The 71307-nt window shown below is 50.8% G+C and overlaps 1 protein-coding gene across 1 annotated transcript; it reads left to right on the forward strand.

Annotated features, from left to right (window-relative positions):
- Positions 1-28150: 28150 nt before the first annotated feature.
- Positions 28151-57325, forward strand: RSPO4 (R-spondin 4). Its single transcript, XM_084888434.1, has 5 exons — positions 28151-28391; positions 50802-50990; positions 51662-51802; positions 54474-54659; positions 56900-57325. Exons 1-5 carry the CDS (start codon positions 28313-28315, stop codon positions 57001-57003), a joined length of 699 nt encoding a protein of 232 aa, XP_084744560.1. The 5' UTR covers positions 28151-28312; the 3' UTR covers positions 57004-57325.
- The last annotated feature ends 13982 nt before the right edge of the window (positions 57326-71307 follow it).

Consider the following 71307-nt stretch of genomic DNA (forward strand, 5'->3'; position numbering starts at 1 on the left):
GCAGCTCTACTGTGTGTCAGCTTTTCTGTCATCCCAGGCCTGCCTTCTGCATTCCCCCACAGGTATCATGCTGAGAGCCCTCCATGGTAAACCCCTGAACACCAACCTCCACATGAGGAATCAATGGAAGAGAACAGGCGTGGCAGAAATTCTAGTACCCCTGCACTGGGAAAATGGCGCAGAAATCTGGGAGGGTGGAAGATGGAAAGAAAGCCCAGAACAGGAAGGCTTAGACACTGGCCTGGGCAAAGCTGAGCAGTCCAGTCCTGGGTCTCTGGAATATTCCAGCCTTCTTCCTGCCCTGGTTTTCACGACTACCCTTGTTCCTTAGTGATGGGTGTTGGCTGTAGTTTGAATCCCAACTCTGTTTCTGACCCACTGTGGGGCTTTGGGCAAGTCCTTCACCTCTATGGGCCTCAGTGGTGCCAACTGTATAATGGGACTGGGAAAAATCAACAAGGGGTGCCACAGAGCTCCCCAATCATAGAGCCCAAGGCCTCTGGGGTGCTCATAAATGCTACCTCTTATACAACCCCTCCTAAGGGATGAGGAAGGCAGTTTACAAATCATCCTGCAGGGACACCATTTTTTACATTTTACCTCTAAGACCCCCTTCTCTGCAGCCTTAAAGTTTCCCAAGACTTTTTATTAATCAGAGGAGGTTTGATCATCTGGAAAGTTTTATCCTATGGCCTTATATTTCATGATGGCTGACAGAGATCAAACAAGAATGAGCCACCTGAACTGAGATGTTAATGTGTGCTGGGCAGGGCTCTTCCTGAGAGCTCAGTAGAAATGGAACTCTTATGACCCTGTAACAGGAGTACTATTTTTTAAAAAAGTAAACTGAGGCTCAGAGAGGTTAGGCAGCATGTGAACAATGACATCTGGGCTGTTGGGACATTTCTATAAGCTAATGTCTTCAAAGTAGGTAGTATACAAGGATTGTGGTCCTAATAAAAAGGACACAGAGCAAGAAATGATTTGTTCTGTCCCAAGGAGACTCCAGGAAGGGCTCTAGAGGCAGGGCTATTTGAGCTGAGCCTTGATAGTGAATAAAATATGAATCGTCAAAGATTGGAAGGCATTCCAGGCAGTGGCAACTGCTTTAGCAAAGGCCTAGAGATTCATATTCAAGACTCCAACCCATTTCTTTGGCCAGACCAGTCTCTCTCTTCTCCCACTTGATTAATGCTGATGGGGAGTTGGGTGAACACTTAACGCTTCATACATCCTCACATACCATCCAGCTTTGGTTACTGACATCTCCAGCACTCCGTGTTGCCTTGGGCTTCCTGATGAGTGCCTGAGCATCAGTGCACAGCAGGTTTAATCATTCATTCGCTTACTTATTCATTCATTCATAATGAATTTGTCTATTTGCTGAACAAACATTTCTCAAGGGCCTCCTCCATGCCAGGTGCTATGTCAGCATCAAGACAGCCAGGCTCCCTGCCCTGCAGGAGCTCATGGTCTCCTGGGGAGAGTGGATGAGAACCATTTCAGCCAAAAAAAACAAATAAAATAAAGATAAAATAGCTGGTAATGAGCTCTGTGAAGGAAGCAAGCAAGAGGTCGAGAGATGATGTCAGAGAAATCCTGCTATCTATAGGGTGGTCAGGGAAGGCCCCCCGAAGAGATAACAAACAGGCAGAGGAAGGTGAAAGGAACAACCCTGAGAAGAGTGAAGAGGACATTCCAGGCCAAGGGAACCTCTTGTGTGACAGCCCTGGTGGAGGGAAGGATTTGGCCTGTGGAGGACCTGGAAAGAGGACAGTGTGGTAAGACTGAAGCAAGGTGGAGACTAGGAGTAAGAGATGGGGCCAGGCATCCAAGGCCTTGTAAGCCATGGGGAAGAGCTGGGTTTTGGTCCATGTGATAGGAAGTTATAGGGAGGTTTTAAGTGGGAAAATGAGAAGATCTCTCAGTGGACAATATGGGGCAACAGGAGGTCCAAGGGGTAGATGCTGTAGGCATCTGGACAAGCGATGCTGGGTGTTTGTCTCTTTTCCCTGTTTGTGATTTTTATTTTTTATTTTATTTTATTTATTTATTCCTCTTGGATTCTGTACCTTGGAATGTGATACTTCCATTGTTGGGTAGTTTGAGCTGAAGGAACATGATCCCTTTGGTCAGTGATTCCTAAACATTTTAGTCTCAGGACCCTTTTACACCCTTAAAAATTATTGAGGAATCCAAAAAGTGTTTGTTCATGTGGATTATATCCAGAGCCAGGACTAGGGTGAGTTAAAAGAGCATAAAATTTAAGGGGTGCCCCAAATCTCAGTAATTAAGATACACATTTTATTTTATTTTTTAAAATATATTTTATTGATATTTTACAGAGAGGAAGGGAGATAGAGAGCTAGAAACATCGATGAGAGAGAAACATCGACCAGCTGCCTCTTGCACACCCCCTACCGGGGATGTGCCCGCAACCAATGTACATGCCCTTGACCGGAATCGAACCTGGGACCCTTCAGTCCACAGACGGACGCTCTACCACTGAGCCAAACCAGCTTCTGCCAAGATACACATTTTAATGATATTTTGAAAATGCATATTGGAGACTGAGGCAAAAGGGAAAAAATATAGATCTTGTCTTTACTTAACATTTTTTATATTTTGTTCAACATGAAAATTTAAAAAATATTTTAATTGATTTTAGAGAGAGGAAGGGAGAGAGACAGAGATATAGAGACATTGATGAGAGAGGACCATTGATCAGCTGCCTCCTGTATACCCCTACTGGGTTTCAAACCCCAAACCAGGCATGTGCCCTGACTGGGAACCTAACAAGTGACCTCTTGGATTCTGGCTCGACGCTCAACCACTGAGCCACATTGGCTGGGCATCAATTTTTTGTACATTACTTATTTTAATTGATTTCAGAGTGATGGTGCTACCACATATCATATCAACTATGGAAAATTCCAGAGAGAGTGAAAGGGGCAAATGATGTCTTAGTGTTATTATGAAAGTAGTTTTGACCTTTGGACCCACATTCCCAGGGATTTCAGATTGTACCTTAAGAACCACTGCCTTTATTTTAATTATTTAAAAAATTTTAATGTTAACATCATTGCAGGAGTCCCCCTTCTCCACCCCCTTTTCTCACCTCCATCCTCCCTGTCTACCCCATCCTTGGCTTTTACCAAATTATTGTCCATGTCCATTGGGTATGCATATATGTTCTTTAGTTATTTCCTTTGCCTTCTTTAGAATCTCAAGACACAAATCAGAAAGAATATATGCCCCTCCATGTTCATAGCAGCATTGTTTACAATAGCTAAGACCTGCAGACAGTCCAAGTGCCCATCAGCAGATGAGTGAATTAAAAAAAAAGCCCGTGGTATAGCTATACAATGGAATACTACACGGCTATAAAAAGAAGGAAGTCTTACCCTACGGGACAGCATGGATGGACCTGGAGACTCTGCCAACTGAAATAAGCCAGCTGGAAAAAGACAAATACCATATGGTCTCATTAACATGTGGAACAAGAACCATTGCTTTTAATGCAATCATTTTAAATGATTTAATTTTCATTGAATTTATTGAGGTGACATGGGTTAATAAAAGTTTAATAAAATGGTTAATAAAAGTTTCAGGTGTCTAATTCAATAACACATCATCTGTATATGGTATTATGTGTCCACCACCCCAGGTCAAGTCTCTTTCCATCACCATTTGTCCCCCTCTACCCTCTTCCACCTCCCCCCAGCCCTCCTCTCTAGTAGTCACCATGCTGTTTCTGTGTCCATGAGAGAACCATTGCTTTTAATGGAACCAAAACCTTTTCCAGGGAGTCTCCACCCTTTGGTCTTAGATCCAGCCCCAAGGACTCCGCCTGTCTTTCCGCTGCCTTCAAGATGCTCAGCGCCTGAGGCTACGCTTCGGAATTCACGCTGCTTTCCCATCTGCTCCAGGCGAAACCCTCACAGGGCTCATGGTGCCCATCCACCTCTCCCCTGTTTCTCCTCTGGACCAGCCCTACTTGGTTGATGTCTCTGAAGGGCTGAGAGCCCCCAAACAGGACCTGCAATTCCAGGTAGCCTGAGCGGCATGGAGCCTCTGTGGGTGTGTCATCTCCCCCTTTGTGACACCCATCTCTGTTCCTGCCCCTGGGTCCGTCCATCCCCCATCACATGCCCCACGGTTCCTGTCCTCCTCCCTCCTAGACTGGTGGTTTGAATGTTTACAACCTTTCTGGGCTTCTTCTGGGATCCTGGAAAGCCGGCACCTCACCAAATAACAGCACACAGGCACCAAAAACCTCCACTGTATTAAGCTAGCTGCTAGGAGGCCAGCTCCTGAAAATTCAGTTTGTCGGTAATATAAACAGGATATCCAAGCCAAGCGAGGGCAGGCTTGGAGGACAGCAATGGAGGGGGAAGGAAGGAGGCAGCAACCTGCAGGGGTACCGGTAACGTGGGCACATTCCTAAGCTACATTATTAAGTCTGACCGCTAATCACAAAGAGTTCCCTGTAGGCCCAGGGTCTTCCTTGCTTTGTTCACTAGAATCTCTTTTTCCAATACCACCACCAAGTCCGCCTGGCTCTGCCTCTCCGTGGGCCTCAGTTTCCTTGTCTGCCATAGGAGAGGGCTGGTCTTGGGTCTAAGATCCCAGACCCCAAACGTCTCTGGTTTGAAGGCCCCCAAGAGTGTAGAATTCCAGGGTTGTAAAATGCCTGGGTTTTATGACTGCAGAATTTGACAGGTCAGTGATGGTGGGTGCTCAAGTGCTTGATTTAAGATTCAGCGGTTCTCAGGGCCTGAAACTTCCTATAACTCTGACATTCTGAGTCTCAATGATTTTTAAGTGTCTGAGGCAGTGCAGTGTGCCCTAAAGCCAGATGGCCTAGGTTTGTCTACTGTCAGCCTCACCCCCACTGACTAGATGACCTTAGGCAAATTGCACATGACCTTTGGGTGCCTCGGTTTCCACTTCTGTAAATTAAGGAGCATAGCAGTAACTGTCCCATGGAATGGTTGTGAGGACTATCCGAGTTAATGTTTGTAAACACTGTCTGGAGCTTAGTAAGTGCTCAGCAAATGTTTTTCTCCCGCCTTTATTTAGATTGGAAAGTTTCTACAGCCTGGGAGTCTGAGCTGGGTGATTCTAGGCCTCCAAGGCTCCAGGGTTAAAAGTTTAAAGAACCCATTGTTCAAAGATTCAGTGGTACATGGGTTCTGGAAGTTGGCTGTGAACATATGTGTTTTGGTGTCCCTGTCTCAGGATCATGGGAGTGTGCCAGGGCAAGCTGAGGAATCTGGTACTCTCAGCCACCAACCCAGAGAGCATGACAAGCGTGGGACTCACAGCCTCTGAGAAGTACCCTTCTCTGCCCTCAACACACACACACACACACACACACACACACACACACACACACCTGGAGATAACTTGACCTTCCGAAGAGTTCATTGATGCTGACTATCTCCTGGAACTCATGGAGACACAGGAAGGCAGTTACCCCCATAGCTTGGAACTCCCTTCCTGAAGAACCTCCTGTGGCTCCCTACTGTCCTTACAGTGAAGTTCTATTTCTCAGCCTGGCTTTGCCCGGCTGGCTTGGCTCAGTGGTTGAGTGTTGATGTTTTGATTCCTTGGCAGGGAGCATAGCAGTAACTATCCCATGGAAAAGTTGTGGGCTTGATCTCCAGTGTGGGGTGTGTAGGAGGCAGCTGATTAATGATTCTCGATCATCATTGATGTTTCTATCTCTCTCTCCCTCTTCCTTCTGCTTTAAAGTAAAATAAAATTATATTAATTTATGACCACTTCAAGGTAAGTTGCGGTCATCTGCAATGGAAAGGGGAACTGGGATAGTTCCTTTGGAAGTTACTTCTAGGTCCAGATACCTTTGTTCAGCCATTTCTTTACTCCACAGGTACTTATTAAACGTCTACTATATGCTAAGCTCTGACCTAGGCTCTAGGGACACAGAAATGAATGAGGCCGACAAGGTCTCTGCTCTTAGGAGCTCACACACTCATGTCAGATCTCACTCACTGTAGAGCATGTGCTCAAGGGTGAGAGCACAGGCCATTTCCTGACTCTGAGCCTCATTTGTAAAATGGGCCAATAACACCACCTACCGTATGGGGCTGCTGTGAAGATTAGAAGAGCAAGGGGAGATGAACAGCTCAGCACAGTGTCTGGCACACCGCCAGCTTGCACTCCATGGGAGCTGCTATTGGTGGTGGTGGTGCTGTTGTCACTTGATTTCTACCCCCAGCTCCCTTCAAAGCACGTAATGTGTGGGTTAAAAGCCAGCCAGACCTGAGCTCAAGTCCTGGGATGTAAGACAGATATAATCATAGTGCCTGCTTCCCAGGGCTAGCCGCCTGCCATGTGGGGCATACCCAGCTGGCTCAGGATGTAACAAGAACATATTCTCACTTCCCACTAGCTCTGTCTGAGAACGCATCCCATCCAACTCCACTGCCCACGTCCGTTCTCACACAGCACACAGCCTGACACCTTCCCCTCCCCTCTGGGTCCCAGGGTCCACCACATAGGGACCGGGGGGGGGGGGCGAGGGGGGCGCGATAGGGCACTGGGGTAAATCAGCTCTAAGACATAGGCTGAGTGAGACCTTTAGGCATGACACAGCAGGCAATAGGGAGCCAAGGCTGGCTTTGGAGAGAGGGGCTCTCCAGATGAAGCACATCCTCTGTCTCCCAGTGGCTCCTCTGTGCCCTCTGCATCTTGTCCTCCAAGCTGCCAGGGCCTCCCGCCAGCTGTTGGCCAGGAGTCCCTGCTGGGTCTTGGGGTTCGGTTATTTTTTCATTAAGTTTGCAATTATTTTTGAAAATGCAAGTCCCACGGTGACCTGCTGAGCTGAGAAGACTGGAGGGTAAAGCTTTTTCCCTGCCTGCGGCCTGCTGGATCCCCACCCTAGACTGAGTGAAGGGGAACATTTTCGGGGAAATGAACAAGGAGGCCTTGATCGTTTGGGGACTTTATGAACTTGACCTTACCCCCACTCCATACCCCACCCCGTTAACAGGCTTGGTCGCTCTCCCTGTTAATTAAAGGGGAGACTAGTTTCCAGGACATTCTCAGCTCCGGCCCGGCCTGTGCCCACATCCTTTAGAGGGAGGCCACGGGGACTGGGTGGCTGGTGGCCTCCAAGGTAACAATTTGTCCTGAGATGGAATCCACTCCCCCAAATAAAGGGACTTTGTATTCTTTCCTTTCTCATAGCCCCCTGGCCTCCAAAGAGGTAGTTATTAGCGGGAAAGCAGCCGTGGCTCCTTGAGAGAAGGGGCTGCCCTAGGAGGCAGAGCAAGACCCGCTACCTGCACCAGCAAGACTCTCTGACTGCCCCTTGGCCTCTGTCTGTGTCCTCAAAGCTCCTGCCTTCTCAGGAAACTTGGTGTTCATGTCACCATTCACTCCTTCACTCATTCACCTGACACCTCTTTATGGAGCATCTAATGTACTAGGCACTGTGCTAGGCACACGACATAGAATGGCGAAAAAGAAAAACTCCCTCATCACATTCCAGTGGATAGACAGATACTAAAGATGAGTAAGTCAATATAGTATCCATTGCCAGGCAGGTGAGAGCAGAGGTAGGAAGGAGGACGTGGAGGGAGGGCAGGAGTCCTCTCTGAGGAGGTGATACCTGAGCAGAGACCTGATGGTCTGGCTGTGGGGTCAGCGGCGCTTCTACTGTAGCAAGGTCAGAGGGGCCACACACCTCCCCCTACCCCACCTTCCCCCCTCTGTGCTCTGCCCGGCTCCCAGGGGGGGCCTTCCCTCTGCTCTGCCTGGCAAGCAATGACTTACCTGGATTTTCCTTAATATATAATTTGCTGTTATTGACAGTGCCAAATGCATTTGTAAAAGCAGTACACAGAGCTGTCTGGGTTACATAACACATGCTGTCCCGTGAGCTTCACAAAACCCACGTGGCTGATACACTTCTGCTCAACATAGTGGTGCTTTTACCATGGAAAACTCTAACAAAATGGTAATTTTAAGATGGCAGACTACGGGCATTTCTACCCCCTTCTCTTATTAAAAATGCTCCACAAAGCAAGAAACAGAAACCCAAACTCTATCTTTGAGAAAACTTGGGGGACATTGTAACCCTGAATCATCATATACAAGGAAGAGAAGTGAGCAAAAAATGGTCAGTGACCTAACAGAGAGGAATACAGTCAAGCCCACGTGCCTGGAGTGGGTGGTCCCAGAGCGAGTGCTGCTGCAAAGAGAAATGAACTGGTTTGCCTGAAAGGCACAATAATGGAGAGGAGCTCCTCGGCTCCACTTGTTTGTCTCATTGCAGAATGTCCTTGGGTGGATTTAAGCCCTCCCCGCACCCCCAGGCAGGAAATCATCTAGAGAACCACTTCTAAGACAAAGACCTACAGATAGGACAATTTGGGGGAGAGGGAGAATGCTCCCCAAGATAAGCTAACTTGCAGCCACTTGATCACACAACCTACACAGAACCCCACCAGTCCCCCATCTCCACCCACGCTCCCAATCAGATTGTTAATACATGGACAGCCAAGGATCCCTATATAGTCCACAGACACCCCATAGCGGTGGAGGAAAAAGACTTAGAGAAAGAGAAAATGCAAAGAACAGGAGAAAACTTAAAAATAAATCCTACAAATATCCTTTGAAAGATGAAGATATTGCATCCAGACAATATGAACTGGAAGCTACTAAAAAGGAAACTTATATAATAAAAGGCTAATATGCAAATAGACTGAACCATGGAACAACCAAACAACTGGTCGCTATGACATGCGCTGACCACCAGGGGGCATGTGCGGAACATGGCGGGTGTTGCCATGGCTGGATGATGGAGCAGGTGAGCAAGGGCGCCAGACCAAGGAGGGGTGCCGGTCACTGTCATTGGGGCGAGCCTCTGATGGTTACTGAAAATTCTTTGCTCTCACGCACCATGGTCCCACCCGGTGCTCACATCTGCTGCCAGTCCTGGCCCTGCTGGCACCCACTGCCCATGCCAGCTCTGCCTGCATCTATAGCTGGTACTAGAGCCACTGCTCGCACCCACTACTGGGCCCGCTTCTGGGCCTGGGGCCACTCCTGATCACTCGGTGCCATCAGCAGGTGGGAGCAGCGGCTGCCCACCCTGATCGCCCCTAAGGGCTTCTCCACCTCCCCCTGCTCCTGAGGAGCGATCAGGGCAGCAGCCAATGCTCACACCCACTGATGGCACCAGCCCCAATCGCTCCAAGCTATCAGAGGGTGCAAGTGGGCCCTGCGCTGTCAGCACATGGGAGTGGCGGCGATGGGAGTGGGGCTGCCAGCAGACAAGGGACCAGGGGCTGCAGCACAAGGGGACAGGTGGGGGCATGGAGGATGGGCCAAGACCTGCCCCTGTGACTACCACAGCCTCTTCCATAGTTCCTTTCAAGGTGCACGAATTTATGCACTGGGCCTCTCCTAGAGAATAAGAAAGTAGAACTGGAAATATATGTGGTAGATTGCACAAATGGCCAAAGTTCCCTCCATCCAGAGTGCCTCCCCCTTTGCCTCTCAGGTGAAGTATGATTCTCTATTGCTGTGTAACAAACTATCCCCAAAGTTAGTAGGTTAATTTCATGGCTTAGAAACTCATGGAGGGTTAGGCTAGGTGATTATTCTGATTGATGGCGATCACTCAATGGTTTTCAGCTGGTGGATGGGCTGGGCTGGGGGTGTCGAAGATGGTGGCACTGTGGTCGGTGCCTTTGGCAGGAATGGCTGGAGGGCTGAGCTCAGCTGGCACTGTTGTCTGGTTACATGTGGCCTTTCCAGCATGGCCGTCTGAGGTAGTCAGGCCTCTTGTGGTGGCTGCTGCCCTCAGAGTGAGCATCCCAAGAGAACCAGGTGGAGGCCACCTGCCCTTTTCTGACCTTGCCTCAGAGGTTATTGAGCATCGCTTGGGTGGCATTACTAAGGCTGGTCCAGACTCAAGTGGGGGAGGGGAATATCCTGATGGGACAAATATAAAAAGAATTTGTGGACATGTTTTAAAACTGCCAGGCTACTAGAGAATATACTCCATCAAAAAAAGGGACTAAGCCAAGGAAGAGAAAAACTTGTACTACTTGGCTCTCCCTGTGTAACAAACTTCCTTAAAATTAGTGGCTTAGCCCGGCTGGTGTGGCTCAGTGGTTGAGCGTCCACCTATGAACTAGGAGGCCACAGTTCGATTCCTGGTTTGGATATACATCTGGGTTTCTAGCTCAATCCCTAGCATGGAGCATGCAGGAGAGCCGATCAATGATTCCCCCTCATCATTGATGTTTCTATCTCTTCCTTCCTCTCTGAAACCAATAAAAATATATTTTTTAAAAACCAAACCAAAAAACTTAGTGGCTTAAAACAACCACCGTTGACTTGCTCATGAATGTACGGTGCCTCTCGGGTGTCTGCTCTCGTGTGTCTGGTGGGCACTGGTGTCTCGCGGTTGATATCAGCTGACATCCGCTGGGGTACTGAAGATGATTTGGCCACAAGTCTCTTACCTCCGGCAAACCAGCCTGGGTTCGCTGCCAGCTGGTGTTGCTTGCAGAGCGGCAGAGGGCAAAGCCCCCAAATGCACAAGTACTTTGCAGTCCTCTGCTTGTGTCATGTTTGCTATTATCCTATTGGTCAAAGCAAGTCATATGATTGTGCCCAGCATTGGAGAGCTTCGAAAGGGACTCAGAACAAGAAAAAACTGGGGACTTTGGCATTTGGTAAATCTCCTACACAGTATGAGATGCAGAAGATGGTGGAGAGAGGCAGAATAATTCCTCGTGGGTAGCTGCACCCGACGCCCAGAACAAAACAAGTCTAGGTGGACACGGAAGGTCAGAGAGCCCAGAGAAAAAGATGGCAGCCTCACGTTAATTATGAGATTTGTCTCTGCAGAAATCACACGAGAGGAGTTTTACAGAGCTGTGTCCAGGGTGTGGGAAGCTTGAGTCAAATGTTGAAAGAAAACTCAGCAGTTAAAAATAGCCAATTACTAATTCAAGGAGAAAGTGCTGGGCGTTTAAGAGAAAGCAAATGTCATTACGGTACAGCACTTATTCAGCAAGAAACAATACTTGCATAGGCATAATCATGGAAACACTGAAAAGAAATGAACAAAACTATGGATATGACATTGGAAAGAGGAGAGAGGAAGGGCTTAATTGAGCTAAAATCCCTTCTCTTTTATAACAAGCAGTTATATATAATAGAGGATGGGGGCAGAGTGAGGGGGTGGTAACTGTCACATCAGGACTGGCTCTCAGGGCAGGCTGCCTCTTGGCCTGCATCACTTCTGGCCTGCAGCCTAGGACCACTAGCTACAGCCCCCTGGGAGTGACAAGGGGCATTTCTCTGGCCCTTCCTGCAGCAAGGAAGTGGGGGAGGCCTCGCACTGCCATCAGAGGGGCAGACCAGGCACATCCCTGGGCTCAAAACCCAAAGGGGTTTTGGGAAGTGATCCTACTTGGAGGTGCTAGAGAAATGAGGATTTTTAAAAATCATTTTTATCACCATGGATCAAGAGCTATAGGGCTAACTATAAGCCATTCAGTTTAAAAAAATAAATTCCCAAATCTGCTTAAGAAAAGACAATCATCAAAACGCAATAAAAAGGCAACACAATGGCTCTAAAACGCAGCAGTACTTCCCCCCATTACTCCCAAGTAGGAACTCGTGAATGTACTACAATGGGTTTGTCAAGGACAATGCTTAACAGATATTAAACTCTATCCCTTAGCAATAATGACAACAACAGTAACTTCATAATGGAGAACTGAGCACCACTCTAACCAAGTGATCAAAGTTAGTATGAATAAAGGGACAAAGAGCCATTGGGCGCCTCCTGACCCAGCACAGTGGGAAGGACACAGCACGGCTTACAAGGCATTCCCGCCAAAAGGGCATCACCAGGGCCTAATCATGGGGGACATCACACACACCAGAACTGAGGGGCATGACATTTTATAAAACAGAATATTTATATTCTTCAAAAAATAACAATATTGCCCTGACCGGTTTGACCGGGTGGACAGAGCGTCGGCCTGTGGACTGAAAGGTCCTGGGTTTGATTTCGGGCAAGTGCATGTACTTTAGTTGCTCTCTCATCGAAATTTCTCTCTACCCCACTCCCTTCCTCTCTATAAGAAAATCAATAAAATATATGTGTTTTGGTTTTTTTTTTTTTAACTAATGTCCTGAAAGGCAAAGGAAGGCCAGGAACTGTTCCAGATTAAAGGGCACTGAAGAGACACAACGCCTAAAGCAATGTGATGCTGGGCTGCGTCCTGCACTGGGAGAAATTCTATGAAGGACGTCATTGGAACAGTTGGAAAACTGGGATACAGACTGCGTTAGATAGGAAGCAGTGAGCGGCTGGCCCGGGGGTCAGGCCTCCTGCTGTGCTGCTCAGAGAGCGAGGCCATTGGCAACGTCCACCAGGTTACAAACGCATCCTCTCTGCCCACTGGTCCCACTTCCAGGATCTGTTCTGCACAGATGCATATTTGCAAAATGGCATCTGAATAAGAACAGGCATCGCAGCCTCGCGGTGATAGCACAAGGCAGGGAACAACATAAACAGCCATTGATGGGCACCCTTAGATAAGGGATGGCCCAGCTACCCCTGGAGTTTCTGCAGCTGCAAAAAAGAGGGAGGCAGCTCTCCAAATCCTGGTGAAGGAGGATGTCCACATGGTGTGGCAGAAGGGATGTGCTGAACACTATGCTTAGTGGTCATTTGGCAAAGAAAAAGGGGAGAGAGGCTGCATGTGATAGGTTAACAAATGCACAAACCATTTCTGAGTGAAAGCCCAGGCAGGAAGCCAAACACAGTGGCTGCTTCCAGGAAGGGGCATCCTATGGCTGGGGGACAGGTGGGAGGGAGAATCACTGTCCCCTGTATACATGGCTATACTGTTTGTGTTTGCATAACATATCTCTATTACCTATTCCAAAAAGAAGAAAGAAAGGAAAATGCGAAAGAGGAGGAGAAGGAAATAAGAAAGGGAGGAAGAGGACAAGGAGAGGGAAGGAGAGAAAGGAGAAGGAAGAGAAGGAGGAAGAGAGGAAGGAGGGAGGGAGAAAATGGAAAAGGAAGGGAGGGAGAGAAAGATGGAGGGGAAGAAAGGAAGAAAGGAAGGAAAGAAGGAAGGAAAGAAAGAAGGAAGGGAGAGAGGAAGGAAGGAAGGAAGGAAGGAAGGAAGGAAGGAAGGAAGGAAGGAAGGAAGGAAGGGAGGGAGGGAGGGAGGGAGGGAGGGAGGAAGGAAGGAAGGAAGGGAGGAAGGAATCTCTGAATCAGTGGATGTGCATTTAAACTCGAATGGATGTTGCCAAATCACCTACCAAAAAATGTTACACCTATTGACAGGCTGTCCACTCATTCATTCCCTCACTCACGCACTTGACAGGTATCTATGGAGCACCTGCTCTGTGCTGAGCATTCTGTGTTAGGTGCTGGGGACTTGGCAGTGAGCAGGAGACAGTCCTTATCCTTCATGGATCTCAGTCTGGTCATGAAAACAGCCCCACACAAATAAGTGCATGACTATATCCTGTTGTGCAATGACAGTGCTGGAGGAGAATAAGGTGAATAAGGTGTCTGAGCGCACCTAGTTCTCTATACCCTCCCCAACATTGGTATTACCCATTCTTTTGATTTGTTTGTTTACTGATATGACAGCTATTTCTTCTTTATGTGAATTGTGTCTTTATTCCCCATTGCCCATTTTCTCATGACGTGGTTTCCCCCCCCCCCCCTCATTGACTTGTATGAGCTCTCAATTTATTATGGATTTTAATCCTGTGATGTATATATGTTGCAACTATTTTCCACGGCCTATTAACTTGTCCATTGTCCGCTCCTGGTGTTCCACGGAGTCCTCTGATGGGGAACCACAGGAAATTTATTTCAGACTTTTATTCCAGGAGAAGTTGGGCTTCTTCTCAGAAACTGGTTTGGGGGTTATCCCCACTATGAATCCATGTAACTGATTCTCTTCTCTTGGTTTGGCTGCAAGGAGGCTCAGAACAAACTTTGCTCACCTCTAGCAATGGTCCAGAGCTTCCCAGCAGGCATCCGGTAACCTGATCCTCATCCTTGAGCTCACATTCTTTTCCTCTTGTACAATTTCACTGTCCATTCCTTTTTCTATTCTCTGGTTTTATAACATCTGTAAGTTGCCTACAACCGTTTTTTGCAACAATGTATGGCATACATACATGACTCTATTTCCTGCTCGGAACAGCCCATTTCACAGAGGATGAAATTGAGGCGCCCAAAGGGGCAGTAGCTTGAGCCAGGGCTGCAATAAGTGAGTCAACAGAGAAGAACAGACTCGCACTCAGCCTGTTCATGTCTGTTGTGCTCTGTCCCTCTCTATTTCCAAAGAGGAAGCCTGTCTGATTTGCTGACTAGTCTAATCATACTTCTAGTTGACTGTGACAGAAATCCTGTTAAATAAGCAAAGGGAGGTTTTTTTTGTTTGTTTTGTTTGTTTGTTTGTTTGTTTTTTATATAAATATATTTTATTGATTTTTTACAGAGAGGAAGGGAGAGAGATCAAAAGCTAGAAACATCGATGAGAGTCATCGATCAGCTGCCTCTTGCACACCCCTACTGGGGATATGCCTGCAACCAAGCTACATGCCCTTGACCGGAATCGAACCCTGGTCCCTTCAGTCCCCAAGCCGACACTCTATCCATTGAGCCAAACCGGTCTCGGCAGCAAAGGGAGTTTTTTTTTTGTTGTATGTTTATTTGTTTGTTTGTTTAATTGATTTTGTTTTTAGTCACATAAAGGCATATCCAATGGGCTCCAGGTACAGCTGGATCTAGGTACAGAGGCAATATTGGCAAGTCTCCCTCCATATTCCACTTTGCTTCTGTCTGTCTCTCTGCTCAAGCATCATTTTTCCTGTTGTAGACAGCTTCCCTCTGAGACCTAAATATGGCACCAATGCCCAAGACTGCATCCTGATAGCCCAGAGAGGGAAAGCCTCCTCTACAGCTCCAACAGGAAGAAAAGAGGGACCCCACCCGGAAAGCCTTCCTCTTGTAGCCAGCGTGACAGGCATCTTGATTGACAGCTCCATCCAGGCCCCTGGAATCAGGGTGGCGTTCCCCAGAGACAGAGGAAAGGGGGAAAGATAGTGTGGTGGGCAAGCAAACTCTGTGCTGACCCATGGTAACTGCCCCAGGAACACTGGTGGGGGAGGAGCAAGAACAAATCCGCCAATGAGTTGCTTTGGTCTTTCCCCAAGGGAAACGCATCTTCTCCTGCTCTCCTGCTCTTGGGCTTCGGGGGCTGCTCTACCTCATCACCCCCGACCACAGCATCTTTCAGGTCATTCCTGACTGCACACTCTGGCGCTTGCTCTTCCTCCCGAATGCCCCCTCCTTATCACCTAAGCAATTCCTAGCGCTTCCTCCTTGAGGACCCTAGCCCAGGGGATGTCTCCCTCCTCTGAACTTCCCACCCCATCCAAAGACATTGGTTTTTACAGCAATGACTGTGTACTTAGCTCAATGGGGAGAGAAAAAGGTGTGCCAGGAGAAGAAGGTGCCTCAGCTTTGACCTAAAATGCCATTTCAGGAGGTGGCTGAATGGCTCGCACACTCTCTTACCATGGTCCCCAACGTTGCTTAGGGACTAAGTTAGAAGAGAAATGGGAGGAGAAGAGAGTGAGTATGTGCTGTAGCTAGTATGTGCATGATCTAGCTGAGGTCCCCCCACATATCTGCCCGGAAAATGTGAATTTACAGACAAGGAAACTGGAGCTCAGAGGTCAAGTGCCAAGATCACGCAGCCAGTACAAGACTGCGGAACTCAGATCTGAATTGTCCAACTGTCCTGTCCCATTCTCTCTACCATTCCCCTAATAAACACCCCCCCTCGATATTAAATGATGACTCACACCACAAAAAAATGTCTCCTAATTAAATGTGAAAATAAGAAAAGCATTTGGAATGAACTCTGAGGAGGCTAGCCTTAGGAGAATTACTTCCATACCAAGAATTTGTCCCCAGCTATGTAGCAGCTGGGTATTTTTATTTTTTATTTTTTTTTATTTCTTGATGTTCTCAATGAGTGGAATGTAAGAAGGGAAGATGACCAGTTTTCACCCCTCACTTCCTTCCGAAGCTGCCTCAAACTCTTCATATAATACAGATATAGAACTCAATTGGGTCAACCAAGTATGAAAACGATTCATGAATTAATACATGTCCACTTTTACCCAATAGGTTTACTTGGGGCAGTTATTGACCCAAAGTGGACACAGTGGAGTCCTGGGCACCATCCCCCCAAACACAGTGACAATCAGTGGAGAAGGTTGGTTTGTTTTATAGACAACAGCCTGAGAACACATCTGTTGTCAAGTTCCAAATCAAGCCACCGAAACTGTGAAATAAATATGGGCTGTTTCCTTTTCTTCCCAGACAGAGTTGGCATAAAGTAAGCTGTGTTTGAATATGCCAGATCGATACCCTCCAAGCTGTGTGACCTGAAGGCTGACCTTCTCAGAGCCTCTGTGTACCCACCAGTGGAATGGTGGTTTGTGTCAGTGGTTTCCAGGTCACCTCCAGAGTTGGCCATGAGTCTACAAGTCTCTCTCTTTCTGAGTCCAGCACCCAACAGGAACTCAAACAATTTTTTGAAAGATTTGAGTAGAGTGACAAAATAGAATATGGGCAAAACTGATGCCACCTCATGACCTCTCTGAGCCTCAACTTCATCTTTTGTAAAATGGAGTTAATGACGCCAACTTTAGAAAGTGCTAAAGACGGAATGTGCTAAGTAAAGCGTGGGAACAGTGCTCGGTAATGGTTGCCCCTCCCCTTCTTTACCCAACAAATGACAGACTTGTCTCTCATGGAAACCAATGCGCAGAGCTCAGCCTCCTATGCCCCATCCCTAGTACCAGCTTCCATTGCGGTTGCGAACGCCACTGGCTGGGTGGCTGAAGAAGGAGAGATCAGGAAGTTCTGATGCTCAGAACTTGGCACTCCTTCCCTGGCAAATGAGGAATCTCTCTACTTTTGGGAGACTGTTGACCAACTCACTTGAAATAAAATTCATTTAGCCCTAAACGGCCTCCTCATTGCATTGCTCCTTCTCATATTCTGCTTCGTCCACACCAGCCTCCTTGCTGCTCCCCGGGGGCTTTTGCACAGCTGTTCCCTCTGCTGGAAGGCTCTTCTCCCACATTGTCACAGGACGTGCTTCATTTCTTTAGGGTTCTGCTCCAGTGTCACCTTGCCAAAGAGGACTTCCCTGTCATCTTCCCTTAGCTACTTCTGGCATTGCGTCTCTGCTTTATTTTTCCTTGTAGCATATATTCCTCAGTAAATGTGCATTTATTTGTTTGTTGTCTCACTCCCACAACCAGAATGTGAGCTGTATGAGGCAGGACTTTGTCCAGCTTAAAGTCATAGCTCAGTCTCCTAGAATAGTAATTGGTAGGCTCTCAATAACTACTGAATAAATGTGTAGGTGAGTGGTTGGGTGGACAGCTGGGTGGGAGGATAAGAGCATAGATGGATTAGAATGAGTGAACCGTAATGTGGGAGGTTGGGTGATTGTAGATTGCTGAATGGAATGATGGGTCATTGAGTCAACAGGTTGATGGGTAGATGGTAGATAGAAGGATGATGGATGGGAAGATGATGGGTGGGTTGATGAGACAATAAATGGATGGAAGGATGGGTCCATGGGCCGATGAGCCAAGGGGTTGATAGATCAATGAGTAGAATAGAAAGAGCACTGGATTTAGAATCAGACCTAGGCTTTTACCGGAAGTCAAACCCTGACTTGGGCAAGTTGCTTCCTTTTCTCTGAGCTCTGGTTTCCTCAGTTGAGAAATGTAGATAATAATAATTTCTGTCCTTTAAGGGTGTCTTAAGGATTACACAAAGCTCTATATAAAGGGATTATCATAGTACTTTCACTGAGATGCCATGTTGTGAGGAGACTCATGCAGCCCAGTGGAGGCACATGTGGAAAGGAACTGAGATTCCCAGCCAACAGCCAGCTCAAGCCTGCTGGCCATGTAAGTGGAGACATATCTTCCAGTTCCAGCCAATCTTCGGATGTGTACAGTCCCCGACAGCTGACATCTGCATTGCAATGTTCAGAGAGACCCCACGCCAGAGGCCCAACCTCCTGTTCCTCAGCAAATGTATGAAATAATAAATAATTATTGATGTTTTTAGCCTGAAGTCAGTGAACTTTTTCTGTAAAAGTTCAGAGAGTAAACATTGCTATCTTTGCAAGTCATGTGGTCTCTATCACAACTGCTCTGCCATTGTGCAAACCAGCCAAAGACAAGGCATAAGTAAAGGTGGCTGTGTTTCAGTAAAACTTTTTTTTTTTTTATAAAAACAAATGACAGGCCTGACTTGATCCAAAGTTTGCCAACCCTGTTTTAAGCCACTGAAATAAATGATTCATGCATGTCTCACAGTGTATAAAAATGGTCCCTTTCTTCATGGAGTCGAAAGCTAACTCCTGGGATGCTGACTCCATCTCCTGTGCATCTTCCCCATTGAATTGCTCAGACCTGAGAGCAGGGTCTGTGCTGATGCACCTCCATCTTTTAGCTCTCCCAGCTCTCAGAGCCATGCACAGAGAAAATGCTAACCTGACTGCGTGCCGGAGAACAAACCAAATAAAACTCAAGATACTATTTGTGCCCCAAGTGGGGAGCCAATTCTTAGGGCTGTGGGAAGATGCCAAGGATTAGTATAATCTGGAAGACTTCCTGGAGGAAATGAACTTCAGCTGAATCTTGAAAGGTAAGTGCACTCAGGTGAGCAGTAAGCAAAGGGACAATCATTCCAGACCAGAGGGAGAAACATGAGCAAAATGACTACATGGTGATGGAGTCAGCATGCTGAGAGCCTTAATGTCAGGTAAGAAGCTTGGATGCCATCTTGGACACCTGGGCTTCTCAAACAGAGGCAAGAGGGCTTCACAGATGAGCTTTTGGGAGGGCGGCTGTGACCGAGGGAAAGTGAAGACACTGGGGTAAGACTGGGATAAGCAGGGCTGAATATCAAAGTCCATTAGCCTTCCAATGTCTCTCTTTAATGCTAACTGAAGTGTGCGTTAGCGTCCGGCATTAAGCCACGGATGCCACCTAAATTGGTGTTGTATTTTAAACAGAAGGAAGTGTCTTGGTTAGGTTAGCCACAAAGTAGACACTGAGATGAAGAATCAAGCAGATGGTTAATTTAGGATGTGATTCCAGGGAAACTGTAAAGAGGGGGAGGTGAGGCGTGGGAGGAAAGGCTGTCAAAATGATGTGTAATCAAGCTCTGGCCGGGGTGGCTCAGCAGTTAGAGTGTGGGCCTGCACACTGAAGGGTCACAAGTTTGATTTCCCTTCAAGGACACATACCTGGGTTATAAGTTTGATCCCAGACCCCTGTTGGGGCGGGAGTGGTGGTGTAGGAAGCAACCAATGAAGATATATGTTTCTCTCTCTCTCTCTACCCCCTTCTGCTCTCTCTAATGATTAATGGAAAAAATATCCTCACGTGAGGATTTAAGGTGTGTAGTCAAGCAAACTGCTGGTGTGGGAGAGGAGGTCAGTCCCAACTGGATCTCAACGGATGACTTCCAGGAGACAGTGGAGACCACACCACAGAGGCTCCCCAGCTGAGGGCAAGGAGCTAGGACTCATCCACCAACTCCCATCAGTCATTGCAAAGGCATTTACATTGTAGTTCTCCAGCACCTCTGGCCTCGGGGAGAGTTGCAGGTGTTTGGGGAAAAGGTGAGGGCGAGGGGACGTAGTTGTGACAGTGACCTTGTGTGCTATAGGTGGGGGTGACACATATAAAAGAGTGTGTTAGGAAGAGCAATTGAGCAGGTGTTGGGCAGGAGGGGCATGGGCAGGAAGATGAGAAGTCAGAGTCTAAGACCCAGGGAAGTGGCTGCTGCAGATCCTGAGGCCAGACCGGTGGGGGCCAGGGCATAAAGAAGGGGTACTGAGGGCCAGTCTGGCTCCACAGACCCAGGGAGTCGGTGGCTGGGTCCTTCCCAAGGTGGAAGCCAGGAGGAGAAGAGGCTGAGATGCCCGATGGACATCAAGCCTAGCTGTGCAGCCAGGTAGACAGATGATGAATAGCGGCAGAGCTGGGAAATGGTCCGGAGAGCTGCAGAGATTGAGAGAGGAGAGCTGAGCTGAAACTGGCTCAGGACTGCAGCCAGGACTGAGAAGGAGGAGCGAGAGGCGTCATCAGAGGAGGAAAGAGTGCGGTGGAAGAGGCAGCATTTCTGAGCTGCAGGAACTGGGGTGGGGACTTCTTCCTGGAGCAGACAGATGGGGTGAGAGGAGCAAGCCCGCGGTGGGCCCAGCAGCCTGCCTTGCCCAGGAGGCCGAGTCTCTCCATGGACCCCACTCCCACCCGAGAGTGGGCATCGAAGGCTGCGGGAGGAGCTGGCGGGTGGCATGAAGGCATCCCTTTAAACTTGTTTGTTTATGGAAAGAAATCTCAGGCCAGCTGCTGAAAACCTGTATTTTATGGGTAATTTTTTCAATTTATTTCACACTGGTATTAAAAACAATAACCCAACCCACCATGGAGGCTGGGATTCCACTGTGGTTGGCAAGGGAGGGTGGCTGGCTTGAAGCAGCTTCTTTGTTTGCCTGAGCACCGCAGGGACCAGGCTGCTGGCCTTCCCCTGGGAAAAACCAGACCAAGCAAAGAGTAGAGAGGGTGGCAGAGGGTGTGCTTTAAGAGGAGAATAAGATGAAGCCCAGTGGAGAACAGTGGGGGGTTCAGTTCTCCCTTTTATAGATGATGAAAATGCAGCACAGATGATGAAAATCATTCGTGAGAACTTGCTCTGGATTAAGCATTGTTTTTTACCTGCACAACCTCATGGGGGGTTATGAGAACTAATAAAATACTGTCTTTGTGTGAGGTTGCCAAGAATCAGACCCTGACACAAAGATTTAACTTCAAGAAGGTTATTTGAGCCCTAACCGGTTTGGCTCAGAGCATCGGCCTGAAGACTCAAGGATCCTAGGTTCAGTTCCGGTCAAGGGCAGGTACCTTGGTTGCGGGCACATCCCCAGTGCGGGTGGCGGATGCAGGAGGCAGCTGATTGATGTTGCTTTCTCATCGATGTTTCTAGCTCTCTATCCTTCTCCCTTCAGTTATTTGAGAATTGATCCTGGGAAACATGGGGCTGAGAACATGAAGTGAAATGGGATGCGAAGGCAGCCATCGAGGGGGGCTCTTTGGAACAGTTATTACTGGGAACACTGAAGCTCAGCCCTTCTGGTGAGTCCTGGGAGACAGAGTAGACCCTGCCTCAGACTCTCCCACGTTGAAGGAGGGAGTTGGGGTATTTGTCCGTCACTGAATATCTTCACTCTACTATTGAGTCCATCAGTAAATTGTCGTCTTAATTATTGTATTACTCAGTTTTATAATTTTTTATGTGGGATTTTATAACTTGCATTTCTTTGCTGAGATGTTCTGTTTGTATTTGTTTTTAGAGAATTTATAATTTCTCGTCAAAGCATTTTGATGATGGCTGCTTTAAAAGCCTTGTCAGATAATTTCAATATCTGAATCACCTTGATATTGTCTCTTCTCATCAAAATTATGGTTTTCTGGTTCTTGGTATGACAGGTGATTTTCTATATATTCTCTACACGTGGGCCATTATATTGGGAAACTTCAGATCCTATTTAAATCCTTTGTTTTAGCAGGTAGCATCACTGTTTAGGTGTAGCAGGTAGGTTCTCACCTACTTTGGGTGGCTATAGTTGCAATGACAGTTTCATTTTCAGAGCCCTTACAATGCTGTTTTTTAAATCATTATACCTAAACCAGACAAAGGCAGTACAAAACACATAGGGAGCCCAATATATTTTATTAATTTAGATACAAAATACTTAACAAAATATTAACAAGTAAAATTCACAATATACAAAAGGAATTCTACACCATGGCAAAACAGCACTTATTCCATGGGGGGAACTCTAGCTCAATATTTGAAAATCAATCAATGGAATGTGTTATATCAATGGGCCAACAAAGAAAAATTGCATGACTATATCAATAGATGTAGGGTGTGTGTGTGTGGGGGGGGGAAGATATGTCAAAACTCAACACTTGTTCATGATTAAAAAAAAAAAAAACTCAGAAAAATCACAATAGAGAGGAACTGCTTCCACTTGATCAAGGGCAAAACACCTTCAGTTGACATTCTACTCAATGACAAAAGAATGGATGCTTTCCCACTAAGATTGAGAACAAGGTAAGGATATCTGCTTTCATCATTCTTATCCAGCATAGTGCTGGAAGTTCTAACCAATAAAAGAAAACAAAACACACATAGATCAGAAGAAATAAATAAAATTGTCCCTATCTTCAGACATATGATTGGCTATGTTGGAAAAACCCTAGAAATCTATAAAAATACTCCTTGAACGAATAAGTGGATTCAGCAAGGTGTCAGGATATGATTAATACATAAAATTAGTTATATTCCTACATACTAGGAATAAACATATGGGCAGCAAAATTAAAAATACAATACCATTTACAATTGCTTAAGAAAATAATACTAGGTGTAAATCTAATAAGACATATATAGGACTTATATAATGAAAATAACAAAACACTGATTTAAAAAAATCAAAGATCTAAATAAATAGAGAGGCATACCATGTTCATGGATTAGAAGCTCTCAATATACAGGGTACCCTCAAAAAATGTATATTCACTTTAACAGTTGATAGTTCAATTTTGAAAATGAAATGTATTTTAATATGTACTGCCTTTATAATTATTCTAAGTATGGATATATATATATATACATATATATACATATATATATTTTTAGGACATCCTATAGATAATGCATAATTTCCCCCAATTGATATACACATTTAATTTAATTCTGATTAAATTCTCAGAATGATTTGTTTAGATATAGACAAAATTATTATAACATTTTTATTAAAAGGCAAAGAAACTAGAATAGCTAAAACAATTTTGAAAAAAATAAAATGGGTAGAATCGATCTACCCAATTTCAAGATTGATTATAAAGCTACAGTAATTAAGACCATGTGACATTAGCAGACAGAACAACACATAGTCTATGGAACAGAAGAGATAACTTAGAAATAGATGCACAAAAATATGAACAATTAATATTTGACAAAAGAGCAAAAGCTGTTCCATAGAGGTAGGAAAGCCATAGAACATTCATAAGCAATAAACAAATCTTGACCTAAACCTGAGCTTTTATATAAAATTAATACAAAAATGGATTATGGATTTGAATATAAAGCTATATTACTTCCAGGGGGAAAAAAAGGAGAAAATCATTGAGATTTAGTTCTAGGCAAATGTTCTCAAACTTAACACCAAAAACATTATCCATAAAGGGAAAAATGTGTAAAGTGGACATCATCAAAATTAAAAACATTTGCTCTGTGAAAGATGCTGATAAGAGGCTGCATGGACAAAGCATGGACTAGGAGATAAGATTAGAAAATAACATATGCAATTAAAGACTTCTGTATAGAATAAACAACTCTTAAAATTCAACAGTAAGACAAAAATATCCAATTGAGAAGGTGCAAAAGACATGCACAGACACTTTGTCAACCAGGATATATAGAAATTTTTACACAAATGTCCACAGTAGCTTTATTCTTAATGGCTCAAAGCTAGAAGATATCCAAATGTCTTTCAATGGATGAGTGACTAGACAAATTATTGTACATCCATACCATGGAATATTACTCAGCAGTGGAAAGCAACGGTTAATACATACAACAACTTGGACAAATCTCAAGGAAATTGTGCTGAGTAAAGAAAGATAATTTCAAAAGTATCCATACTGCATGATTCCGTTATATAATGTTATATAATGTTTGTGTAACAACATCATTATGGAGATGGAGAACAGATTAGTGCTTGCAGAGGTTAGGGTAGAGGAGAAGGTGTGGGTGAAATCATGCAGAGGTAGTATGAGGGAGTCTTGTGATGATCCAGTAAGGTATTTTAATGTAGCATTGATTACACAAAGTTATACATGAGATAAAAATTGCATCCAGCCTGGCTGGTGTGGCTCAGTGGTTGAGCATTGACCTATGCATCAGATGGTCACTGGTTCAATTTCTGGTCAGGGCGCAAGGCCCTGTTAAGGTTTGATCCCCAGTAGGGGGCATACAGGAGGCAGCCGATCAATGATTCACTCTCATCATTGATGTTTCTATCTTTTCCTTCCTCTCTGAAATCAATAAAAATACATATTCAAAAAACATTACATCCCAGAAAACACCTCAACCCCTGGCAAACCAGGACAGTTGGTCACTCTCGCAGGGACCATCTTGCAATTCTTGCAACTCTGAGGAGTTTGAGCTTCACCTAGAAAAAATGTAAGTCCTCAGCTGAGATATTGTGTTCTCTCAGAGCCCTTAGAAAGAGCTGCTTAGAAAGAAGAGCTTGAAGGTGTCAGAGCCAACACAGGTAGGAGCTATCTCCTCACTGGAGCTACTGCAAGAGTGGCCCAACGAGGCAGACTGGCCAGATGGTCACCAAACTCTTTGGTTCTCCTCTGGAGCACATGTAGCACTTTTAGATAGGTGAGCCATGTGACTGTGTTCTGACCAATGGGATGTGGGGGGAGATGCTTTGTCCCTTCTATATGTAGGTGGTCCTCCATGTCCGGCCCCATCCACAGTGAGCTTTTCTTTCTTTCTTTCTTTCTTTTTAATTTCAGAGAGGAAGGGAGAGGGAAAGAGAGAAAGAAACATCAATGATGAGAGAGAATCATTAATTAGCTGCCTCCTGCATGCCCCCTACTGGAGATCAAGACCACAGCCTGAGCATGTTTCCTTGACCAGAATTGAACCAGGGACCCTTTAGTCTGTAGTCTGACGCTCTATCCACTGAGCCAAACCAGCCAGAGCCACAGTGAGCTTTACTCTATGTACTGAAGAACTCAGAGTATCTGCTGCAAGGGACCTAAGTCCCCGCTATCCCACTGAGAAGGATTTGAGGGTCAGGAACACAAACTGGGACCATAATGTGTTTTAGCCATTACACCCATTTTCTTCTATTTATAACAGTTTCCAATGGTTCCTTAACTGATTCCTCTGGTGTGTCCACACTCCCTGGGGATGTCATTAGCACCACTGGCCTCGATGTTCTATATTCGGAGCGGAGGATCGGAACAAACTGGGATTCTCAGATGGCCCCCTAAAAGCTAGAGAACCCAAGATCCTCTGAGTATCTCAGGGTGACATGGGGCCCTGAGTTTTGGGTATTAGGATCCTAGAAATATCAAATTCTGAAAAGTCTGGAAGAGCTCCAAGAGAACACAGAATCTCAGCTGAGCTATTGAACACGTGGAGGAATTGAGTCCGTGAGCGCAGGAGGTACTTGAGGTGCCACAAAGAATAGAGGAATGAGTGAATGCTCATTTATTCACTCATTTATTCATTCCATAGATATTTAAGCACTTTGTGTGTTGGCATAGGATAAAATAGAAGATTTCTGCAGTCGATCCCCAGTAGGGGGAGTGCAGGAGGCAGCCGATCAATGATTCTCTCTCATCATTGATGTTTCTATGTAACAGCTGCTCTATTTTATCTGAGTGGTCAGAGAGCCCTCTGAGAAGGTAGCCTTGAGCTAAGACAGGCCCTGAGGGTACTGAAGAAGACTTTTCCAGGCAGAGGGGATAGCAAAAGCCCTTCAAAGGACACAAGACAGAGTTTGAGAAACAGGAGGAGAGCTGAATAGCATGAGCAAAGGGAACTGGAGGTGAAGGGTAAGAGGCTGTAGCTGGGGGCATGTGGCTCCTGTGCACATTGCTCCTGCCTACCTCGGCTTACCTGGGGGCTGTTCTGTTCTGGACTTTGGAGACTCCAGGACTGGGAGTGGTTGGGTAAAAACTGACTTTCCTGCTTTCTAATGCTTGATTCTCTAGGGTCACTTCATTTCTCCAGGTACCCGGATTTCATATACAAGCTGGAAGATGTCTGTATCTGAAGAACTCACTCACTCATTCTACAAGCATGCCAATCCCCTATGTCTGGCATGTGCTGAGCTCCAGAGACCCAGATATGACCTCAGCTCTGGTCTGAGAGAGTTGAGAATTTAGCGGTCGGGGTCACACCTGGTGTGATGAGAGCTGTGATAAAGAGGCACTGAGCCTGAACTGGGAATCAGGGAAGTCTTCATGGATTAGGGCATATCCAGGGCTGGGTCCTGACTGAGTCAGTGGGGAGGGGGATGGGATGCAGACCAGCATTCCACAGAGAGGCCGCACATGAAAGGCTCAGAGGTATGACAGGCCTGGAGATGTCTGTGAAACACCACGAGAGTTGAGTTCTCTAGGATTACAGGGGTGAGGGGTGGAGTAGTGGGAAAAACTGAGATCAGAGAAGTCAGAACATGAGGGCCTTGAAGGGCGTGTGGAGGGGACCCTAATGGGACACCTGGCTGCACATCCCAGCTCTGTTCTAGAATCACTGAGCTTCTTAGGATAGGCACCCCCAGCCCAGAGGCCTCAGTGGTCCCACCTGTGAAATGGAGCCGTTTGGGTGAGATGACTTTGACAGTCCACCGAGATCCTTAGAATGTTGTCTGCCAGTGTTCATGGAATCCGCAGAAGGAGGGTCAGGCCAGAGCCGCCTCACTCTCTGTGTGTTTCCCACCCCCTGACATGTCTTCAAATGCCCTCACTGCCCTGGGGGACCCCCTAAGGATGGGGAAAGGGGGCTACAGAGGAGACATCAGCATTTACCATCCTCTGCTTTCAGATCAAACCACATACATAAGAAAAAGGAAGGACAACTCTTCAGCAAGAACATGTCAAAGCGAAGTTCTTCTGTGTCCCAAGTAGTTGCTAAGCAGACAGGCACTGAGCCCAGGGAGCCGACTCACCTGCTGTGTGGCTTCAGGGGACTCACGAGGCCTCTCTGAACTTCCCTTTCCTCCCCTGTAACATGGAGCTGATCCGAATGGAGCCTCGCTGGTTTGTTTTGAAGATTATATTATGTGTAAAGTCCTTAGCACAACGACCTCAACAATGATAGTCAGCATTACTGTTGTTGTTATTGTTTTCAGTGTGTAAGGCTACAGGGGGCAAAAGTGTGCCTGGTTGTTTGGGTGGGAGGAGGGATTTGGCCCCAAAAGGGTTAAAATCCAAACCAGCAGCTCCCAGTCCCACAGATAAGGCTGGAGAAACAGTCCAGGTCCCCTGCCCCTTCACGACAGAATTTATGAGGTTCCGGTTACTTAGAGTCAAAGATCAGGGGCTTCCGCCAGGTGGGGCAGGAAAAATTCAGGGTCCGTAGGGCTCTTGTAAGAAACAGAGCAGTGGGAGACAGAGGCAGGCAGCAGGGCGCAGGGCACACACCCCACCCTGCAGGTGGAGAGCAGAGAAGTGGGCACCGAGAAAGAGAGAGGCCGGTCAGAGGGCCAGCCAGGTGGGGCCTAGGGACAGGGATCCAGGGTGAAGAAGAAGATGGGCAAGCGAGAAGTTTAAAAACTGGTTTGGCTCAGTGGATAGCGTGTCTCAAGGGTCCCAGGTTCGATTCTGGTCAAGGGCATGTACCTTGGTTGAGGCACATCCTCAGTGGAGGGTGTGCAGAAGGCAGCTGATCGATGTTTCTCTCTCATCGATGTTTCTAGCTTTCTATCTCTCTCCCTTCCTCTCTAAAAAAAATCAAAATATATTTTTTAAAAAAGGAGAAGAATGTGTAGTGGGTGTCTGGGAAAAGACAGCAGAGGAGGATCACAGAGACAGAAAGAGAAGAACAGAGGGAGGCCCGGGAGAAGGAAACAGAAAATCAGAGACAGAGGTGCTGGGAACCGAGGGATGGGGTCCCTGGGCGCGTGGTGTGTGTGTGTGTGTGTGTGTGTGTGTGTGTGTGTGTGTGTGTGTACCTGCGACTGGCTGACAGTGCATACCTGAGAAGGACACTGTAGGGGGCGGAAACCATGCCAGACCCCGGGGAGGGCGGGACAGTCTGGCCACTGGGTCCCCGGCCTGGCGACCCCTTCGGCCCCACCTCCGACCTCGCACCGCCCAGAGCGGGTGAGCGCGCCGCCCCGCGCCGGCTCCTCCCCGCCGCCCGGGCAGTGTCCCCGCTCCGCAGCCGCCCTCACTCGACCCAGACCCAGCGGCGGGTCCTTGGCGGACGGCGGGTCCGGAGCCCGGAGCAGCCCCGCGCCCGCTGCGCCGCCCGCCCCGCCGTCGGGCTGCCTCCCCGGAGTCCCCGCTGGCGCCGCCGGGTGCCTGGAGACCCGCACGCCCGCCGGACCAGGCTGCCCAGATGCGGGTGCCACTCTGCCTGCTGCTGCTCGCCGCCCACGCCGCGGACATGCTCCCTCTGAACAGAAGGAGAAAACAAGGTACTGGGGGCAGCGGGGCGGGGTGGCCAGACAGCCACAGCAGGGCCGAGGGGAATGGCCGGTGCCCTGGACTACTGGCTCCTCCAGGTGGGTTATAGTCCCACTTCACAGATGAGGAGACTGAGGCCCATGGCACCCGCTTCACCAGCTGGACCCAGGAGGCTCTGGGAGGAGAGGAAGGACCGGGCAGAGCTCAGTGCCCCCACTCCCTAGAGCAGCATCAGCGCCAGGAGGAAGGAGGGTGCTCGGGGCACAGACAGCAAGCCTCAGGTGCAAGGCTGCAGGGCACTGGGGACTGGGGGACGGAGCTGGTGGCCTAGAAGGCACCCTGAACATCCGTGATAGGCCAGGAGGTGACACAAAGCGCTGGGGGCTGCCCTGTCCCGTCACCTACCTGACTCACGGGGTCCCTCCCGAGAAGTCAGTGATCTTCAGGGACCCCCCGTGAGGTGAGGGCATGAGCTGCAGGAGCCCAGGGGGACCTCAGACCTGTGTTTGGGTCTGTTTCCTCTGTGAATGACCTGGAAGAAGTCCAGCCCCTCCAAGAGCCTCTGTTTTGTTTTGTTTTGGTTTTTTTTCATCTTGATCTCCTGGGGCCACAAGGAAGATGGCCCAAGATTCAGACCATAACCGGGGGCACAAAACCGGGGGCTGCTGGCACGCTCACCTCAGGGTCCTATGCCACTGCCCCCTGCTGGGAGAGTCAGAGCATCCTCAGGAGGGGGTTGGAGGCTGTCCCCACAGAACTGGAGTTGGCAGAGCCCATGGGGGGAGGAGGGCAAGCAGGTTTCCGCCTAAGCCGGGCAGCCCTTCAGCCTCTGGGTGCCAACCTGAGAATGGACATCGAATGCCCTCCACTGTGCCTGGGGTTTTCACATACGAAGGGAATCCCCACTATATCCTCAGGACAGAGCTGGATGCCAAGCTTCAGACAGGTTACGTGACTTTGCAAGCTGTCCAGCGGGTGAATGGGAGACTGGTGGCTCCTTCCTTTCCAGGTGTGGTGTCAGGGCTGAGCAAGGCTAGGAGGGAATGGGGACCAGAGTCTGCCCTCTGGGGACTTCCAGTCCATTTGACTGAACAGCCCTACCTGTGGGCACAATCCCTCCTGGAGTGGAGCCGGAAGCAGAAAGGGGCCTTGGGAGAGCTGGGAGGGAGGACTGGGTGGGTCAGAGAAAATGTGGCCTAAGGGCTCCAAGTCCTGGTGCCATGGGGATAGAAGGAACAGAGGTGGGTGGGCTTTCAGTAAGGGGGAGGTTGGGGGGAGGGACACTCCTCGGTGAATGGCCCTGATGTAGTGGTTTGGTGCATAGGCTCTGGAATCAGCCTGCCTGGGCTCAAACCCTCTCTTCCTCAGTTACTAGCTGAGTGACCTTGGGGAAGTCACTTTGCCTCTCCGAGCCTTAGTTTACTCTTCGGGGGATCTTTTAGAGGACCCCTAGACTCTTTATCTAGAAAAGACCAAAAAGACGCTCTCCTCACTGACTCCTCTATAAAATAGGAATAATCCCCTGACATGTGAATAAGACTGAATGGGTTAATGGGCATGTCAAGTGAGTTGCCGAGTGCACACGCTACGAGTGGGCACTTGTAAGTATTAGTCACTCTTATTTCCTGTGTGTGGTGTTCTTGGCTACTCACCACCGCCGAGCAGGGGAGCTCATTATTTGCATGAGGAGCCGGAGTCTCAGGGCGGGAAACTGGTTGTCCAAGGTTGCACAGCAGGTGAGTCGCAAAGCAGGCTGGGATCCCCGTGCCTCTGACAGGACACAGGTGTCTCCTGAGCCGAGTTGGTCTTCCCTTCCCAGAGCTTCCGTTGCCCCATCTGAAGAGGAGCTGTTTTAAAAAGATGTTTAAGATGTTTGTTTCTATGTTCTACACACACACACAAACACACACAGAGAAGAAAGAAGAAAAATTCCTTTCCCAGTTGCTCAGTGAGGAGGTCAGGCATGGCTACCCCGGTTTGGTGAGGGGCTCTCGGCACCCCTCCCCAGGGTAGTTGATCTGTTGCCTTTGGACACATACATGTCCACCCAGCCCAGCATCTTCCGAGAAAGGCTGTGGCTCCGCTCATCAGTCAGGTGCAACAGAGACAGCTTTGGGTTTCAGTCCCACTCCCGACACCTTTGTATGGGGTGACTGAGTAAGTGGATAACCCCTCTTCCCACCACAGGCTTGGCTTCCCCATTGGTACGGGGGTGGGTGGCTGTTGAAGGGGGTGTAGGAACACTCTTCCTATAGCACATTCTGCAGCGAAATCATAGGATCCCTGGCCAAATAGGTTTGGGAAATGCTGGGTTTAGTAGACGTATTGACTTACCAGGGCGTTCATGGTGAAGAGGTGAGGATGGAGAGTAGGACCTTTCCCAAACTAATTGCCCCTCAGAGTCCATTTTTTCATAAGACAGCTGTTTGGAAAATTCCATAGGAGATTTCTGAGGGTCTTGCTAGCTTTGACATTCTGGCAGGAGAACGTGTCCTGAAGACACCTGGATATTGGCAGTGCTTCATCCATCCATCCATCCATCCATCCATCCATCCATTTGTGTGTTCATTCAGCAAATGTTACAGGGCAGCATCTGTGCCAGGCTCTGTGCTGGGAACCTCGAGGATGCCAAGGTGAACAGACCTGGGGCCTGCCCTTGAGGAGCTGCCAGTGTGGAGGCATGCCCTCCTCTGACCCGCCCCCGCCTCCCCTCCATGCCCGGTCCTTGGCCCCAGCCTTCGGCCTACTCTGCGGGATCAGGAGAACAGCTCTGACCCGCAGCCGCCCAGTCTGGCCCGCCACCCCCGGGGCCTGGCTCTCACAGACCTGGGCTTCCTCGGGCTCCAGCATCACTGTTTCTTGACGAAACTTAGTTTTTCTGTTTCGAAGACAAGAAAGAATGAAAGAAAAGGCCTGAGAAAGGTTTTTGGATCTCGTGTCTATTACAAAACAACATTTTGATTAATTAAATATAAATGAATCACAACCAGATGGGGACGTTTCTCTTAAAACACGCCGGGGTGTCCTGGCAATGGGACACTCGGACAAAGGGAGGGGGCTCTGGTCTGCACCACCCCACCCCCACCCTGACACAGATCCATTAGGCAATGAGGAGAAGGCAGGCTGTGACCCCCTGCCGTCCAACGACGCTGGGGAGAGGGCTCGGTGGAGGCAAGAGTCCCCCACATTCTCATGGTGCTTTTCCATCCTTCTAGACCCGAGGCAGTAAAGGGCCGAAGGAGGAGCTCTGGAATTCTGACAGCCCTGGGTTCAAATCCTAAGGCTTCTCCTGCCCTAATGTGGACAGGCCATATGCCCTCTCTGACCCAGGGCTTCACCTCTGTGAAACGGGAACCATTGTACCTACCTCATGGGGAGGAGGGGACATTGGGAAGCTCCACCGCAGTCCCAGAGGGAAGGTGCCCAGAGGCGTACAGCTGGATGAACTCAACCCTTCCCCTCCCACTTTGCAGCAGGGTGGAGTATTCCCCGGACTGGGGGGAGGCGAGACTCAGTGGGCTGAACTCACCTCTGTCTCCTCTGCCCCTCTGAGCCTCTTTTCCTTTGTTTGTGAAAGGACTGTGCCAGCGCCCACGCCGAAGGCTTGTTAGGTGGACTGAATAGAACAATTCTCTATAACAGGAAAGCCCTGTGGGCAGCCGGCAGGCAGCACTGCCCTGTGCACAGACAGAGAAGCTAAGACCCTGCAAGCAGGTGCCCAAGGCGTGATGGGGAGGACCCAGATATCTCGTCTGCAGTTCAGGGCCACGGCTAGGCACAGAACAAAGTGCAGCCGCCTAATTACTAGCATCCAGGTGGAACCGGGTGAAGATACATGTCAGGGGCAGAGCTGGAAGGGGACACAGGACCCCTGAAGGGCAGAGCGAGGGGTGATGCCTGCAGGGGGAGCCCTCGGGGAATGGCCCTGTGGGTCAGTAGAGCGCTCTCTTGGGCGAGTCCTTCTGCACATCCGGATCATGGTTTTCCTCATAAAACGGGGGCTGGCTGAGAAAAGGGAAGCAGGATACTTGGTGCAGAGAAGGTGCTCAATAAGCCAAGCCCTGCTCACCCACCCTCCTCCTCTGAAGCCAGTTTTGAAGCCAAACTTGGGGCTCACATGAGACGCTGTTTTCACCTCACATGGCTCTCACCCCCCAGGGGAACCCACTTCCCTCTCCAGTGGATGGGAGCCCCCCAACCTCCACCCAGACTCAAAAGGAGGCCCTGAGACCACTCAGTGAGGCTGGCCCCATGCGGGAGCTGCGCATATGGGCCGTGGATCCTCACCGTGGCCCTGCCCTCTCTCAGGCAGGAAATTGAGGCTCAGAGGGGGCAGCGACCTGTCTAGGAACTCCCAGCAGCTGAGCCAGCCGGGTGCAGAGCTTTGGAGGCTCCATGGCCTGTGCCTAGAAATAGAAGTGAATCCTGTTCGTGACTCTCCCAGGACTGCCCGGCAGAGGCCTCTGAGCAGAGCCTCGTCAGAGGGGTAGATTTAGGATTTTGGGAGGCAGGCGTGGCAGCAGGGGAGGGGCTGGGGACCCTGCAGGAGGAGAGAAGGTTGTGTCTAGGTAGAAAGGGCCCAAGGAGCTGTGGCCAGCAGAAGTGAAGGTCAGATTGCAGACTGGGCCAGAGTCAGTCCTGGATGGCCTCGGATGCCACTCTCCTGTCGCCATAGTCACAAAGAAATATTTATGGAGCCCTCCCTCTGGGCCAGGCCCCGGACTGGGTGTTGACAAGGACAGCAGAGATGCGCTCTACGGTCTCTGCTGCCAGAGGGCCCAGCATCTCCTTGAGGGGCGAGGAATGGGTCCCTCAGGAGGAATGGCATAGAAGGATCCCGCTGCTCCTCACCCATCTTGGGAGGCAGGTCCGTGGTGGTCCCAATCTCAGCTGAGGAACCGAGACTCCACGATGGGACTGGGCTTGCCTTAGATGTCACATGGGTAAGGCGACCCTGTTCATTTCCTTCCCCTCCCTCTTCTTGCCTCTCAGTCCACTGTTTATTCATCCATCTTCTGTCCTCCCATCTAGTGAAAAAAAGACACACACACACACAAAAAAAACAAACAAACAAAAAACTGAAGCTCACATTAATTAAAAGTTTTCCAAACTGAGGTTGGCAACCCAACAGCAGGTCAGGCAAAATATTTAGCAAAGCACAGCCAGCATTTTTAATGAAATGGAGTGGAACGGAATAGAATAAAATAAAATATTTGGGATCAGCAAATATGTCTGTAAAGGGCCAGATACTGAATACTGTCAGCGTTGCAGCCATGTGTGATCTGCCACATTCTCTTCTTTGTTGTGGTGGTGGGGTTTTTACGAGGCTTTAAAAATATGAAGCCATTCTTAACTTACAGGCCATGCAGAAAACAAGCTGAGCGCCAGATTTGGCCCATGGGCTATGGTTTACTAACCTCCTTTTTAGAAAATATCAGAGTGCATTGCAACTGTTAAGATGAATCATTATTTTGAAAATGGGTTAGAGTTCTCATACATATGTAAATGTGTGTGCAAGTGGTGAGTGTGCATACACATGTGTGTGTGCACATGGGTGTTGGCATGTGTGAATGAGTATGCGTGTGTATTCTGTGGACAGTGTGAACTTATATAAAAATGCAATTTCACCATTGTCAAAAAGCATGGACCAGACCGGCTGACATGGCTCAGTGGTTGAGCATCGGCCCATGAACCAGGTGGTCACTGGTTTGATTCCTGGTCAGGGCACATTCCCTGGGCTTGATTCCCAGTTGGGGGCATGCAGGAGGCAGCTGATCAATGATTCTCTCTCATCATTGAGGTTTCTATCCCTCTCTCCCTCTTCTTTCCTCTCTGAAGTCAATAAAAACATATTTATTAAACACACACACACACACACACACACACACATAAGAAAACAGATCTCAGAAAATTCCGATATGCAGATGGGAGACTAAAGCCCCATGGATCACACAGCAATAGGCATGGGAACCCAGAGGGTCCAGCCCAGAGCTCCAAACTTGACACCGAATTGCCTTAATAAGCAGTGACTGCCATGAGGCGTTTGGCAGACCCTTAGCTCAAATGCTTGTTTCTAACGCCCTGAGTCTGTCAGCCATGTCCTTCCCAAGCTGAGTAGGAGGATTCATCAGGGCCTAAAGGTCGCTCTACATCAGACATCCCTAAGCCGCCAGTGAGCACCAGCCAGTGCGTGCTCCTCACGCTAACCCTGCTGGTGGCTCTGGCTGCCGCTCTCCCCTTACAGAGAAGGAAGACTCGTTCAGAGAAAGGAACTGGCTTGTCCAAGGTCATCCAGCACCTGTGAGTGTGACCTGGGTTTTCCTGGTTCCAGATCCACAGGAGCAGATCCTGCCTCTTCCAGAAAACCCATTCAATGCTGCTGTTGACCACCCTCTCATGTAGGCAGCACTTCACAGTCAGCAGAACGGTTCAACCTTCATTTTCTCTCCGGAGTCCCGGAGGAGGGTTATGAATAATGGAATGTTAGGGCTGAAGAGGCCAATTGAGACCAACACTTGTAAAAGTGGAACCTCCATCGGGGAAGCTGCTCCGCTGAGGTCCCTAAGATGGGGGTGAGATTGGGGACTCAGGAGAGATCGGGCGAGGGTGGCTTTTGTTAGGTAGAGGACGGCAGTTTGTTCCAGAGTTTTAAAGTCTGATTTAGAGCTTCTTGGAGCCTCCGTTTCCCTCCGAGTGACTTTGGCATGCCCTCTCTGCTTTGCCTTGCTCCCCGGTCTAAGGATAAGTGCCAGATGAGCAGGTGGACCCCAGAGGCCGTTCACAGCTTGAGGGCTGCCTGCAGAGGTTTCTTCATACCCAGAGGCCAGCCTGGGGTCAGGAGCCTCGTTAGGGCCTCTGGAGTCACCGGAGTGCGACATCGGGTCTGTGGCCAGAAAGGGGGCTGGCGGAGGCCTCAGAGCCTCAGGCTGTGGACATTGCCAGGACACACAATGGCCCTGGGCTTGTTGGACACCCAGATGCATGCTCCTCACCTATAGATCTACACCCATATACGTTCCTTAAAACGTACATTGTTTCTTTAAGAATCCTTCCTTTCCAGTGGCATCAGAGGTTTAGAAAAGTCTCCTTTGGATCTGTTTCTCTGGTTGAGCATTTACTCTACGCCAGATGTTACCCGTATGGTTTTATTCAACAACGTCGGGCACTGTTCTAAGTACTGTGTACATGTGAACCGATTACATTCTCCTCATAAACCGTTGAGGTGGGTACCATTCTCCTCATTTTACAGATGACACGCAGAGGTGAAGTGACTTGCCCACAGTCACACAACCAAGGTTTAGATCCTGCCTGGCCCCACACCCCCAGCTCCAATGGCTGAGCTCAGTGGCCTCCCAGCCGCCGTTCATCCTCACAGCAGCTGGTCAGAGGACTGTTTCCCACCTCACAGAGGAGAACACTGCCTTAGGAGACAGGAGCATTCATAGGAGCTTATGAACTGGCCATTTTTGTTGGTAGGATACAGCCACATATTAGCAGTTTCAGAGGGTGGAGCCCAACAGCTTGGCAAGTGCGTTTGGCAAAGCCAGAATGTAAGCCCAGATAATTGATTCCAAAGCTTGGGTGCACAGCCACCCGGCAGGCCTTCTCCCGGCTCGTCCTCATAGCAGCCCATGAGTTCGTTTGATCTTGTTATTCTACAGACGAGGCCCTCCACGCTCAGAGAGGGCAATCAATTTGCCCAGGGCACACAGCCAGGGTGGGGAGAGGAGGGGATGTGCCCTCAGGTCTCCATGGCCAGAGCCTCCTTTCTTAGCCCAGTGCAATAGTCAGTGCCATCTAGGACACACAGGCCCTCGGCCCCATCCCGGGAGACTCCTCCAGATCCCAATTCCCATGGATGGGTGAAGCTAACGCCTCTAGGGCCCTGCGGCCTCAGGCCGGGCCACGGCCGCCTGCAGTGGAATGATTTCTGTAGCAATGCCACATGATTCATAGGGCCCGCTCTGTGGCCCGTGGTGGGGGCTCCATTGTGCCATTGTGGTGGGGGGGTGGGGGGGGAGTGTTTCACGTGTCACCAGCTCAAAAGAAAGGCATTCCCGAGCCCGGGGGACCCAGACCGCATGGAGAAACCACTCCCTTTCGCCAGAAGCCTCCACTTTCCCTGGATCCTGACAGCCGTGCCCACATCCGCAGGGGTGGAGACGCACGGAGCAGGAATGTCACAACTGCCCTTCTGGGCCTGCTCCGAGTTTGGCTAGCGGGCACAGCGGAGGCCGGCAGGCTGGCACTAAGGCCGTGGCTCCGCCGCGCAGTACCTGCGTGGCCCCGGGCAGGCCATCGCTCTCTCTGTTCCTCTGTTGGCTAATGTGACAAGGGGCAGGCAGTGCGTTCCTGGCACATAAGGGGTGCTCCGTTGGTGATCATGACCAGTGTCCAAAGCAGTCAGGGGGGTGGGATGTGGGCTTGGCAGGCCGGGGCTCCGCTCCCAGCTCTGCTACTGCCATGCTTGGGTGATAATACTTCCCTCCTGCGTCCCAGTATATGGAAACGATAATAGCATCTATATCATATGGCTGTCTCAAAGATCACGATTCTGCGTGTAACCCCCCAGGGGGACAGCAGGTGCGCAAAGAACGGTGGTAAGTCATGATTCCTGGGAGCTTGGCTCTTTCCAGTGTTCGGAATGTTCCAGCCTGGTGTCAGACATGCCGCTGCCTCTCTATGAAAGTCCTCTACAGACCTACTCGTTGCAGGAAGGTTACCCTGAGGAGCCCAGATTCAGAGGGTGGAGTGGTCCTCCGTGCTGCGTGTCTGTGGCATAGTGACTCGCCCTCTCTGAGTTTCTGTTCACTCCTCTATGAAGTCGGACCTCAGAGGACAGCAGCAGGGATGGAAGTGTGCATGTGTGTGCGTGTGCGTGTGTGTGTGTGTGTGTGTGTGTGTGGTGCTGGCACCTTATGAATGTTTAAATAATGGGATGGCTATTTGTGGATGAAGCCGAGGTGGGGCCTGTCAGCCTACCGCCTGCCCGCAGCAGGCTGGAAAATCCCAGTCAGATGCTGCCCAGTCAGACTGCAGACATGTTTTCTTCCTCCCACCTCTTGCCCCGCTTCTGGCAGCACTGGAGTCCCTCAGACTCCTAACTCACAGCACATTATCAGCACCAGTCCTGCCAGACCCTGCTTGCTTGCATTTTCCTTTTCCTTTTCCTTTTCAATTGTTACAAATTGCTGATTTTCTATTTTACATTTAACATTTATTTCATTTTAAAAAATGTTTTGTTTTTATTTTATTTTAACATTCTAATTTCATGTTTAAAGTTTTTATTTTTAATTTAAATGTAATTTATTTATATTTACACTTTTTAATTTTTTTCTTACAGTTTATTTGTTTTTCATTTTATATTAATTTTATCATCTAATTTTGTTTTAAAATGCTGTTTTATTTTTTAATTTTTAATAAATTTAATTTTTTTCAGTTTTATTCCCCATATATATTTTTTAAATATATTTTATTGATTTTTTACAGAGAGGAAAGGAGAGGGATAGACAGTTAGAAACATCGATGAGAAAGAAACATCGATCAGCTGCCTCTTGCACACCCCCTACAGAGGATGTGCCCACAACCCAGGTACATGCCCTTGACCAGAATCAAACCCGGGACCTTTCAGTCCGCAGGCCGGCGCTCTATTCACTGAGCCAAACCGGTTTCAGCTTATTCCCCTTATATTAATTTTTAAAATTACTTTTTAGTGTTTTTCATTTTAAAATTATTTTTGTATTTTTGTTTTTCCCACTTTGTTATTGGGTTTCCTGGATTTTTAGAAATATAATACACTTTTCATTGCTGATAGCATTACAGATACCTCCCATTTTCCTCCCCTTTACTTCTCCTTCCAGCCCTCTCCCAATTCACTTCCTTGTATTACTCACATAAAACTGTAATTTGACATGGGCTATCTTTCTTCAGTCTGACTCTCACCTGTTTACTTGGTGTGTCCTCTGGAGAACAGAAATCACATATGATGATACTGTTTATGTGGTCAGATCTCTGAAGGAGGCGGGGTTCCTTCTGCCTCATGGTCTGGCCTTTTTGAGTTTACAAAACGTCCTATACCAGGGCTCATAAGAGGGGCATGAGCCCTCAATTCTCTGTCCTGGAGCAGACACCTGGCGCCACGTTCAGGGACCACCTTCCCGGGAGCGATTCTTCCGTCACACGTGTGGATAGTCCTGATGCAGTAGTGCTCGGCCCCTCCCGAGGACACTTCCTGTTCAGTCACGCCTGGATGTCCTGACCCCCTGCACGGCAGTCAGCACACACCTGTTGAACACGTGCTGTCAGCCGGACCCCGTCTCCAGGGGCCCAGACTGGTGGGGGAGGCAGTCCCAACCCAGCGGGTCCTAATGTCAGAGTAGGGGGGAGGCCAGCGGGAGCCCGGCCCCAGGAAAGGTGAGGGTGGCGTGAAGTCCCCCCCGGAGCTGAGCACCCCTGGCCAACGGCAGACATTTCCCAGGGCTGCTCTGGCTCAACGGTTCCCTTTGTGGATCGTCCCATTTTCCTGCATCAACAACACCCTGGAAAAGAAAGAGGACATTTGCGCATAAAGCAGACTTTACCAGAGGCCTGGGGAGAGCTGCTCAGGGCTCATTTCACAGTGCAGGCGGTTCCAGGTGGACAGTGACCATGCTGGTCCTACAGCCTCCTCTCCCCTCCTCTGGGGTAACTCCTCTGCTTCTGTCTGTCCCCACAAACGGCTCGGGGCCCCGCTCTGACGGGCCTCGGGCCCTGAGAGGTGTGTGGCTTCCAGTGGCATGTTCCTGCCTTTGGGGAGACACTGTGTAGGAGCCAGCAGGGAGGGGCTGGCAGGGCACCCGGGAGCCGTTAGGAGCTTGGGCTCAGGTTTGCCTCCCCTTTGAGTCCTCCCTGCGGGTTTTTAGGTCAACGCTTCACCCTTCAGCCTCAGTTTTCTCACCCATGAGATCGGGAGTAGGTGTGGCCCCAGCTGTGAGCAGCATGGAGCCCTGTGGGTGGCAGCTGTTAGGCCAGCGTCCACATGCTGCCACCCGTTGGCAGTCCTAGTCCCTGTGAGGGTCTGCAAGAGCTCAGACCCGCGTGTCCAGCTGCAGCAGCCCGTCTCGACTCCAGCTCCCGGCCTTGGGGTTACCTGGGTGAGAAGGATGTGGGCCCTTTTGGCAGATGAGGCCCACTGGCACCTCTACGCTCTGCATCTCACTGTCAAGCAGGGTTGATTGGGAGCCTCGCCTTGCTGTTCTAGGAGAGCGTCCCCTAGAACAGCAAGGCCCCAGCCACCATGAGCCCCAGAGCAGGTGCAGCGACAGCATTACCATCACGGGCCTGGCCTTTGCAGTCAGGAACCAGGGCCAGGCTGAGCACAAGGCAGGTGGGAAGGACCAAAGGCACCTATTCCCAGACCGGGGCTCCAGCCTGCCCTCCCGCGGCTGCTGTGCGGCTCTAAACAAGTGCTGGCCCCTCTCTGAGCCTCAGGCAGGGCACCATCTCTCAAGGGGAATTACTATCGATTTCCAGCCTGAATAGACACTGCCCAACTTCTTTCCTCAGCGCTCCGCTGGGTGCTGTCCGTCTTTTATAGTTTCCCTGTCTGGGGGGCCATAAGTAATAATTTATTGTTTTATTCATCATTTTGAAAGTTATTAGTGAGGTGGCACAGCTCTTCATGGCGTGACTTAGCCCACTGGTCTTTTTTTCTCTGAATTAATGTCTCTGCCCATTTTCCCACCTTGGGTTGTTCCTATTGATTTCTAGGAGCTCTTTGTATATTGAGGGTGGTAATCCTTGGTCTAGTTTGTGTGTTATTGGCTTAATGATTAGATTGAGCACATAATAGAAGATTACAAACATGACATGTGTACTTTTTTTTTCTCTCGAATTCTCTATTACGTCTCTAAAACTCAATCCTTGTCCTAACTGGTTTGGCTCAGTGGATAGAGCATTGGCCTGTGGACTGAAAGGTCCCAGATTTGATTCTGGTCAAGGGCATGTACCTTGGTTGGAGGCACATCCCCAGTACCAGGTGTGCAGGAAGCAGCTGATTGATGTTTCTGGTTCTCTATCCCTCTCCCTTCCTCTCTGTAAAAAATCAATTTTATATATATATATAATTTTTTTTTTTTTTAAGAATAGACCTTTTAAAAAAACACACCTCAATCCTTAATAAGTTTGGGCAGATCTCAGAGCTTCCTGGTACTAAAAAGCCCAGTCAAGTGCTACATTTTAAAATGATGGGTCTCATTCAAAGCTCTCTCCTTCCCCGCCACTGACTCCAGTTATCTGCTCTGAGGGGAGATGTGTCCTGCTCCCTCCCTCCTTCCCTTGTGTGTTGGGAGCAGAGGAAAGGACGGGACAGGGACAGCTGTCTCTTACTTCTCCGATACTCCTGTGACCTCACAGCTCTGAGCACAGAGAAAACTCAGGGCCCCACTATCAGCGAGCAGCAGGAGCAGGTCTAAATGTCGCTCTCTGCCTCCCTCCATGCCCTCCATGTGTGTCAGGTGCCCTAACTGTGGATGGGGGTGACGTGGGGCAGGAGCATGGGCTTGACCTCTTCTGACCTTCCTAGGTCTCACTGTGGTCTCCCCGCAACCCCCCCACCACCACCACCACCACCTCTTTAGGGTTGGGGATCTGCAGTTTGGTTCAAACTCAACTGCCTCCTTCAGAGTCCACTTGACCCAGACAGAAAATTGACCAAATGGTGGCTGTGCAGAGTTCCCAGGACTGCCCCTGCCCCTCTGCACCTCTCATTATTCTCCCCTCTCCCCCGTAGTCATGGGGAGGATCAGGTGTGTGTCCAGGCAGAGGATGAAATGCCCATCTCCATGGCCATCGGGTCCCCTCCAAACTATGAGGACTCTCTTGCCACCACATCGGGGTTTAGGGAGGCAGGAAAGGACTCTGCTCTGCCCATCCCTGGGGGCGGGGGCAGTCCTTGGGTTTTCTTCACATATCTGCTTACACGGCTGGGGAGGCAGCGGGGCAGTGGAGGGCGCAAAGACGGTTGGCCCCACTCACTAAGTCCCAGAGGGGGTGTCTGGCCCCAGTTCCACCCCTCATGAGTCAGCTCTCTTAGAACATGGTGGTTGGGGCAGGGAGGACACAGGCTTTGTCTCACCCTTAGTCACAGTAAGGTAAGTCCTGTCCATCCAGTCAGTTAACAAACGCCTGCAGAGCATCAGTGGTCCTGGCACTGGGCATGGCGCAAAGGCCTGGGGAACTGGCCTTCACAACCTACTATCATTTTGCACATATTTCTGAAATGCTTTCACCCTTATATTCCTGGAGTTTAGAAAAGGGCCTGAAACATTGTAGGCATTCAAGAAATATCGGATGGATGGATGGATGAATGGATGGATGAATGGATGGGTGGATGAGTGGATGGATGGATGAGACCCTTATAAACACTGTCTTTAACCATCCATTTGACAGACAGAGAAACTGAGGCCCAGAGACAGGGAGAGACTTGCTGAGGACTCACAGAGCAGGAATGAGTTCACATCAGGGCTCTCCCTTCTACTAAGACTTGAGAGGGGGTGCACCTGCAGCGAGAGGCCCAGAAAAGGGTCCCTGAAGATGCACTCATGCCCAAACTGGATTCCTGACTCTCTGTTACCCCTTAAGACCTCCGGGTCCCTTGGGGGCTGACTGAGGGGCTAGGGCTGTCCTGGAATGCTAGCAGGCTGTGGTCTGAGGGCCACATTCAGGCCTGTCTCGACCGCCCCCACTTTTAGACCCAGCTGCCTTCCCTGAGGCTAACGGGCAGTATGACCCCAGGTACCCTCTGCCCTGGGAGCTGATCGTGTACCTAAATCTTCCTTAGGGCTTACTGTTAGTAGGTGAGGGGAGTGTTTGTGTTGGGCCTATTTTGAGGGGTAGGCTTCCTCCAATGTATAACAGTAACCTGCTCGTTAATAAGACTGCCTGTCTTTAAATCCCACCTTGCCGCTTACCAGCTTGGGATCCTGGGCAGTTTGCCTTCTCTGTGCTTTAACTTCCTGTCTGTAAGAGGAGATCATGATCCTTTATAGGGTTGTCACAGCAGTCTAGCCGTGTAAGAGCTCCACACTGCTCACAGCTAGCCCATCATCTGCCAAACCTCGTTCTGCTCATGTCACACACACCAATTTCCTGCACCTTCACAGCAATGTGTGGGGACCGTTGTTGCCCTTTTACAGGTGGGGGAACTGTGGCCCCGAAAGGTTAGGCTGGGATTTGAACCCAGGCTGTCTGTTTCCAGAGCCAGGGCTCCCCCACCTCTCCTCCTGCAGGGTTCTGGAGCTGCAGGGCTCGAGGGGCTTAGAGATTATCCAGGCCCCGGGCAAAGGGAACCCAAAGGCCTAGGCTTTCCAGCCTCACCTCACCCCACCCGGCTGCAGCTCTTACCTGCCCTATTAATTGAGCTCCCGTATCCCATCTTGTCTCAGAAAGAACCAGGCTTCCTCGGCTGAAGAAAGCTCGAAAGCCCTCTATCAAGACCAAGCCTTTGTCTTTCTGTTGGGGAAACCGAGGCATGCGGTGATGAGGGACTCTGCCAAGGTCAAGGGCACACAATGAGTCTAGGTCCAAACCAAGACAGGAGCCACGGCCCTTCCTAGTTCTTAGGCCAAGGACTCCAATGTGACAGGGTGAAGGAGATCATTTGTGGAGCCGACGGCAAAGCGTGGTGTCTTCCTCAGTCAGATTAATCTTGGGCTTTCCAGTCCTTCTTCAAAGGCCCGCTCCTGCCCCCACCACCTTCCTAAATCCCAGCGCTCACATCCGCCCTCGGCTCGTGGGGGCCTCCAGGTCTGGACAGCGGGCATTGCCCCTGCCCCCGGGTGTGGCTGTGAGTCTCCAGATGGGCTGGGTGTGTCTCCCCTCACCAATCCTAACTGCTGCAGATGCCCTCCCACTCAGCCAGAGCTGAGGCACGGACAGCCCCCCAGAGAGCCACGAGAGGCAAGGCAGCCCTGCCGAGGACTGTAACTCCCTCCCCAGGGGAGGCGAGGGGCCAGCAGCCAGCGTTTATTGCTCCCCTGTCTTGCCAGGCACTTCATACACAGCTCTCGGGGCACACTACAGCAACTAAGGGAGGCTCAGAGGTGATCAGAGATGACTTACTGCCCAAGGGCACACAGTCAGACCATCCTGCTGTGGAAAGAGCCGGGACTGGAAGGAGCAGGAACATGAGTCCCTTCCCCAGCCCTTCGGGTCTCATTGAGAACCTCCTACTGTGTACCAGGCTCCTGCTTCCTCTACCAGGCACTGGGGCTGCAGCCACGAGCAAACAGAGACAGGCCTGCCTCAGGGAGATGCCATTTTGGGGGAGGGGGGGACACGTAGGTAGTGAGTTCTCTTGAGCACCTACTATGTGCCCAGCACTGTTTTGAACACGATGCATTTCATCCTCTAAATAACCCTATGAGCTGGGTGAAGGAGAAGAAACTGAGGCACCAGTATTTAAGGCCACACATGCAGCAAACGTATTCCTATAATACAGTGACCAGACGTCCCGCTTTTGGCAGGACAGCCCCGATTTTTAACAATTTGTCCCGCGCCCCGCGGCATTTTAAATAAGGCCCGATTTTTTTAAAATTGAGACTTTTTTAAAACGCCGCGGGATGAGGGACAAATTGTTAAAAATCGGGATGTCTGGTCACCTTACTATAACATGAAAAGAAGAAAATGGTCCTCTCAATGTTTTTTCAAAAGAATGGCAACCTCACACCCCCCACAGTTTCATGACAGCTTCACGTGTAGGACAACTTTAAGGCCATTTCTTACACAAGTTCACATGCTTGACAACCTTATAACACATACACACACAAGACAGCTTGGTGACAATTACCTGTTGTCTCTTAGCACCCCACCCCGGACTCACAAGATGCATTCTGCCCCTAGAGTCCTCTCCTCTTTCTCTTCCCTCATATCTTACATGCACTCTCTCAGAAACCAGTCAGTTCCACCTCTGAAACATGTCCAGGACCTGACCACTTCTCTTTGCTCCCCTGTCATCTCTTAATACCCCACCCTGGACCCACAAGATGCCTTCTGCCCTCCATTAGTCACTCATTGAGAGCAGTCACTTAAAGCTGCCCTGAGTGTGAAGCTGTCAGAAAATCATGCCAATTCTGTGTGCACGGACACCAGGTGCTGAGCTCTGGGGAGATGGGTCCCCTGGGAAGTCTGCGGTGGGTGTGACTGCCTGCCCTGGTCCTGGTCCCCGCCAGCTGCCTGCCCAGGGAGGGGGGAACCAGCAGCAATCCTTTCTAAAAACACAAGTGATGCTTCACTTAAGGTCACTGGTGGCCGTTCTGGGCTGCTCGGGGCCCCAGAGCTCCCACCAGGAACACAAATGTGACTGCTCTTAATGAGTGACTAGTGGAGGCCAGAATGCATCTTGTGGGTCAGGGTGGGGTATTAAGAGACAACAGGGGAGCAAAGAGAAGTGGTCAGGTCCTGGACATGTTTCAGAGGTGGAACTGACTGATTTCCGATAGAGGGCGTGTAGGATATGAGGGAAGAGAAGAGGTGAGAGGACTCTAGGTTTTTGGTTGAGTAGATGAGGCTAGATGGGAGATACAAGTGTGAAGGGCATTATTATTATTATTATATTCTGAGGATCTTGTCCATATTCCCCTTAGGGGTCATGTATTGACGCCGTAGCATGCATTTGCTATCTGTTCTTCACCCAAGCTCTTTCCCTACCATCAACTCACATACCATCCTGTACTCGCCTCTTTCCTCCTCCTACACAAACGAGTCCTGCTTCTGTCTTCACACCTGCCCCTCCAGAAAACCACCCCTCCTGGCTCCAGTCTCTGAGCCCAGCCCTGCCTACCTGCCTGGGTCCCTCACTCGGCTCTGAGCTCCACTGGGCGGACAGCATCCGCTTTCTTTGCACTCTCTGATCCTGGTCCTCCAACCAGACTGCAGGCTCCCTGAGAACAGTCTTTGAGAACATTTATTACGCCATCATTCATTCTTTCATTTAGGAAATAGCTAGTAGGTACCTACAATGTGCAAGGCTGTGGATATCGGAAGGACAGCAAGCCAAGCTGGGCCCCAGCCCTCGAGGGAGCATCTGCGGATGCCTCCCATCGGCCCCTCCCATGAATCAAGTAATGAAACAGTGCGTATGCATCTGCCGTGAGCTGTGCCGAGCACTTTGCATGGATGAGTCCACATCATCTTCACAAGAGCCTGGGAGGATATTGCTACTATGTGCCCATTTTGCAGAAGAGAAGACTGAGGTTCAGAGTAGTGAGGGCACTTGCCTTAGATCTCCCATCCTGGAAGTGGTGGTTTTTTAGGCCCCAAAGTCAAGACCACCTAAACATGCCGTGAATGCGAGACCCTCGAGGCTCCCTGCTGAGGACTCAGAAGAGTGTGGTGGGCCGGACACCTCTCCCCCAGATGCCCCGGGAGCCAGGAGTAACTCCAGGGCCCAGCCCTTTCTGGGGATGATGCAATCTGCCCCCCAGGCAGGAAAGCCCCATTTTCCAGGGGTAGTGACTGCCTCCCACATGTGGCGGCTAAAGAGGCAGGAGGGAGCCCAGATGTTGTTCATTTCCTCTGGTCATTGGTGACGGCATCCCCAGTGCCAGGCAGGGGTTAGGAGTGCCCAGCACTCCCTGCATGTGGCCCCCCTACATGGTTCTGGATCCTTCCCAAGGACAGAGCAGGACCTGTCCCTCTGCAGGTTGCACAGCCTCAGGGCCAGGGCTGGGGGGGAGGGGAGGCAGTGGTCGCTCTTTCCTCGTCCTTCTCAGCCCCCAGGGGGTCCTTCAGGACAGCTGTGTTAAATCCTCCGTCCACCATGACACACGATGTTCTCATGCAAGACACACTCCTCTGGGCACACCCCAATTATGAAGAAACTCTATCCCCAAAACTGTTGACATCAACATGAAGAGCCCTGCACTGACTGCCAAGGCGAGTCCGGGGTTGCAAACCCCCACGGAGGCTCTGCAGGTGGGGGTGGTATTATCCCTGAGACCTCGTACGTGTCGGGCTCACTCAGGTCCCCACAGCATTATCTGTTAGGTCAGCCAACACGGTCCCTGTTTTATACATGAGGAACCTGAAGCACAAAGAGGTTAAGGTCAAGGTTACCTGGGCAAGGAGAAGGGGCGGAGCTGAGATTTAAACCCAAAGCAGTCTGGCTCTTAACCCGACTCCACTCATTTTCAAAAGTATATTTTATTGATTTTTCACAGAGAGGAAGGAAGAGGGATAGAGAGTCAGAAACTATCGATGAGAGAGAAACATCCATCAGCTGCCTCTTGCACACCTCCTACTGGGGATGTGCCAGCAACCAAGATACGTGCCCTTGACCGGAATCAAACCTGGGACCTTTCAGTCCTCAGGCCGACCCTCCATCCAATGAGCCAAACCAGTTAGGGCGCGGCTCCACGCTTAAAGTGTGGTCCCAGGACCAGCAGCATCAGCCTCATCTGGGAACCTGTTGGCAATAGACATTCTCACATGCTGCCCAGCCTTACTGAACCAGCAGCTCTCAGCTCCCCATGTTAACAGCCCAGCCTGACTGTGTTAACAAGCCCTCCAGGTGCGTCTGCTGTGTGTGCTGGTGTGAGAGCCCCTGCTCCACAGGGTCTTCTAATGGGAGGGAGTGAAGTGGGTGTAAGAGAAACGGCCGCTCGAGGATGGTAATACATAGCAGCTGACCTTTGCCCTCAGTGCCAGGTATAATAGGGAGTGGTGGGGACTGCAGCAAACTGGAGAGTTTTACGCCCCGTCTACCTAACTCCAACCAATGATTGCCTTGCCACATTGCAGGCAGATACTCTGACTTTCTACAGGGAAACTCAAATTCCAGTGTTGTGGAGGGTTTTTAATGTGAATTTTGATTTTTCAAGTGTTGGTAATCTACTCAAATTCTTGGGCGGGGGTTGTTTTCTGTTTTGTTTTGAAAGGTGGGGCTGAAGTTCTTCACTTGGGAATTGAAGCTTTTCCGGGGACACAGGCTGCTGAGGAGGTGAATCTGTCTGGGAGAACAAACTTCTCAGAGTCTCGGAGAGCGCAGAGGCCTGAGGCCTCTGTTAGCAGAGGGGGCCACACTGGAGACTGCCCGCTGGAGCTCGTCACGCACGCGCACCGGGGCGGGGCACTCTGCCCTCCTGCCAATGTTCTGCGGTCAGCAGGCCGGCCCAGACCATTGTCCATCACCCCCAAGTCAAAGTTCTCAAGCGATGCAGCCCAGCCTGCATGAGCGCTCCGTCCCTGGCTCAGCATCCACCAGGGAACATGCAGGGCCAGTTCTGAGGGAAGGAGGCTGTGAGCACGGAGGACACTTCCAAAATGCCTGGCACTCTTATCCCGGACTTGTGCAAATGTACATTCCCCGGCTTACAAGCCTCCCTGGGGATTCTTATGCACAGTCAAATTTAAGAGCCATCAGGTTTGGCTCTTTCAAAAGCAGCATTATACACACTGTAGTTGTCATCACTTGTCAGTCATAAAGCTCTCAGGCATTTAACTCTCCGCCACCGTGACGTTGGGGGAGGAGGGAAAGAGCACTGCTGTTTTTAACTAGTTATACAGATGTGATGAAAACCCCGAGTAAAACCATCAGAATTCAGTCAGAGGTGCTATTACAACATAGAGGCACTAGAGGGCACCCTAGCCAAGCGCCGGGACCAATGCACAGCCACCTCTCTTCAAAGACCTGGGGTTGAAAGAGGCTGGTTGAAATCCATAGTGTATTCTTGTATACGCACGCACACAAGCACGCACACACTCACACTCAGAGTCTGACACTATCTGAGGTCAAGGGGAGGGTCCTTGTGGGGTCCTTTTGTCTTCAGAAAGTTGAAATATCACCCCACAAATATTAGTGCTGTGGCTCTAATTGGGGGGTCTTCTCTATTGGCTGCCTGACTTTGGGGAAGGTTCCACTCTTCTGGCCTCAGGTCCTCGGTGAAGCTGCAGGGGCCGGACTGAGTCACCCTCAGCCCTCCTGAGAGACAGTGGTTATTGAGAGGGCTGTTTTCTCCCCACCTGTGTTGCTATAAGTCACTGTGCAGGCTTCAGTTCTGCCACGAGGTCCTGTAATGGCTGGGCCTGTGTGGGTCACCGCTGAGGCCCCAGACCCTGAACGAATGCTCCACGTGGTCCCTGCCCCAACCGGTTCTATGGGGCCCTGGGCGTGTCACTGCACCGCTTTGCACCTCTGTTTTCTCAGCTGGAAAATGGGCAACAACACCAGTCAGAGCATGAGTCTCGGCTCACAAACTCAGTTTGCAGGAAATGCCATTTTGATTTTCTGTAATTGAACATAACTTCTCATTTAAACTCCTTTCCTGCCAAATGGCAGAGATCATCTGAAGCCAAGTGAGGGTCCCTTTGCCCTTTGTTGGTGGGGTGGCATCTCAGGTCAAGGGGGCTTATACAATGCCAAGGCACTAAGGAGAGGCACCCCAATGTTCTCTGACATCACTCTGTGCCCTTCAGTGTGGCTAACGACCTGCCATTATCATGTAGTTCTCTGTATCTGACAGAACCGAGGCCTGAACAAGAAGGACAACACTGTCCTCCCTCTCCTATAAAAGAATCTGAGTAGATGTCCCAGGGTTGGTCTGGCTCAGCCACGGTGTTTCTCTGCCTTTGTTATGGTTCCAGCAACTTCATTCTCAGCCTTGAGGGAGGACAGAAGGGAAGAAAAGCCCTGTTCTTCCTGTTTAAAGGGTGTTTCCTGGGCGTGGCACAGGACAGTCCCACGTAAAGTCCATTGGCCAGAACTTAGACACATGACCACACACAGCTGCAAAGGAGTCTGGGAAATGTAGTCTTTATTATTGGAAGACATAAATTCTGCTAAAAATCAGGGTTCCATTACTGGGGGAGTGGGGGAATGGACATGGGGACAGGTAGCATAGTGCTCAGAGGCGCAGGTCTCCACTGCTCTCAGAGTTTCTGTCACCTCCCCTTGCTCGAGATCTCAGCTTGAGGATGGGGCAGTGCTTGGGGGAAGGGAGATGGGAGGAGGAGAAATAGGACGAATATAGTTCTCTGCCCCTCCCCACGCCCCCAGGACAAAATAGAGGCTAAACTCTTCTTTTAAAAAATATTCTTTATGATGAAATATTTCCAGCCTACAGTTGAGAATAAAATACAATATGGTGAGGATTTGTCTACTGGGCAGCCACTTTTATCAAATCTTGCCATTTTCAGAGTTGCCTTAGATTTTAGGATAGTAAATATTACAGATACAAGTGAAGTCCCCAATTTTCTTGCCCCATGTCTTTTCCCATGTCTCACCTCAGAGGTGTTACGACCTGAATTTAGTGTTTATCAGTCCCTTCTGTCTTTTAATACAAACTTATGTATAATAAATGTTACAAAACATTGTTTTGCAGGTTTTAAACTTGATGTACATACCTTCTTACTCTATAACTCATTGTGCAACTTGCTTTTTTGCTCTTTCTTTGAGAAGTAGGCGCGAAAAGACTGTAACTCTACCTCTGTCGTTGGTGACTGAGTCATATATACAGTTTATGGCTGTGGCATATGTCTATATAACAGTGTGTTTCTATATTTTGATAAATGGTTAGGTCTTTGCAATTATTTGCTATTAAATAATGTTGCAATAAACATCTTTGTACGTGTCTCTTTGTTGCACACACACGAGTCTCTCTAAGTCAGTGGTTCTGAGAGTGTGGTCCCTGGACCAGTGGTATTAGCATCACCTGGAACACCTGGGTACCTGTTGGAAATGCAGACTCTCAGGCACCACTTCAGACCTACAGAGCTAGCGGTCAGTGTTGTAACAAGCCTCTCTAAGCGATGCTGGTGCCTGCTCGAGTTTGAGAACAACTGCTCTAGGTTTTAGGACAGAAGCACTTCCTCAGATTTACTAGATGCTGCTAGATTTTTCTCCAAAGGATGGAAGTTTCCTCTCCTCCTTGCTAGCCCTTGGTGTCATCAGAACTTAAGATCTCTGCCTACTGTGTGGGAGGCCTGGGCACTGTTCCCTTCTCAGCTGTCCTCTCCCTGGCCCTGGAAGTTCCTCTTACAACATCACACTTTCCCTCTGCCCTCAGGTCCTGCGGGTCGATAGTTTTGGAAACACACAAACCTTTACTTGTAGCAGTTTCTCTTCTTAGGAGCACCAGTATGTATACCTTCATATGAGCCCCCTGGATCAGACAGGGCATCATACTGTGTGCCTCCATACGAACCCGTTGGATCAATCAGGGTCTCAGATATAAGTAACAGCAATGGAGTTAGCAGCAGGATGTGTGGGCTCCCAGAGTCCTAATAGCTGCTTTTGGTCAAATGACCATGTCTAGTTGCAAGGGAAGCTGGGAAATGTAGTCATTTGTCTGGTAGCTGTGTGCTTAGCTAATATCCCAATGAGACAACATACATGGTTTGACCATCTCTCTCCCTTTCCCCCACCCTCCACCTGGCCTGGATGGCAGTGGGCACTGGTCTGGGGGGCAACTGCACAGGCTGCGTCACCTGCTCAGAGGAGAACGGCTGCTCCACCTGCCAGCAGAGGCTCTTCCTGTTCATCCGCCGAGAAGGTATCCGCCAGTACGGCAAGTGTGTGCATGACTGTCCCCGCGGCTATTTCGGCGTCCGTGGCCAGGAGGTGAACAGGTGCAAAAGTACGTGGCTCTTCCCCTGTCCTGTGCTAGTGTTGGGCTCCTGGGCACCTCTGGCTCATATCATATCTGGCACCCTGACATGGCCACAGGGGAAGTCGGTGTGAGCCTGAACCCAGACTCAGATATATGCTTGGCTTCAGGCTGGCTCTGAAGCCCTAGGCAAGCCAGTGCCTTCTCTGGCATAAGCAGGGCACCTCCCTCTCTACCCTAGTTTTCCCTGTGGCCCCGGCATGTTACTCTCCCTCCGAGCCTCGCTCAAATGGGAAAAGGCATCCTAGCTCCTAACTCTCTTTTTGCTGGGACCTGGGACAACCACGACCATCTCCGGGCCTTGGTGGAAATGGAGCAGGGAGTCCTCACTCCTAGCCCAGATTTGCTGTGTCCTTTGCCTTCTCTTTGCTCCAATGAGAAAGGGAACCTGGAGCTTTAAACACAAACAACCAGGCTGCCTTGGCCATGTCCCCTGCCCCTGCCGAGCCTCAGTTCAGATGAGAAAGGGAGTTCTCCTTGAATGCAACCCAGTTTGACCTTGGACAAGTCTGAATCCTGACCCTGTGCTGCAGGGCCTGGGGATGCTCAGAGGCCCGCCCGCCCTCCCCGCTCAGCCAGCCCCAGAATGCCCTCCTCCTGGGCAGCTCCCCTCACCGGGGGTGGCCCCGGCTCTGTTACAGAATGCGGGACCACGTGCGAGAGCTGCTTCAGCCAGGACTTCTGCATCCAGTGCAAGAGGCGGTTTTACCTGTACAAGGGGAAGTGTCTGCCCACCTGCCCGCTGGGCACCGCAGCCCGGCAGAGCCCGCGGGAGTGCCAGGGTGAGTGGGGCCTCCTCATCCTGCCCGTTCCCCTTGCGCCCTGCAGCAGAGGCCAGTGAGGGTGTCAGGAGACCTAGAAACAATGTCACGCGGGTGGCAGGCCCAACACACAGGTCAGGTATACACAGGAGCCAATCAATATGCTAAAACCACCACTATGATGATGATTATTGCTACCAACGTCAGCATCATTACTATGTCCAAGGGAGGCAGCTCAGTACAGAAGAGCACTAATTTTTAAATAAGACACACCCGGGTTCAAATCCTAACTCTAAAGTTTACCCATTTGTGACTTTGAGCAAGTTATTTAAGCTCTCTATCCCTCAATATCTTTAAACATTAAAATAAAAAAATACCATAGAACATAGAGCCTGCTTCATGGGAGAGGACTGTTATATGGATTAAATGAATCAATAAAATTTGAAGCACTTAACGGAGTGACTACCAAGTATACAGTAAGTGCTCAATACGTGTCATTATTATTACTGCTGTTTTCCCCGCCGCTCCTTTTCAGACTCCTTTCAGACACAGCTCTTCTTCTGTGGTCTGTCCTTGCCTGAGACGGATTGTTCCCAGGGCTCTCACCTGAATCTCATATCCCTGCCCACACCTTCCCTCTAGGCTCGTGTTCACAGTCATTCCAAAGGCTGGTGGCTCCTGGCTCACTGTCCCTGGCCACATCCCTCCCTGAGCACCAGGCCACACCTGCACCTGTGTGTCTCCTCCCCCCCATCTTCATCCCCAGCCTGGTGCTTTCTCTGTCCACAACCAGCTCCATGGCCCATGCTGGCCACGCTGGAGACATGGGCATCGCTGGTGACTCTCCTCTCGCATCCTACATCCAATCCGATCTGCTGATTCGTTTGCCAAGAAATATTTACTAGGGCATCTGCTATGTGCCAGGCACTTTGAGGTGCTGGGGACATATTAGTGAGCAAAATAGACAACGCCTCTGCCCCCGTGCTTATAACATTGTGCTGGGAGACAGAAGAGTCATACAAGAATAAATACAGATGTCAGGGGGCAAACACACACACACACACACACACACACACACACACACAAAAAAAAAAAATTTTGGGGGGAATGAAGCAGAATAAAGGTCCCCAACCATCCTACCCCTCCCAACTCTCTTCTCCCCACACTCTGCCCATCACTGGGATCACGGCCACCGCCTCCTGCCTGTCTCCCTGCCTCAGGTCTCCCTGCCTCCAGCCCATGCTGGCTCTCGTCCGGGCAGCCAGAGAGATTATTTCAAAATGGCAATAGGATCAGGTGTCCCTTCTGCTCAAGGCCCATCAGTGGCTCCCACTGTCCTCAGGGAGAGCCCTCTCAGGCCTGTGCAATCTGGTCCCCATCTGCCAGCCTCTCCACCCCATCACTGTTTCTCTCCACTTGAGTTTAACCTCCGGCTTCCCCCGTTCCGGGCTGGTGTCCAGGCTGAGTCCTGCAGAAGACCTGCAGAGTTATTCCTTCCACCCGGAGCATTTCTTCCTCCTGCCCCTCCCTGAGCCTGGCTAACACCCCCCACAGACCCTCATAAGACTCGGGTCCGAGCTTCCCTGCTCTGAGCTTCCTGCTGCTGGGCCTGCACCTCCTCTGAGCTCCCACAACTTCCTGGGCTCCTCCCATGACTGAGTGAGCACCCTGTCCTTCCAGCCCAACTTCTTCAGACGGCGAAGGCCAGGGGGCAGGCCCAGGTGTGCCTTGTTCCTGCTGCGCCTCAGGACCCAGCACAGGCGCTCAGTCTTTGCCGGTCAAATGCATACATCCAGCAGAAGGACACTGTTCTAAGGTCTGGAGACCTGGTTCTGGGCCCAACACAGTCTTAAACTTCCTGTGTTCTCTCGTGCAAGACCCTTCTCTTTTGCCTTGGCCAGCCCCTTCCCTGCTCTGAGCCTCTGTGTCCTGATCTGCCAAGCGGGGGTGTTAATAGCTCCCCCATTCTCTGCTACCTCTCAAGGACTCTGGAAAGCACCAAATGTGAAAGAATTTATATATTTTATATACATAAAGAAATTTTTGTATATTTATATATAAATGTGAAAGTGTGTGTGTGTGTGTGTGTGTGTATATATATATATATATACATATATATATATATATATATATATATAGTTTTTTTTTTTAATTACTCCCTACTAAGAGCTTTTATGTCCATGACTTCATTTTCCCTCCAACAGCACTGGGCAGCTTCCACTTTCTACTGCTGACCAAAGCCCATGTCCTGGCCCTGAGGGCCATTCAGCCAACCTTCTGGCCTCTTCTCCTGCCCTACCCCCCTCCCAGGCCCTCACTGCGCCCCCACTCTAGCTGCTCTGTCCCTCAAATATGGCTGTCCAGGCCCTGGGGCTGTGTGTGGGAGCCAGGCGTGTGCTTGCTTCCATCTCCACCCAGTGAACCACTGTCCCCCTTAGCTTCTGTGTCACCCCCTCCGGGAAGCCTTCCCCTTTAAAGCCAGCCAGAGGCCTCTGGCCCACACGGCCTGCACACGTTTCAGAAGAGCCCTCGTCCCAGGCTCTCAGAAGTTGCGGTTCAGATGTCTCCCTCTGCTCCTGTGCAGCCTGAGTCCCGGCTTATAGAGATGGGACCTCAGGCAACTGAACCGCTCCCACCCTGCCCTCTCCCTGCCAGCTGACTCCCTCTGTCTGTCTTCCCCTCCACCCCACAGAGGAGTGTGAGCTGGGCCCCTGGGGCAGCTGGAGCCCCTGCATGCATCGCGGGAAGACCTGCGGCTCGGCCTGGGGCCTGGAAACCCGGGTACGAGAAGCCGGCCACGTGGAACAGGAGGAAGCAGCCACCTGCCAGTTGCTGTCCGAGTCGAGGAAATGTGCCATCCGGAGGCCCTGCCCAGGAGGTGAGCTCCGGGCCAGGCCCACAGGGCTACAGCGGGGCGGGCCCAGGGTCACTCTGAGCGGCCTTGGGACACTGGTCTCCCAAAGAGTACATGTCAGAGTGTCCACCATTAGCCGTGACTTCCTGTGGGTATGCACTGCCTTCCCCGTGTCCCTTCAAAGGAGGGCCTTCCCTCCTGGGGTCAGACCCAGATCGTTAGGAAGATCGAGCTTGTCCTTGACATCAAGGGTTCCCAGCACTTTCAGACTGGCCACCTCCCTTTCACCACAAGGGTTTCGAAACGGTCTCTCTAACATTCTGACATGAAGCTCATGGATAATGTAACCCACTTGCCTATATCACTGGAAAAGATCAGCAGAGCACCCTAACGAGATGTAATTCAGAAATAAAAGAAACCTCGTGATGGCAATGCTCGGGCCCCACACCCCCGAGATTGCTCAGTGAAGTGCAATCATGGCCCAGTGATGGCCAAGGTCGGGGCTCAAGGGCACGTTTGTGTTGCCATCAGAGATGCAACTTCCCTCATGGTGACCAGCTCTTCATAAAGTCAACAAAACTGTCTGGCCACTTGATTAACTAGTCCTGGCCACCCCGGACTAGTCAGGGAAAGGGGAAAGTGTTCAAACACCTTTGGCATTCACACGCAAGAAGGGACTTGGCTCCGAGCAAGCAGATGTTTCAGCTACGGGAGAGCAGGATGGGAGGGGGACAACTCTGTTCTGTGAGGGACTGTTCCACCTCCCGTCCCCGTCCACTGAATGCCTCGGAGACCCCCTTCTTTGTGACAACCAAGATCACCGCACAGATATCCGAAATATTCCCCGAGGGCGCTTTGGAACCATGGATGTGGAAAAGAGGGACTGCAGAGTGTGGTAGGCAGGATGTGAATGGGGAATGTGTAATAACATGGAATTAGCTAATGTTAACTGTGCACTTCCTATGGGCTGGGCACTGTGCTAATTCTCTAGACTCATTAAGTCACTTAATCTGCTCAATGGCACTATGAGGTAGGTGTTCTTATTATACACATGAGAAGATTGAGGCCCAGAGAGGTTAATTCATTTGCCCAAGGCTCACACAGCAAGGAAAGTACGGGACCTGGAATTCCAATGTAAGTCTGTGTGCAAAGAGGGACCCAAAGTTGTGTTTAAGGATGAGAGACCTGGAGCTGGGGCACCTGGGACATGGGGGAGCCAGGACTTGAACCCGGGGACACCCCTGGCCACGTGAGCTGGGAGCCACTTAAAAGTAACACCAGGAACTGCAGCCCAGGCTGAGCAAGCAAGGCCTCTTGCTGCGTCTCAGTCATCTCATCTGAGATGTGGGATTCATCTGATATTTGTGTCAGAAACATGCCCTAACTGGTTTGGTTCAGTGGATAGAGCGTCGGCCTGTAGACTGAAAGGTCCCAGGTTCGATTCCAGCCAAGGGCATGTACCTTGGTTGTGGGCACATCCCCAGTAGGGAATGTGCAGGAGGCAGCTGGTTGATGTTCCTCTCTCATTGATGTTTTTAACTCTCAGTCCCTCTCCCTTCCTCTCTGTAAAATTCAATAATATATATATATATATATATATATATATATATATATATATATATGAACAAAAAAACCTCACCCCAGCTCCACAGGGGTCGGGGCACAATGGGGTCCAGATTCTGAGTTAGGGTGGGTCTGCAGCCCAGCCCAGCCCTCCCACAGGGGCCCTGGGTTGGGTACAGGCCGGTGCTGCCTGTCAGTGCCAGCTCTCACGGCTCTCCTGAGTCCAGCACAGAGCGTTTGGAGCATGGCGGCCATGGGGGCCACTGGCTGAATGCTCTGTGCGTTGCTGTCCTTTTGATTGTCGTTTCCTGTGGCATCTCTGGGGCCCCGAGGTGAGTGGGTAAATGTGTTTCCTCCACAAAGAGCCCTGTAAGCCATGGGGTGCATGTCCATAGAAGCTCCTGGCACCCCTACCAGGCCACCCTTCGTCCTGGGGGGCCCTATGAATCTCCAGGCCTGGGGAGGGCCCAGCAAGGGAGCACCCCTCCCTGCCCCCAAGGAACTGAGAGACGTGTTCAGTTTGGGGTGCGTGTTCCCACAGTCCAGGCTCCAAAAGGAGTGGTTGCCAGGACAGCGCCCAAATGCTACTCTGGGCCCCTGCTGGGAGGTGGGGGGCAGGGGGAGGGACCCTCACCTTTCAGACTGAGGGTCTCCCAGGGCCCCGCTGGCCTCAGAAACAGCAGCCTGTGCTCCCGCCGCAGAGAGAAGCCCCAGCCCGAGGAAGGGCCGGAGAGACCGGCGCCTGCACAAGGACAGGAGGATGGACCGCCAGCTGGACATGTGGCCCCGCCGGCCGCAGGCCTGACCGCCCTCCTCCAGGCCCCGCGCTTCATCCTCACCGTGGCCTTCTTGCTGCTGCTGCTGCTTTTCTTTTCCCTTTTATCTTTCTCCCCCTGGTTTCTGGTTTCCGTGGCAAGCTGCTGCCTTTCTGTATTTCTTCCCTTTCTTTCCTGTTTTTCTTCCACCTCCACTTTCCCCTCCATCATTTCTCCCTGTCCTCCCTCCCTCTTTCTTCTTTTCTTCTCTTTCCTTTTATCTGTCTGCCTTTCTTTCCCTTTCCTCCCATTTTTCTTCCTGTTTATCATTTCTCCATTGTGTGTGTCATCTCTCTCTCCCTCTCTCTCTCTCTCTCACACACACACACACACACACACACACACACACACACACACACACACTTTGAGAAACCAAATGCCTGTGCCTTGCCTTTGCCCGCCCCCGCCTCCCCCTCTTTCTATCTACTCCTTAAAGAAAGTAAATACCTTTTTCTAGGCCTTTCCGGGTCCTGGCCCCGCCTTCTCAGTGAAGGGGCGGGGCCAGGAACACAGCACTGCGTGCTGCGGAGTCCCTGAGCCCCGCTACTGCTCCAGCGGAGACCCCAGCCCCTGGAGGCCTTTTCCACCGCCCTGGGCCATGCTCCCCCAGGAAGGCTCCGGAAGAGGCTCCCTGTGCCCAGCTGGCCATGGAGGCGCCACAGTGAGGCCTCTGGCCCGACACGCAGCCCTGTGCCCGCCCGTGGCAGCAGAGCCCGCCCGCTGGAAGCTCCTTCAGCACTGCCCTCTCCCCAGGGCACTGAGGTCCCTGATCTTCAGGGATCCAAGCACTCCATCGGGGGAGCTGGAGCCGGCTCAGCCCACACGAGGCCGTCGAAGCTGAAAGGAACTTGGAGCAAAACCAGGCTACTCTGCTCCCCAACCTGGAGCTTTCCGCCCACTGCACTCCTGGGGAAACTGAGGCCTGAGAAGAAAGGGACTGGCCTAGGTCCTCGGGGAACCCAGGGGCTGTGCCCCCACCCACTGGCTGCCCGCTCAGCACGCCCACAGCTGGGAGGACTTCAGGCCTTTGAGGGGCCATGAAGAGCACGGTGGTCAGGGGCAGGAGCAGACGCCCCCACCCGCACCATGAGCGCTGTGAAAACCCCCACCCCCCACGCCAGGCAAGAAGACGGGGGAGTCTCAGGCTAGGCCCAGCTCAGAAGTAGGTTTGCTCTCACTGCTTGTCACTCCACCGCCACGGCACCCCTTCCTCCTCTGTTCCCCGGACTCCCAGGAAGGGGCATTCCCGGTTTGCAACGGCCCTACTGGCCGGCCTGAACTCAGCAGCTGAGAGGAAGACTCTGACCTGAGGGGCCCGGGGTGGGATGGGGCACCTGAAAACGGGATGCCAGCAGGCTGGGGCAGGCGAAAGGTGATGAAATGCCATCACTCCCCCACTCCTAGAGAGTGCCCAGCCTCGGGCCCTCCTCCCCGTCCTCCCCTTGGCACAAGGGGAGCCTCGGACCCCTAAGGCCCACCCTCCCTCTCACTCCTCCCTCTCACCTCCCTAGGGACGGCTAGACTCCTCCCCCCTCCTCACCTGGCCAAACCACCAGCTTCTATTCTGCAACAGTTTGTGCTTCTGAAATGCTCTTTGTTGTTTCAAGACCCCAACATTTTTTTTTTTTAATAAAGGAAAAAGGAACTTGCCAATGCTTCTTGGGCTTGGGTAGCTTAAATGGAACCACGTGGGTGGTTTGCACGGGAACGCTCAGGGCTGGGGGAGTCCCGTGGGTCAGTGGCGCTTGCGGCTGGGCTTTGGCCCTCAGACCCCACAGGCCCCACGGGAAGGGGGTCAGCCAGAAGCAGAAGAGAGCACCCTGCTCCCACCACCCCCGGTGCCTTTAGCCCCCTGACCACAGAAGTGGCCCCGGAACCCAGCTGTGCTCTGTATGACATGTGCAAGGGGCCAGGGAGGAATGACAATCCCACAGAGCCATGTAACGCCTGCACTGTTGGTGAGGTGGCCTCAGCACTGGGAGGCACGGGTTCGAGTCCCAGCCGGTCAGCGGCCTATGGGGCCAAGGCGAATCATTTCCCTTTTTGGGCCTGCTTCCCCCTTTGATAGATGGAGAAGAGGTGTGACTGGATTTAATCCAGGGCCCAAATCTGGTGGCCCGACAGCATCCTCTGGGGGCTTTTTAAAGTTCAGATGTCAGGGTCCCACCCAGACTTTCTACATGTGGACGAGTTCGGGATCAGTCGGTGAGAGCCAGCTCTGGAATGGGTGTTCTAGGACAAGCTCAGTGCGAGGGCAGCTCGCCGGGACCGCCAGCGGGGGTCCAAATACAGAGCTTTCTGGTAAGATTCAAATGCGAGGATGCTGACGTGTCTAAAACCCACAGCTTTACGAGACCCAGAGAGGAGTAGAAGTTTCTCTTCTGGCAATCCCCAGGCCACGTTCTCTCCCTCACGGGGACTGGTTTTCTGTGCCCAACTGTGGTCTGTGGTCAAGGTTGTTCCTTACGTTTCCAATTAAAGATAGATGTTTCGGTGCCTAAGCCTCTCCCGTGACCTCTGGAGCTCAGACATGCCCTCCCCTCCAGCTCTTAACTCTTTACACTCCCAGCCTCTCCCACATTCTTCTGAGGATGGAAGCGCTTTGCTGGGAAGGACAGCTTCTGGCATCACTGCCTGTCACCTGTGAGGCTCAGAGATAAACTCAGAAACTGGCCAGGCCGTGGGCGGAGCCCAGAGGATGGCGTGGCCCCTCCAATGGGAGAGAACAAAGATTTGGCGGGAGCTGGAGGTTTCCTGCCCTACTCCTCCTGGGTCCTCACTTGGTCCCCATCCCTGCCTGATGCTGCAGAGGCCCGGCCTCTCATTCCCACCTTCTGTCACTAGAGGGCGCAGCCAAACCAAAAATACAGCAACAGCCCTAATTACAACATTTTTCTGAAATAGGAACAGTGCATTGCTTTTCTCTCCTACATAGACCTGGGGAGGGGGCGGGAAAGCTGCCTCCTCCTTCAAGCCGGAGGACCAGCGTTGCCTTAGTGACCTGAGTGACATTCAGAGGAAGACCGGAGCCCAATATCCCACTGCCAGTAATCATGACTGGCAGTTCCTGTTCTCCTGCTAAGACATCCAGGAACGGGGAGCAGAGTTCTATGTCTCCATTGTCACCAATGAGAACATTTCACACTGATCCTGTTGACTCAGGAAATATGCATTCTTATAATAACATAAATAATAGTCATCACGACGTCCTGTAGCTCAGTTGGTTGGGCGTCGTCCCATGCACCCAAAGGTTGCTGGTTCGATTCCTGGTCAGGACATATGCCTGGGTTGCAGGCTCGGTCCCCGGAGGCAGCTGATCAATGTTTCTCTTTCTCCCTCTCCTTCACTCTCTCTCTAAAAATCAATAAAATATTTGGGGGGGATAGTAATCATGATAATGATTAATAAGAGCAATGTCTTATTTGTATGTGTCAGACAGTGAAGCGCTTTGGGGCAGTATTTCATTTCATTTTTTTTCCTCTCCTCAATAAAGATCGCAGTAACTCCTATTGGACTCATTTGTTTTAACGTGCGGACATTTTCACACCCTCATCCCCTGCCATCCTCACAGAAACCCCCCAAGCTAACTTCTTGAAGAGGAAACTGAGGCTCAAGTGAAAGTCATTCAAAATTCATCAGTCTCCATTACCCATCCGTTCAATAAACATACCAACGTGCCTGCTGAGTGCCCAGCAGGTGTGCCCAGGCCTTGTCGCTGTAGCTTCCGTTGCCAAGGCCTTCCTCAGAGGACAGGATCCCGGGGGGGGGGGGGGGAACAGCACATCCACCCACAGCCTACAGGGCCCCAGGAGCTCCTCCCCTCAGACCAGACAACCGGCTGAGAGCTGGAGAAGGAGGAGGCATTGATGGGACGGGGGAGCTCAGGTCACAGCACATGCTAAGGCCTGGAGAAGAAGCTCCTAATGGGTGCCAACCCCAGAACCCTCCTGGGCTGTAGACGCTGGAACACAGGGACTCAGCCCTGGGGACTGCTGGCTCCTCCATCCTCACACCCACACCCCCTCCGTGGCTCCCAGACTCCCCTCTAGTCTTTCATGAAACCTGCCAGCCACAAGGTGGAATAACCCCAGCCAGACCTGCCGCTGAAGACGCCATCTCAGGAGGGAGCTTCCAGTCCCAGCCTCCAGCCCCAGGCTAGGGCCCTGGCAGGGAGACCCTGGCCCCACTCTGTCCTGCTGAGCCCCTGGCCCTCAGAACCCAGGAGCACAGTGAAATGGTTGCTGCTTCATGCCTCTAAGGTTGGGAGGTTTGTTTCCAACAATGGACAACTGGAGCAGCACTGCTCTCCTAGGGCAGTGGGGTGGGTAAGAGCCAGACAGCAAGGCCACAAATCCCATCTCCACCTCCGGCCAGCTAGGAGCCCTTAGGCAAGATCCTATACTTCTTTCTGCCTCAGTTTCCTCATCTGTGAAAGGGGATAGTGACTGTCCCACATGGTGTCATTGTAAGGTTTAAATTATAAAAATTTTTATTACTACATATATTACATTTATTCATTCAACAAATAAATAAATAAATAAATAAATAATATTTATTTATTTATTTATTTATTTATTTATTTATTTATTTATGGTGAGGAAAGGAGAGGGATAGAGAGTTAGAAACAGTGACGAGAGAGAAACATCGATCAGCTGCCTCCTGCACAACCAAGGTACATGCTCTTGACCAGAATTGAACCTGGAACCCTTGAGTCTGCAGGCCTATACTCTATCCTCTGAGCCAAACCGGTTAGGGCCCAACAACCATTTCTTAAGCACTAAGTCTGACCAGCAACCCTACCAGGCACTTAACATTGAAAACTTAAATCCATCCTCCCTAGAGCCCTCTGAAGTGGATTTTATTATTATTCCTACTTTTTACAGAAGAATCTGAGGCTCAGAAATTAAGTAGTGAATGAGAACTCAAAACCTTGTCCTCCAGGGGGCGCTCCATGCACAGGCGCCCATGAGGCACATCCCACTCAGCCCAGGGAGGGGAGCATCCTGGGAGGAAGTGTGTCCAGAGCTCCATTGTCATCTTCCCCTCAGCGGCTGGAAAAGGAACCCTAAACAACTCTGACCCACACACCGGAAAAGACTGTCCACCTCACTCCAATTAAACGACAATAAAGTCACACAGAAGTACCATTTCTCACCTATCTGATTGGCAAGGAGCCCAAATTTGAAACCACGGGGCCTTGGGTGGGTTGTCGGTGAGCTGGTGTTTTCTACTACCTCCCTGGGGAAGGGACACGGCCCAGCCTCTATGGACGGCGAACTAATAACATCGATCAATGTTGTCATGCACATGACCCCTGGCCCAGCAATCCGTTCTAGGGATGTGTCCTCTAATTCTCCTTGCCCACATGCAAAATGACAGGTGTACTCAGCACAGGGCTGTTCTCTGCAGCCTAGCTGTGGTCACAAAAACCGAAAACATCCTAAATGTCCAGGGGAGATGGGGGTCACCTTGATCATTTGATTGGTTTCAGGTCTAACTCTACTTCCCCTGGAAGCCTTCCCAGAGACCATCTAAGGTAGGTTAGGTGCCGCTCTCATTAGCGCTGCATGACATGCCTGTATTGTCCCTGACTCTATGTGTCCGTCTTGCCCCTAGACTGGGAGCTCCATGAGGGTAAGGCCTGGGTCTGACTCATCTCTGGGTCCCTGTGCCCAGTCCCAATCTGGCACAGGGTGGGACACAGTTGAAGGGATGAATGAATGAATGACCCCAATGTGGCTCTTGGCCAGAATGAGATATCCTGCTACCTGTCAAGCAGCAGCCGCTGCCCATGATACCACAGGCTGCAGAGGATCAGAATCGAGCCCCCACCCCAAGGTCTCAGCAAACAGCCTCCCATCTCATCCTCAATCCCCCACTTTTCACTTCCTATTCACCCTTCGAAGCCCTGCCCTCACTCTCACACTATGAGCGTGAACAATGAATTGGTGCAGCTCTGTGGGCAGTTGGAAGTAGTTATCAAATTCATCGCCATATGTATGGCTTAAATATCAGGTTTATTGGAACATAATTTACTACCGTAAGTAAAATGCACCCCTAGGAAAGGTGAAGTTCATTGCATTTTGACAGATAGGTTCGGTCGTGTGATCACGACCAGGAACAGTTCCATCACTCCGAACATGTTCAGGCCTCTTAGCAGTGGCTCTCATCCCCACTCCCCACCCACCCTGACAAACGCCGATCAGGTTGCTCTCTGACATGTGGCTCTGCCTCCTCCAGAAGGTCACGTATGGCACATGTGGGGGTTATACTGTAGGTAGTCTCTTCTGTCTAGTCATCATTGCCTTCGATTTTCCTCTATATGTTTGTGTGTGAAAATCAATAGTTCCTCCCTTTTCATTGCTGAGTAGTAGTTCATTGTTTATCCACTCACCTGTTGGAGGATGATTGTTTTTGCTGATTGCGATAATTGCGATAGAAGCTGCTATATACACTTGTGTACAGTCTTTTTTTTTTCTCACACAATTTCCACTTGTCTTGGGCAAATACCTATACTAAGGACTGCTAGCTGGGTGATATGGAAATCATATGCTTAATTTTATAAAAATTGCCAAACTGTTGTTGTTGTTTTTTTCAATTCCAGTTGCTATGTCCCCTCACCAGCTCTTGGCGTTATCCATTATTTAATTTCAGCTATTCTGATAAGTGCAGTGGTATCTCTCTGTGGCTTTCACTTGCATTGGTACATAATATTATAATATGTATCTTTTGATGTGGTTATTTGCCATCCATACTTGTATTTTAGCAAAGTATCTTTTTAATATTTTGCCCATTTTTATTGCATTAGTTCTTTTCTCATTATTGAATTGTGACAGTTCTTCAAATGTATCCTGGGTACAAATTTTTCAAGTCAGATATTACTTTTGAAAATGTTTTCTTCCGATCTGTGATTTTCATTTTCTTAACTGTCATTAGAAGAGAAGTTTTAAATTTTTATTAAGTCAAATTTATTTATTTTTTTTATATAGTTCATTCATTATTTGCTGCATGTAAAACATCTTTGCCTGACCCAAGATCACACAGATTTTTCTCCTGTGTTTCTGTCTGATGTTTACCAGGTTGAAGCTGGGCATTTAGGTCTGTGGTCCGTTGCAAGTTAATTTTTACATGTGGTATGAGGCATGGATTGAAATAATTTTTTTACGTATCAATGTAGAGTGTAATTTTACCTCTGGAAAATAGCCCTACGTATGTCCTCTCACAGAGGTACAACATGGGTACTCACTGCCACACCGGCTGGAAAAGGAGCGCCTTGGAAACTGCCTCTGTGCCCTCTCACCGGAAGACAGTAATGGGGGCACACCCCCCCGTGAAAACGCCGCGAAGACCAGAGCCCGCTCTGGCCCCCAGCACCGAGCAGCTCCCAATCCTGGCTGGTCAGCGTCCCTGCTGAACACTTTGGGACATTTTGAATGTCATCTTATTCAGGCGTCTGAAAGACTCCGGAGCGCTTTATGGAGTGATGTGGAAAGACCTCTGGTGTCTTGTTGGATAACAAGAGGACGGAGCAAAGTAGAGGATGCAGTTGGCCGTACCTGGGTAGAAAGCTCCTAGGTGGGTTTCCTTGGATGCTCCTAAAGGATCTCTGGGAGAGAAGTGGGGGGCGGGCTGCCTGGGGGAAGGGGCGTCTGAGTGGCTGGAGGCGGAAGTGGGAGGCTCACTCTCCCCATGTGCCTTTGGGGGTTTGTGCTACAGCTATATATTATATACTCAGAAAACAAACGCAAATAGAAAAGGAACACCAAACAAAAAAGCTTTACTTCCGCAGGGGCACCTGGTCTGGGAACGTCTGTCCGGCATGCACAGGCCTCCATAGATTGGGAGATTCCCTCACGTTCCTCAGTTTCCCCACACAGCCGCCTGCCAGGCCATCTCTCGGGTGGAGAAACGGAGGCTGTGAGGAAGGCTGATGCTCCTGAGGCCTCCTGGCCAAAGGGGTTGAGAGCCAGGGAGGCGGCCTGCGGCCCGCCCTGCGGGGACCCAGACAGTCACTTAAGGTACCGCTCAGGGCTGAGCCCATCTGGAAGCCATCGCCACCCCCACCCCGGGCTTCGGAGGAGCGATGGGTGGGAGCCCCGACTCTGTGCATCTGTTCCTCATCAGCGCTCCTGCTCCGGACCAGGCTCCAGCCCTGGAAACCCCACTTCCCGGCCAGGCAGGGCCACCCTCACGCCCGGCACCTTCCCCACTGGGGCCTGAGCCATGGCACATGTCGGGGAGCAGCCCTGAGATGCAGGCCGGCACGTCCCTTTACCTCTCAGAGCCTTGGGTTCCCCTGGTTGTAAGGACTCAATAAGCCAGTTGGTGCAAAGCACTCAGCACGGTCCACATTCAGCTACTGCCTCTCCCCCGACGCCCCCACCCCCACCCCCCCAGCCTCAGCACTGCACGGCAGGTACCCACATAATCACGCCCACGGGGAGTGTGCCAGCACGGAGTGTGCCGGTGCTGTCTGAAGCCCTGAGTGTGCCCTGACTCTTTCAAACTTCCCAACTGCAGTCGGAGCTAGGTGTGCCTACTAGATCGGCTCTTCTGCTGACCCAGCTGAGGTTCAGAGATGTCCAAAGTCACACAGCCAGCAAAGGGCATCGCCGGGAATCAAACCTGGGCCATCTGGCTCCAGAACCCCGAGTCCAAAGCTCTCCCGCACCGCCTTCGTGGATCTGAACCTTCTCCCACGGACCCCTGGCTCCTGCCGGTGCCTGAGACAGCGGCCCCTGAGACAGAGGTGAACATGCTCTCCACCAGGGTTGTTTGCCTGAGAGACAACACCAACAGCTCGGCCCTGAGATGATGCTCAGCCTTCCAGCCACCCTGGAGGCAGGGGACTGACAGCACGGAAGCCTGGGGGTGACAGGCACCTCACACATGGGGGCAGCAGGTATGCGGGTCCAGAGCAGATTTCTGGGGAGCGGAGGTTTGACAATGCCCCCCCGCCCCCCCCCACACACACAGAAAGAGCATGTGCTGTCCATCAGCCTCGGGCCAGGGTTCTGCTTAGAGAAACGGAGCCCCTGTGGACCAAGAGGCATGAATGAGGGCTCCCCCCGGGGCCCTGTGAGGAACAGAAAGAGCCACAGCCCGGAGGTCCATCAGGGCCTCTGGCTCCGCTGCCCGGGTGGCCCAGCCGCTGGGTGGCAAACTATGCGGTGATGAAAAAGCCTGACGCAGGGCTCCCGAGCTGGCGCCCCGGCCAGACCCCATTGTGCAGAGGACAAAGGGAGCTGCAAGGCGCAGTGTGCAGGGTGCGTCCCTCTGGAGCTTTCTGTGCGTAAGGAGCGGGGGAGGGGCGTGCAGGGGACCCAGACACGGTTTTAACCCTTTGCCGGATGGCCGTCTAGGTCTTCTTTCACAGTCCTGATCACTGCTTTATCAGAACAGGGAGAGGGAGAGCAGCAGGTAGCGCAGTGTCCAGCACACGGAGGGGGCTCCCAGAAGTGGACGAAGGTCCTTTGGGCCCCTGGGGGCCGCTCGGAGCCAGGGCAGAGCTGTGAAGGGGCAGCTAGGCATCCTTCCCTGGACGGTGGCAAGTGCCTCAGGGAGAGCCGTTCCCGGAGATGGCAGAGGGGGGCAGGAAAGCCGAGAGGAGGAGACGGGGGATCGGAGGGTTAATGTCTACAGGGGGGTTTCTCGTGTTTACAATGGGCTGGGCATCAGTCTAAGCAAGAAATCTTCCACTCACCCCCACGGTGCCGATGAAGAAACTGAAGCCCCTCCACGCACCGCGGCGAGCACTGCACCGGGAGTCTGAAGCTGGCTTGCAATCCGCTCTGGCCTCTGCTCCCGCATCCCTGACTCCCTTCCAGTGTCGGGTGAGGGCAGCCAGCAACCGTGGCCGCGCAGCCAAGAAGGCTGGGAGCGATTAGGGCCTCGCCACATTTTTTGGACAGAGGCGCCTTCTGCATGTTAATCACGCAGGGCGAGGGGAGAGCAGCCCGCGGTGCTGGTCTCCAGCGGAGCTGGGGCGGGGTGAGGAGAGGGGTCACGCCCTCAGGAAAGGGGAGGCAGGGAAGCATGAAGCATGTAGCAGACCCCATCCCCTGGGGCCTGATGGAGAACCTCCTTTAAAAGGTAGCAAAGGCTTGGGCCTCCACTTCCTCCCTCATCCCTTCCTTCTTCCTCAGACTCTCAGGAACACAACCATAATCTCCCTGATCTTCCGGAGTTGCCATTTAGGCCCCAGGGACGATTTCTGGTCCTGACTTCTCCTCCCGGTGGAAACGACCTTTCTCAGGGGAGTAACGCTTGGGTCCCCTCAGAAGGGTGTCAGGCAGGAGGGCTGCAAGGCAGGAGCAGGGAGGGGCTAGGGCCCATCTCGTGGAGGGGAGGGTAAGCCCCGCCCTCCACCCGGGCCCAGGCAGAGCATCAGGTGGGTAGGTGAACATGACCCCTCAACCCTGGCCGAGGGGGACAGGTATAGGCAACCACCAGGCCGATCTGAAAGCTGGAAAGGGGCCTCAGAAAGGATCCTCATTAGCACGGAAAAATAGTCGTAATAACATTAATTCCAGCAGGTACTGGGAGTGATCACTGTGCCTTTCATTCTCACCGGGACCCGGCCATCCCCATGGAAACTGAGGTTTGCCCATGGGCAGCAGCTGGAAAACCGTGCCCACCCTCAGGTGGAGGAGAAACGGGAGGCCCAGGGGGTGGGCAGGGATGAGCACCAGGTCACCCAGCAACTGAGAGGCCGGGCAGAGGTGCCTGGCCCTTTCCTTTCTTCTGCCGCGGGCTCTCCAGGGTCCAGGAATGTGCCCAGGCCATTCCAAGGGCCAATGGACTTGAGCTTGAGCCTCATCTTCCTCAGAGATCTATCCTCCACTTGTAGGAAGAGAGAGAGAGAGGGAGAGAGAGAGAGAGAGTCCAGTGGAGAGGGGAGGTACATTTGGGCTGAGACTCCTGTCTTCTCTCCTCCTTTGGGTACCCCTGCCTGGACCCCCAGAGCTAGCACCCAGATGTACTTTTTCAGGAGTGCCCTCTACCCTTCCCCCATTGCCCACCACATTTGCCCCTTGTCCCATCCCTGCACCCTCTGCAGCTCGTCACCTTCCTCTGCTGCTCACTGCGCTTCAGCCACCGCCCTCCTGTCTGTTCCCTGACTCCACAGAGCTCATTCTGCCTCAGGCCTTTGCACTTGCCCTCTCATGCACCATTTCCTTTGCCAGGGACTCCTTCCCAGAACGTCAGGTGGTCATCCCTGCTCTCAGGCTAATGTGAGGGAGGTCTCCTCTGACGTAGAGATTCAGGACGCCACCTCCTCCCATCACAGACCTGCAGCTTCCTGGCTTAATGTGTTCATGTTCCTCATCCTTATCTGACCCCTTCTTGTTGACTTGCTTATGTATTTACTAGAGGCTTGTTGCACGAAGATTCGTGCAAGAATAGGCCTTCCTTCCCCTGGCTTCGCTCCCCGGCCGCCTGCACGTCTTTGCTCCCAGCTGAAGCATTTTCCTGTAGCTCCCTCTGCCCTCCGCCCTCCCCCTCATAGCAGGCATCCTGCCCCACCGGTCTGCACCTGCATATGCAAATTAACCCACCACCTTTGTTGGGTTAATTTACATACTCATTCTTGATTGGCTGGTAGACATTGTGGAGGTACAGTCAATTTGCATATTTCTCTTTTATTAGTGTAGACTAGTGGCCCAGTGCATGAAATTTGGGGGGGAGGGGCTCGTGGGAGGGTGTTCCTCAGCTTGGTCTGCACCCTCTCCAATCTGGGACCCCTCAAAGGATGTCCTACTGCTGGTTTACAGGGATCAGGCCTAAACCAGCAGTCAGACGTTCCTCTCACAACCCGGGACTGCTGGCTCCAGCTGCTCACCTGCCTGCCTGCCAGCCTGCTTGCCCTCAAATGCCCCCCTGCTGGCCTGCTCACTCTAAACTGCCCCCTCCCATTGTCCTGATCACCCCCAACCGGCCTCCCTGTCCCATCCTGGCCTGATCACACCCAGCGACCCAAGATCCCAGCACCTCCTTTTTTTCTTTTTCTTTTCTTTTTTTTTCAGTGCCTCCTTGAGTAGAGGCCAGGGCTGGCTGGAAGCAAATGTCTAGGATTTATTTGTTTTTATTTTTCTATTTTTTTAAATATATTTTATTGATTTTTTTACAGAGAGGAAAGGGAGAGGGATAGAGACTTAGAAACATCGATGAGAGAGAATCATCAACCAGTTGCCTCCTGCACACCCCCCACTGAAGATGTGCCTGCAACCAATGTACATGCCCCCCCCTTTTTTTTTTTAAATCTATTTCATTGATTTTTCTTACAGAGAGGAAGGGAGAGAGAGATAGAGAGGTAGAAACATTGATGAGAGAGAAACATCGACCAGCTGCCTCTTGCACACCCCCTACCAGGGATGTGCCCACAACCAATGTACATGCCCTTGACCAGAATCAAACCTGGGACCTTTCAGTCTGCAGACCGATGCTCTACTGCTGAGCCAAACCAGTTTTGGCTACATGCCCTTGACTGGAATTGAACCTGGAAACTTTCAGTCCGCAGACCAATGCTCTATTCACTGAGCCAAACTGGTTTCGGCTCTAGGATTTATCTTTTGTAATTGAAACTCTGTAGCCTTCAGCAAGGCCAGGGCCAGCCAGGGCAGGCGGGAAGCTTGACTTCCTCCATCGCCAGGGGAATCCCAAGCCTCCTGTTTGCTCCAGCTCCGTGGCTGCCACCATTTTTGTTGAGATTTATTTATCTTCTATAATTGAAACTTTATAGCCTTGAATGGAGGCCAGGGCCAGCCAGAGTGGGTGGGAAGCTTGGCTTCCTCCAACACCAGGGGCAACCCAAGCCTCCTCCTTGCTCCAGCTCCATGGCTGACCTCCATACTGGTTGAGTTATTTCCATACTCGTCCTAATTGGCTGGTAGGCATGGCTTGTGTGTGTAGCAGAGTGACAGTTAATTTGCATGTTTCTCTTTTATTAGTGTAGATTGCCTGTTTTCCCACTAGAATATCAGCTCCATGAGGTCCAGGATTGCCATTTGTTTTGTTTGCGGCTGTGTCCTCAGCCCCATACACCAGGCCTAGCACGTAATGAAGTGAAGGAGAGAGCCCCGGTGAAGGGCAGCTCATTGGGAAGGAAGCTTGTCTCAGGGACGTGCTGCTCACCTAAAGGTCCTACCTTTTGGACATACCCTCAGGCGCTCTCTGTTCTCACCTACAAGCAGGGGCTGACACCAGCTGTGCCCTCCTCCCTGGGTCACCAGGAGGATCGAACGAGATCAGGCCAATGAGCAATCAGCTCGGTGTCAGGCGAGTGGTGAGTAGTCTTGAATGCTGGCAGTGGCTTCCATTATTATTATTATCATTATTGTTATTGTTAGTCTCTTATCCTGGCTCCAGGCTTGACACCCTGAGCTCCCATCTGGTGGCCAGGGAGGAGGGCTCACGCGGAGTCTGGCCTCAGCACCACGCAGTGTGGTCACTGCTGGCTCTCCAGTCCTCCTGGCCCCCACCTTCTGTCTTTGCTGACATGCACAGGGGTGTCCTCTCTGACTGGCCACCCATTGCTTACCCTGCCAGTCTTTTCAGGCCACACTGTTCTCTCTGTGGGTGTCCGCTCATCATTCCAGCGAGGCTCAACCATCTGCGCTCAGAGAGGTCTTCCCTGAGCACCCTACAAAACACACTCTTTATCCCTTTTCCCACCGTGGTTCCTTCGTGGCGTTTTTATTATCTGACATCATGTTTTAAATGTATTTGCCTATTTGCTGTCCATCTCCCCCATTTGATTGTGAGCTCTTGAGGGCATGGACTGTATCTTAAGGCATTTATTTCCAAATCCCCAATGTGTACAATGTACCTAGCATGCAGCAGGCACTCAAAGAGTATTTGTTTTTGTTTTTTTTAAAATATATTTTATTGATTTTTTACAGAGAGATAGAGAGTTAGAATCATCGATGAGAGAGAGTCATCGATCAGCTGCCTCTTGCACACCCCCTACTGGGGATGTGCCCGCAACCAAGGTACATGCCCTTGACCGGAATCGAACCCGGGACCCTTCAGTCCCCAAGCCGATGCTCTATCCATTGAGCCAAACCAGTTTCGACTCAAAAGGTATTTGTTAAACAGATGAAGTATTGTGCCATCTAATCGAATTCAAGCATTTCTTGAGTACCTGTGGTCTATGGGTTGTGGATATGGACATATGCCTGGGTTGACCACGCCTTCGTTTCCTTGTTAGGTACAGCTCAAAGCATTCCTGACGGCTGCACCTCTCTGCCAGGTCCATGTGCAGTCCTTGGGAAGGTGTCATCTGATGGGGCCCT

Source organism: Pipistrellus hanaki, assembly GCF_964339955.1.
Source record: "Pipistrellus hanaki genome assembly, chromosome: 6".
NCBI lineage: Eukaryota > Metazoa > Chordata > Mammalia > Chiroptera > Vespertilionidae > Pipistrellus > Pipistrellus hanaki.

Bases quoted from the DNA above. Each gene is read 5' to 3' on its own strand.
- RSPO4 (XM_084888434.1), top strand. From the start codon at position 28,313: ATGCGGGTGCCACTCTGCCTGCTGCTGCTCGCCGCCCACGCCGCGGAC. The intron at 50,991-51,661 runs GTACGTGGCTCT...GCTCTGTTACAG, and splicing joins GGAGGTGAACAGGTGCAAAA to AATGCGGGACCACGTGCGAG. The intron at 51,803-54,473 runs GTGAGTGGGGCC...TCCACCCCACAG, and splicing joins GAGCCCGCGGGAGTGCCAGG to AGGAGTGTGAGCTGGGCCCC.